General features: G+C 49.5%; 6 protein-coding genes across 6 annotated transcripts; 4 read left to right on the forward strand and 2 right to left on the reverse strand.

Moving 5' to 3' along the window:
- Window positions 1-489: 489 nt before the first annotated feature.
- On the reverse strand, window positions 490-2971 carry Prss33 (serine protease 33). Its single transcript, XM_005081639.3, has 6 exons — window positions 2867-2971; window positions 2475-2498; window positions 2198-2360; window positions 1802-2073; window positions 1397-1566; window positions 490-1215 (listed from the first exon to the last, which is right to left on the reverse strand). Exons 1-6 carry the CDS (start codon window positions 2910-2912, stop codon window positions 1057-1059), a joined length of 834 nt encoding a protein of 277 aa, XP_005081696.1. The 5' UTR covers window positions 2913-2971; the 3' UTR covers window positions 490-1056.
- Window positions 2972-4291: 1320 nt separating this feature from the next.
- LOC101839764 (serine protease 41) lies at window positions 4292-10453 on the reverse strand. Its single transcript, XM_005081741.2, has 7 exons — window positions 10387-10453; window positions 10275-10301; window positions 10158-10190; window positions 9780-9948; window positions 8714-8994; window positions 5024-5181; window positions 4292-4666 (listed from the first exon to the last, which is right to left on the reverse strand). Exons 1-7 carry the CDS (start codon window positions 10451-10453, stop codon window positions 4439-4441), a joined length of 963 nt encoding a protein of 320 aa, XP_005081798.1. The 3' UTR covers window positions 4292-4438.
- Window positions 10454-20404: 9951 nt separating this feature from the next.
- LOC101835870 (serine protease 33-like) lies at window positions 20405-26159 on the forward strand. The gene is made up of 5 exons (XM_005081638.2): window positions 20405-20590; window positions 21055-21217; window positions 22889-23169; window positions 24505-24668; window positions 25462-26159. Exons 1-5 carry the CDS (start codon window positions 20461-20463, stop codon window positions 25726-25728), a joined length of 1005 nt encoding a protein of 334 aa, XP_005081695.1. The 5' UTR covers window positions 20405-20460; the 3' UTR covers window positions 25729-26159.
- Window positions 26160-34053: 7894 nt separating this feature from the next.
- On the forward strand, window positions 34054-39528 carry LOC101839498 (testisin). Its single transcript, XM_013121617.2, has 6 exons — window positions 34054-34473; window positions 34570-34596; window positions 34873-35038; window positions 35594-35877; window positions 38770-38924; window positions 39218-39528. Exons 1-6 carry the CDS (start codon window positions 34377-34379, stop codon window positions 39443-39445), a joined length of 957 nt encoding a protein of 318 aa, XP_012977071.1. The 5' UTR covers window positions 34054-34376; the 3' UTR covers window positions 39446-39528.
- Window positions 39529-48101: 8573 nt separating this feature from the next.
- Window positions 48102-50115, forward strand: LOC121141258 (zymogen granule protein 16 homolog B-like). The gene is made up of 4 exons (XM_040748215.1): window positions 48102-48224; window positions 48313-48393; window positions 48590-48692; window positions 49703-50115. Exons 2-4 carry the CDS (start codon window positions 48321-48323, stop codon window positions 50019-50021), a joined length of 495 nt encoding a protein of 164 aa, XP_040604149.1. The 5' UTR covers window positions 48102-48224; window positions 48313-48320; the 3' UTR covers window positions 50022-50115.
- Window positions 50116-62640: 12525 nt separating this feature from the next.
- On the forward strand, window positions 62641-64607 carry LOC121141259 (zymogen granule protein 16 homolog B-like). The gene is made up of 4 exons (XM_040748216.1): window positions 62641-62717; window positions 62806-62886; window positions 63083-63185; window positions 64195-64607. The coding sequence occupies exons 2-4, from the start codon at window positions 62814-62816 to the stop codon at window positions 64511-64513; spliced, it is 495 nt and encodes a 164-aa protein (XP_040604150.1). The 5' UTR covers window positions 62641-62717; window positions 62806-62813; the 3' UTR covers window positions 64514-64607.
- The last annotated feature ends 3395 nt before the right edge of the window (window positions 64608-68002 follow it).

Genomic DNA, 68002 nt, shown 5'->3' on the forward strand with positions numbered 1-68002 from the left:
TGGAACTCACTCGGTAGACCAGGCTGGTCTCGAACTCACAGTGATCCGCCTGTCTCTGCCTCCCGAGTGCTGGGATTAAAGGCGTGCGCCACCAACGCCCGGCTAAGAGTCACATACTTTCTATGAGGGTTGAATCATGTCTTATGAGTACGTGAGGCAGCCGTACCTGGTTGATGGCCGGAGGTCCCTGACAAAGCTAGGTTTAATGATTGTTCATCCAACCATAACAGGGACCCCATCTAGCAAGCTGACGCAGCAACCTCCAGAAGGAATGTTCAGTTTTGGCCCTAGACTCCGGGAAGCCAGGGGAATCTGGAGTTTCCTTGTGTCAGAGGCCTACAGAGGTCTTTTCTGTCACCTGTCATGGCTGCTAAAGCAGGCAGCTGAGTGAGGGTCTGGTCCCTTCTTTTCTAAATTAGTATAAATGAAGCCCTTGTGTTTAGTTTACCCCTTTTGTTAGACTCTATGTAACAAGTTGCCACAAAGGTAGCAGCTTAAAACAACACAAATTTATTAAATCAAAAATATGTGGATCAACAACTTGGGTGGCTCAGTTGAGTTTTCTGTTGAAGGCTTCATCCTCATGAAGCTAAGGGATTAGAAGATGGAGGAAATTTGTATCCTGTCTCCTGAGCGTTGGCAGAATGTGTTTCCTGGTGATTGCAGACGTCCTGCTGGCTGTCAGTGCCTTATGGCTACTCACAATGCCTGGCCCCTCAACTTTCAAATCCAGAGATTCTCTCTGGTGTTGAGTCCCTCTTACGCTTTAAATCTGTCTGACTTCCTCCGGAGAAACAAAAGGCACGCAGGCCAAATGAGTCACCAGCGGGTCTACCCATCGCTAAAGCTGAAAGAAGTAAATACTAGCAAAAAGGAGAGGGCAGTAGTGTAACTGCAGGGACTCACAGAAAATCCCTGAGTGACAGAAGGTGTGCCTCAAGGAGGAGAAGAGGCAGGGCATGGGCAGCTGGGCTCTTAGCATCTCAGCCTCAGGTGAGAAAGAGAAGCACAGGGGGGGTTGGAGGCTCCCGATTCATGTTATGGAATCTACCAGCATCAGAGGCGCAGGTGACCCTGAATCCAGGGCCTATACTTGGCCACGTTAGTATAGACACCTGGACGGTTGGGCAGGGCACAGCCCTTCCCCCAGCTCACCACACCCACCAGGACCCAGCGGCCAGACTCCAGACAGGTCAGGGGTCCACCAGAGTCACCCTGCAGGAAAAAGGTGAGCTTAGGTCACAGCTCTCCTAAAGCTTTTCAAGGCCACTTTCCTAGGTCCTGTTCCCTGGGGTAGTGGCTCTAGGTTGAGGGTCTGCAACCTCTTGGATCCTAGGTTTTAGGGAGGTAAGAGGCTGGGGAACCAATTCCAGAGGATGTGGGTTAGCAGACACACCTGGCAGGCATCCTTATGGCCCCTGCGGTAGCCAGCACACAGGTTCCCTGGTAGCACTATGCGTTCACCCTGGGGCACATTGGCACCCATGTGGTAGAGGCGGTCACAGGCACGATAGTCCAGCAGTGGCACCCTCACTCCTTGCAAGGGTCGCCCCTCTGGGAGTGGCACTGAGGGAAAAGGAAGAGATCCGAGTCAGAAGAAGGCATGGCTTGGAGTGGGGCTCAGTTGGAATAAGATGAGGGTCTGACTTGCCAACCAGGACTCCTTGAGTCTGAGTGGAAGGGAAGTTTGGGTACTCACGTGTGGCTGGGGTCCTACACTGGGATGGTGACAAACCAGGATTCACAGTCAGAGCCAGAGGAGAATGCCCCCAAGTCCCCATAGCCTGACTATGTATTTTACCTCCTGGGCTGAGGCTGCCCCAGCCAGTGACCCAACATGGAGACCCTGGTGGTGGATGGGATCCTGGTGCAGGCAGGCAGACAGGCTGGATTCGGGCACTCAGGGACACCGGGTGACGAAGCCGCAGCAGTGCCAGGTCACCACGGGCCTCATCCTCAGAGTAATCAGGAGGCAGCAGCACCCGCAGCACAGGAACCAGGAGCTCATGGGATGATGTGACACCCAGACTCAGTGCTCCTAGGAGCACACTGTACTCTGACGGCACTACCCGTCTGCAGAACAGACATGGGGCTGATGGCAACATCCGGAGCCAGCACACAACCCAGGTATCACCCTCGCTTTCCCTCAGGCTTTTTTTTTTTCTTTCTGGAGCTGGAATAGGGAGTGAGAGCTGACCTGGGGAAGCAGTGGGCTGCTGTCAGCACCCACTGGGGTGCAATGAGGGACCCTCCGCACACATGGGCTCCCCGGTGCTGAATGCTTGTCTGCCATGGCCATTCTCCATCTCCAGCATCCCGGCCCCCCACGATTCGGCTGGACATGCGTGGCTGCCCACAAGCTGTGACAGGACAACTGGGCAGTGAGGGTTGGCTGGGACTTGGGACCTGGGAAGTAGGTATGGGAAGGGGGACAGGCCCAAGCTGGGGAGGAGGTAGTTCCCAGACTTCCTTACCTGCACACCTCTGCATTCTGGCTCCTGTAGGAGGAAGCAGGCAAGGGACTAGATTAGGGATTTGGTGCAAGGTAATAGAGCCTGGGTCAGAGATTAGGTAGGAGGTGGAACATATTTGTTACACTGACCTCATGCCAAGCTTCTGTGCCATTGGTAGCCTCCATCGCCCTCCCCAAAGCACTGGGAGGCTGGAGGTGGGCACTAGGCACTATATACATACAGCATACTCAGATTTGAAGAACCCAAGGTCAGTGCCAGAAAGACTCCATGCCTTGGAATGAAGATCAGAATGCCCCACGGTGCTCTAGAGGCACCAGGCTTGGGGAGAGGTGAGGTCGGCAACTTGCAGCTAAAGTCTCTGCTGCAACACCCCTAACCCTTGCCCCACTCACCTAGCAACAACAGGAACAGGATCTGGAGGTGGGAAGCACCCCTCATTCTAATCTTCAAGGCTGGCCTGGGTACAGGTAACGTTACTCAGGGCTTGGCCTTTGGTCTGGAGGGGGCAGGGAGCAGAAGGGAATATTCTAGGCTAGGGGACACATCCAACTCCACCCTGTACCTCTGTGGCAGTTCTGTCTGCCATTAGTTTCGGCTTGACCCTGGACCTAACCCTGCCACCCAGACTCTACACCTCTAGGTGCAGGCTCCATGTGACCAACTCTGACCAAGCATGCCCAACCTCTGAGATCAGGCACTTTAGGCCTCAGGAGGAACCCTGGAACCTCACCCTCCGGACCCCATCTTTCATTTCCTCGAAGCCCTTGGACCCAGCTCTCACCCTTGAAGCCTGGTGTCTTCTCTGGTGACTGGAACCAGGGGAGGGCATGGGGGCTTAAAAGTCAGAGGAGGTGGAAGCCCAGGTAATTAGCAAGGCCAAGGCGGGGCTGCGGCTGCACCTGAAGAGCCTCAAACAAAGATGCTTTGAGAAGAACTTAAGAGGTGCAGGAAAAGGACACCAGGTGCTGAGAAGTGGGGTGGCGTGGGGGGTGGGGGAGCTGCGGTCAGGCCAGGAAGCTCCAGAGGATCCTTGGCAGCTCATCTCTAAACCTGATCCCGAAGCCTTGTGGACCTGCTCGCTGGGGCTTCTGAGCTCTATTGTTCTGCTCAGTAATCCCAGCTCAACCAGGCCAGGGGCCCCACATGACAGCTCAGACCCCAGAACCACACCCTAGATCTCAGGCCTGCAGCTGACTACACACCAAACTCAACCTGGCCAGTCCCTTCTGGGTCCCAGGTCTGTATGAACCTGGAGTAGAGAATGACCAGTTCCAAATTTGGCAAAACACTCATACATATTAACAAATGAGCTCGGTGGTGGTGATGCACACCTTTACTCCTGGCACTCGGGAGGCAGAGGAAGGCAGAGCTGAGTTTGAGGCCAGCCTGGTCTACAGAGTAAGTTCCAGGATGGCCAGGGTCACACAGAGAAACCCTGCTTAAAAAAAAAAACCCACAAACAAGCAAATAAAATAATAATAATAATCAAAAGAGGCAAAAAAGAAAAAGTTCCTTAGGAAATTTTTTTGTAGTTTCAGGAGCCACTCAAAATCACATATATGGGGGGGGGGGCGGGAGGCAGAGGCAGAGGATCTTTGTGAGTTCCAGCTGGTCTATCTGTTGTGCACATAGTCAGGAAGCTCAGTTTCACATGAGCAGGGCTCCGGAGGGACTTGACAGACCACTGGCAGGTCTGCAGTCTGCAACCAGAACCTAGACCAGCTATCATGGTCCCCCGGCTGGGCTGCTCCAGGTGAGCAGTGACGTGTCCAGGAAGTCACACAGTCTCCATAATGTTCTGCAAGGTGCAACTCAGGTATGCTCAAGACTTTATTGGTAAAGGAGATGGGAGGCAACGAGAGCCTGGTCAAGCAGGACGTCCCTGCCCAATACTGAGTGTCCTGGGACTGGGAGGAGCTGATGCTTTGACCCCGAAGCCGCAGCTTCAGAGGCTCAGCTGGGTCTCAGAGCCGGGGGGCCTGGGGCAGAGTGAGGGACAGCAGTAGCAGCACCAGGTCAGGCCTGCATGTACTGCTGAGGCTCATCACGCTCTGGATCCAGCTGTAGTGCTGGCTCACATTGGTGTAGAGGCCAGGCAGCTTGGGCCGCCCGCAGCCTACTCCCCAGCTCACGATTCCAATCTGATACCAGAGACCGTCCACATTGCAGACCAAGGGTCCTCCTGAGTCACCCTGAGGAGCAGCATGAGTGAACCTGAGAGCCTGTGGGTGGGGCTGGGGAAGAGGCCACAGGGGCACCCCTGTGGGGTGGAAGACTGGGTGAGGATCCTACTTCTCCCCCTGGCAACACAGAGCCTCAGCTCCTTCATCAGGAAAGTAGGGCCATGGTTTCTACCTCTGAGGGTCTCAGGGATGGAGAAAAATATCAGAAGTGGAGGTAGAGAGTTATGTTTTTCGGTTGTGTAATTGAGGGCTGTAAGTGATTTCTCGTGTATGATCCCTGAGGACGGGTTGATAGCAGACACGGAGAGAGCCCTCGGGCCTTGGGTGAGGCAGAGTGGGCTTCCTCAGAAGGGCAGGTATACTCACACTACAGGTGTCTGCACTGCCGTCCTCGGCACCAGCACAAAACATGTCACTGCTGATGAAGGGGTGAAGAGAGGGTATCCTGAACAGTTCATGGCACCTGCTGTTGTTTAGGATGGTGACCTGTACTTCCCGGAGGTGGTAGGGTGGTGGCAGAGGTTCTGGGAGTAGGACAGAGACAGAGCATCGTATTAGGGTCTCGTCTACTCTCTAAGGCAGGACCAGTAGGGAGGACACACCTTCCATGGCAGTGGTGTCCCCTACTGATCACCCCACACCACAGACAATCCAGTATGACAGAAGGAACCAATAGGTAGATATGCAGATAACCAGAAGTTTGCCTGAGTCCTGGTCCCTCTGTTTCTGCACCAGAAGGACCAGCTCCTGAGTGGTCAAGTGGACAGATTCCTTTGTCTAAGCACAGACAAAGGAGCTAGGGATGCTGAGAGAGTTTGGGAATACAGGATCCAAGATAGAAATCCCCAAATCCACAGGCTTGGTAGCACATGCCTAGGATTTCAGCATTGAGGTGGCAGGACTGTGAGCTTTAGGCCAGCCTAAAATACAAAGCAAAACATTGTCTTAAAAATATTTCCAGGTTTGGGGCTGGAAAGCTGTTAAGAGCACTTACTGCTCTTGCAAAGGACTCTGATTCAGTTCCCAGAATCCACATGGAAAGTCATAGCTGTCTGTAACTCTATTTCCAGGGAATCTGGTGCCTCTTTTGAACCCCCCAAACTCAGGTACACATACATACACATAAATGCTTAAGAAATATTCCTAGGGCCAATAGGATGGCTCATAGGTAAAAGCACACACAGTGTAAGCCTGACAGCCTGAGTTCAATCCCCACAGAAGCCCGATCACTGTGCTCAGTCTACAGAATCTATGTGAATGTGTGGGGTGTGGAACTGTGTATCCGTCATCTCAGCACCCTACTTCAAGATGGGAGGCAGAGCCGGGCGGTGGTGGCGTACACCTTTAATTCCAGCACTCAGGAGGCAGAGGCAGGCGAATCTCTGTGAGTTCGAGGCCAGCCTGGTCTACAGAGCTAGTTCCAGGACAGCTTCCAAAGCCACAGAGAAACCGTGTCTTGAAAAACAAACAAACAAACAAACAAAAAAGATGGGAGGCAGAGACAGGAGAATTGCCCAGAAATGTAAGGGCCACCAGCCTCCGGTACACCATGCTACAGTAGAAACAGAAAAATAAGCCAGGTGGTGGTGGCACACAACTTTATCCCAGTACTTAGGAGGTAGAGGCAGGTGGATCTGAGTTTGAGGCCAGCCTGGTCTACAGAGTGAGTTCCTGGACAGCCAGGGCTACACAGAGAAAGCTTGTGTCAAATTAAAAAAAAAAAAAAAAGAGCCGGGCATTGGTGGTGCACACCTTTAATCCCAGCACTCGGGAGGCAGAGGCAAGTGGATCTCTGTGAGTTCGAGACCAGCCTGGTCTACAGAGCGGGTTCCAGGACAGTCTCCAAAACATCATAGAGAAACCCTGTCTCAAAAAAAAAAAAAAAAAAAAAAAAGAAAGAAAGGGAAGAAGAACAATACATACTGCTTCAGAACCCCGATCTCCATGTGTGTGTACCATAGGGTGTGTACACGTACACAAAACTCTCTCTCCCTCTCCCACACACACACTAAATAAAAATTAAAACATTCCCCAAGCTGGTGAAAGGTGAAGGAGGACAAGTGCAGAGAAATCCGCTCAGAGACAGACAAGTTATAAACAAACTATGAGAGACAAGGTACTGGAGGCGGGACCCTGGGCTGGCTTCCCTGTGACTCTCCTGTGTGATGAGCACCAGGCTAGTGAGAGCCTTTGTCTTTGTTTTTTTTCTTTTCTTTTTTTTTTTTTTTTGTGGTTTTTCGAGACAGGGTTTCTCTGCGGCTTTGGAGGCTGTCCTGGAACTAGCTCTATAGACCAGGCTGGCCTCGAACTCACAGAGATCCGCCTGCCTCTGCCTCCTGAGTGCTGGGATTAAAGGCGTGCGCCACCACCGCCCGGCAAGAGAGCCCTTGTCTGAGAGGAAGACTGCTAAGAGAGAAGGGAGTTATCAGTTCAAGGGGACTTCAACAAGACCAAAAGTTAGTTTGTTGTTCAGAAACCATGGAGCCTCCCCGCCCCAATTCTAATTCCACCCGCCCCCCTACAGGGTGTGTGATAGCATGTCTGTAATCCCAGAACTCAGTAGGGATCAGGTCGGACCATCAGAAGTTCAAAGCCGTTCTCTGCTAGTAAGTGGAAAGTTTAGGATCAACTTGGGCTACTCACTACCCTACACAAAAAACAAAACAAGAAAGAAAAAGATTCAATTCCCAGGACCCACTTAATAGAAGCATAGAACAGAAGAGAGCAAACTCCTTTTGTAAATTGCTCTCTCTCTCTCTGTCTCTCTCTCTCTCTCACACACACACAGACAAATACAACACACATATAATAACACAGAGTAAAAGGCATTCAAGCTGGAAAGAAAAAAGTGAATTTTAAAGACGGGATGGTATGTGAAAGAAGCCAGACTCACAGGACCGCAAACTGTGTTCCATCTATGTGCAGTATCTGAAAATGATGGCTGCACGCTCAGAAGGCTGGGTTGTGGATATCAGGGGCTGTAGGGAGGGGCTAAGGAGGAGTAAAAGCTGGGTGGAAATAAAGATCCCTGGCTGAACGGTATTGTGAACACACTAAATGGGGTATATTCTTTAGGAGGTTCCTTAAGGGTATGTGAATTAGAACTTAAAAAGAGAGACGCAATTCCCACAAATGCCACAGGGGGGCAACATGAAGACACTAATTTCATGATGGACCCCAACAGAAAAGGCCATCTTCTGTATCCAGAGCCAGCAAATGCAGAGACAGAAAACAAGTCTGGGCTGCCAGGGGCTACAGAATCTAGGGAAATGAGAAGATGGAAAGAAGTGACAGAGGTCCCCCCCTCCTTTTTTTTTTTGAGACAAGGTTACATGTAGTCCTGTAGTGTAGGTTGGTCTGAAACTTGCTATGTAGTCCAGGATATGGAGTCAAGGATAGACTTGAACTCCTGACCTTCCTGCCTTCAATTCCTAAGTGCTGAGATTATACCACCATGCCTCCTGAGGCTCTCCCCGAGACAGGGTTTCTTTGTGTAGCTTTGGATGTCATAGAACTAGCGCTATTGATCAGGCTGGCAGGCTTTCTCTTTGAAATGATGAACATTTTGTAATTAAGAGTGGTGACGGTCTATGACCTCACAACTCTGAACGTACCTGATCTTGGAAGCTAAAGTGTTGAAGGGTCACCCAGTTAGGACTCAGATGAGTGACAAGGGTAAGAGTTTCACAACTTTGTGACTATGCTGCTGACCACTGAACCGCCACACACTTCAGCTCTGTGGAGCTCTTCCATACTTGGGGGTTGTAAAGGAAATCTCAACGTAAAGGAGACTTTCCCTAGAAGGCCTTGAGTCCCCATCCAGGCTGGCTGGGGACTAAAAGCCTGGTAGGAGTCCCTGTCTTGCATGTCTAGAAGAGAAGGCTGCTCCTGGCAGGTGGGAACAAGGAGGGGAGCATGAGGGGAGGAGAATGGAGAGCCGGCAGGCAGGCAGGAGGAGGCTCGCAGGCTCCAGAGGCCCGAGAAGGGCTTTGGGGCCTGCGGTGGCTGAAACACTGAAGGAAGACACCCACCCACCCCTGTTGTCCCTAGTCTCACTCATAGTCTCCTGAAGGACTCCCCAGCCAGTCACCCAGCAGCTGGGCCAGTGCTGGAACTTGAAGGTGGAGGGCTGGACACAGATGGGCTGGATGTACTTGTTATAGGTGACCGAGGAGGCCAGCCTCAGCAGGGCTAGGTCATGGAAGTTCATTGGGTCTTTGGATTTTACAATGATGTCCTTTACCCTGTACCGGCCAGAATAGGCCTTCCTGTTCCAGAGGGATGGCTTGGAAGTAAGCTGTCCAAGCTGGACTGTCCACTTTTCTGGGTCAGTGTACCTTGCAAGGAGGAAGAAAGTCATCAGGCCCCTGGGAGGGTGTGCTGGCCACCAGAGCCCGCGGGACCCCTGTATGAGGTGACACCACAGGGCCAATAGTCCTTATTTCTCATCCTCAATCATTACCAAATCTTTCTCTTGGGTCAAAGACTCCTTGTAGGAACAGAGTCTAAACAGGCCACAACCAGACTCCCTGCTCCTGGGCACTCAGAGGATCTGGAAGACTATTGCCTGCAGTGGTCTCATCAGTTCCTAAGGACACTGCCTGTGCCATCCAAAGAGGACTCAGAAGATGGAGAGGTTGCTATGGGGCCCGAAAAGAACAGAGTCAACACTGGTATGGAGGCTGTAACTCAGCTGACAGAGCGCTTCCTTGTTATGCTCAGTCTCCAGCATTGTACAGCCCAGGCATGGTGGTGCATGCCTGTAATCCCAGCAGGCCAGGAGGTACAGGCAAGCTAATCATCCTCAGCTATGTATGAAGTTCAAGGCCAACCTGGGCCGTACCACCTCACAAAAAACCAACCTTGGCGTGGGCCTAACGTCTGCCTCCTCCTCCAAGGGGAGGTGAAATGAGGCCTGCACCTTGCTGATGTGTTTTGGTTGGGGTCGGTGAGCACAAACGAGCATACCCACACCCACATAGGAATGTTTCAGTAAAGGCTCTGGAAGAATCAGGGCAATGAGGAAGGTTGGTTGTAACCAGCTGCCGCTCAACTTGGAGCTCAGGATATCAGGAGGCGAGTTCAAGATCACCCTATCCAGGCCCCGCCACCCCAGACTCACTGTCTGAAGCAGTGTGCGGCAGTGAGCACCCATCGGCGGCTGAGAAGGCTCCCTGCACAGCGGTGGGACTTCTTCACGCGCAGGCTGGCCTGCCACGGCCAGCGCCCTGGCACGGACTCTGTGCCGCCCACTATCAGTGGCCGGATGTCATTCCGGCGGCCACACGGCACTAGGACAGAGAAACCTGGTTGAGTGGCTGAGGCAGGCCCGGAGCGTCCCCAGGGTACACGTGTGGGGCAGGGGCTGGGGAGAACGGCGCAACCTATCACCCCCTCCTCCGGTATCCTGGGGGTCCTGCAGGAGAGCCAGGAGATGCCGCTGGAAGCAACCCTTGTGGTTTGCAGACGCCCAGCCCTCCCGACGCAGCCCATCAGTCACTTGAGAGGAGCTTCCTCGTGGAGTTCTTGAGACCTGTGGCGGAGAAGAGGAAACGATGAGGCGGCCTCTGTGCGCTCGGCCTGTGTAGGTGTTCCGCGCAGGGTTACATTTCCTCACCTGACGCCTGGCTTTCTTCACGTGATCCTGGGTGGGGCGAGAAGGTAAGCCTCAGTGGACCTCCGCGCTCCCCATCCTCCCCAGTCCAGGTGGATGCATCTTCTTAGCTCACCAGGTTTCCCCAGCACCACGCACACCAGCAGCACCACCACTAGCGGCAACCCGCCCTGCACACCCATGGCCGCCTCTCCGCCGCCGGGAGCTGCTCCAGGCTCAGTGGCGCCCCCTACGGGAGGAGCAGCAGCGTGGGAGTCTTGCTTGCCTACCTTCTCCAAGCCTGACCCCTGATGGGTTCCGTGACACTTTCATGTAGTGCCCCAGCCAGTGACCCACAACCATCCTTTTCTCGTCTGAGCCCGGGGTGCTGGCTGAGGGCCAGGGCCTTGGTCCTACAGAGAGCACACCACAAGAGGAGGCATCCAGCACCCCTAGGAAAACTCATGAGCAGGCCTCAGGGTACACTGGCTTGAAGGCTAGCAATGTGTCACGTGTTGTTAGAGGTGATGGCTTAGCTGGGCGTTGGTGGCGCACGCTTTTAATCCCAGCACTAGGGAGGCAGAGGCATGCGGATCTCTGTGAGTTCGAGACCAGCCTGGTCTACAGAGCGAGTTCCAGGACATGGTCCAAAACAATACAGAGAAACCCTGTCTCAAAAAACCAAAAAAAAAAAAAAAAAAAAAAAAAGAAGTGATGGCTTTTTGCTGAATGTACTCAACAAAGGCTGGCCCGATTTTAGACAAGGCCAGCTGCCATGGAGTAAGTCCTACACACTACATGGGGACCGCCAGAAGCTCCTACTTCTTGTGTAGGGGCGCGGCAGGGCCAACATAAACATGCTGGCTCATCAGTTATCAGCTCTGAATGCCCAGCCAGCTGGACATCCATACCAAAGCCCTCTGGCCCCACAACACTCGGCAGAGTCAGTATATTCAGGCCAAGCTTTGTGTAATAAAGGTCACTTGCCACCATCAGGCTTCCAGATTTCCTTACCAGCCCAGACTAATGAACCACACTTCCTTCTCCCAGTAAGGACACACGAAGTTAACCCAGTACTGCACAACGCCCAAGCGCGAAGACCTGCCCAAGAACTGCACGTCCTTCAGAAGGATGGCGGAAGTGAGGGCAGGAGCTGTCGCTCCGTGGTAAAATGCTTGCTTTGCTGCTCCGGGGTCCTGGGTTTGGTCTCCGGCACCGTGGGGAGGAGCAAAAATAACTGCGATAGTTAATTTTAGTCGTTAGCTTGGCAGGATCTGAAATCGTGAAGAAGGGAGTCTCAGTGAGGGTTATTGAGATCGGGTTGGCCCGTGGGAAGGCTTCTGCCACAGTGTGCGTTCTGTTGCTGTGATAAACACCGTGACCAAAAGTGACCTGGGGAGGGAAGGGTTTGCTTGGCTTACGGGTTACAGCCCTCCATCAACGGGGGCCAAAGCAGAAGTCTGGAGGCAGGAGCCGAGGCCGAGGCCGTGAGGGGTGGTGGTGCTTCTTTCCTGGCTCGCTCGCCTGATTTCCTATACGCCCCAGGACCACCCGTCCAGGGGTGACGCCGCCCACAGTGGGCCTGGCCCTTCCATAGCAACATCAAGAAAATGCCACAGGCCCATCTGATGATGGCAGTTCCTCAGGCGAGCGTCTCTCCTTCCAGGTGACCTAATTCGTGTCAAATTGACAAAGGCTATCCAGAACACCTACCCTAGGGTGGGTAGCACTGATGCGGGGCCTGGACCCCGAGCTGAACGCACAGGAGGGGAGGGGCTAGCATAAGTTTCTCTCAGCTTCTTGACCAGGATGCAGCGTGAGCTGCTGTCCTGAGCTCTTGTCCCTGTGATTGCCTTGCAGTGATGGGGTATAGCCTGGAACTATGAGTCAAAATAAATCCTTTCTCCCCTTATTTATTTATTTACGTATTTACTTTACATGGCCCCAGAACTCACTATCTAGGCCAGGTTGGCCTTGAACTCAGAGAATGGCCTGCCTCTGCTCCCAAGTTCTGCGAATAAAGGTGTGTGCCACCCACTCCTGACCTAATTAATTTTTTTTCAAGATAGGGTTTCTCAGCCGGGCGGTGGTGGCACACGCCTTTAATCCCACTCGAGAGGCAGAGGCAGGCGGATCTCTGTGAGTTCGAGGCCAGGCTGGACCGACAGCCTCCAAAACAATACAGAGAAACCCTGTCTTGTAAAACCAAAAAAAAAAAAAAAAAAAAAAAAAAGGGTTTCTCTGTGGTTTTGGAGGCTGTCCTGGAACTTGCTCTGTAGACCAGGATGGTGCCTAGCTTCTAAATTTTTAAAAAAGATTTATTTAGATTTATGTGTGTGTGTGTTGTGTGATGTGTATGGTATATCAGTTGTGTGTTGTGTGTATGTAGATGGTGTGTGTGATATGTGTGGTGTGTGTGTGCTTGAGTGCAGAAGAGGACCTTGTATCCCCTGGAACTGAAGTCATAGTTGGTTTTGAGTTGTCTGATGTGGCTTCTGGAAATCAGTCTCTGATCTTTTGAAAGAGCAGCAAGCACTCCTAACTGCTGAGCCATCACTCCAGATCCTAAATTACATTTATTTATATTTATTTGTGTGTGCGTGTCTCTGTGTGTGTGTGTGAGTGTGTGTGTGTCTCTGTATGTGCATGTGTGTATGAGTGTGGTTGTGTGTGTGTGTGAGTGTGTGTGTCTCTGTGTGTGCATGTGTGTATGAGTGTGGTTGTGTGTGTGTGTGTGAGTGTGTGTGTCTCTGTGTGTGCATGTGTGTGTGAGTGTGGTTGTGTGTGTGTGAGTGTGTGTGTCTGTGTGTGCATGTGTGTGTGAGTGTGGTTGTGTGTGTGGTTGTGAATGTGGTTGTGTGAGTGTGTGTGTCTGTGTGAGTGTGTCTGTGTGTGTGTGTGTGCGCCCATGCTTAGTGCCACAGCACTAGTGTTGAGCTCGAAGAACAACTTCCAGGAGTTGGTTCTTTCCTTCCAGCATGTGGGTCCCGAGGACTGAATGTGCACTGCCAGCCTTGGTGGGAAGTGTCTTTGCTCTCTTGCCATCTTTCAGGCACTCCTAAGTTACTTTTGTCAGGACTTTTTTTTAATCACAGGTGTGAGGGCCTCTGCAAACATGAGGACCAAGAGAGCCACAATCTGAGAGAGGCGAGAAGGAAATCTAGTTCAACAAAACTCAGCAGCTGGTGTTGGTTCAAACTTCTAGAGTCTGACACTGGGCAGTCTATTGTAGGCTATTTAATTTTTTTCTTTTTTCTTTTGGTTTTTCGAGACAGGGTTTCTCTGTATTGTTTTGGAGGCTGTCTTGGAACTCTGTAGACCAGGCTGGCCTTGAACTCACAGAGATTCACCTGTCTCTGCCTCCCGTGTGCTGGGATTAAAGACTTGCGCCACCACCGCCCGGCCTGTAGTCATATTTAAATCAGTACAATTTGGGAAAAGGTTTCCTGCTGAAACACAACCCCCTGCGCACAAGGAAGCATAATTAGATAAAACTCTTCTCAAAGTACACGTCACTTTTTCCATGGAGATGTGTTCTAGAGACAGTCTACACGTGCCACCTTAAGGGTCTGGGGAAGATCTGGTGTGGTCTCAGGCATCACATAGCACAGACAGCACAGGCTATTAACTATTTCCAGTCCTGCTTGTGGGATCCCCTGCTGGGGGAGCCAGGTATGGCCTATCCCTTCAGGGGTCATCTAGGCTGTTAGTCATATCCATTTCCAGCCTTCTGGGCAGAAGAGGTTATACTTCTATCTCTTCTGTTGAAGAGTCAATCCTGCATGTGAGTACTGGAATTAAAGGCGTGTGCTACTACTGTCTGCTCCCCTTAGAAAGACTTGAGAGGTGTTTGTGTACATTGAACGAGAATTATGTGGGAACAGAGCAATGAGAGAATAAGGGTGCACATAGAAATGTAAACTATAACTTCTGGTCAAAGCATTTTAGCAGAAGGGATGAATGGTAAAACAGACCTAGCTAAAGAAAGAAGCTTTCGGAGAAGCAGAGGTGAGTGGTGTTGAGCTGAGATGCTGGAGCAAATAGTTGAAAAGGGTGAGGTCATGAGAGAAGACCATGGAACACAGCTCTGCATTTGCATCCATCTGTGTTCAAGTCAGGAGATAGGGCTGGGGTCTCTCTATCACTACGTCATTGTTTAATACATATTTCCCACAACAGGGCCTGGGGAGATGGCTCAGTCAGCACAGTGATGGCTAAAATTGGTTGTCAGCTTGATTACATTTGGGATTAACTTAAACCCAAGCGCCTTGATCATTTGAAATGGGACCCAAAATTAGGGTTCCACATTCTCTGTCCCACATAAAAGGATATGGAGGAAGAAAGCTTTTGCTTTTTGCTTGCTTGGGGTCTCCCTCTGAGGCATGTTCATCCTGATCTGATGAACTCCTTTGCTGATATTAGAACCTACTTCTTCAGGGTACCAACATAGACTGAAGAGCAGCTGTGTCATCCCTCCTCAATGACTGAACAACTGGGCTCTTGACCTTTCTTTTGAGAGACAGCAGTTGTTGGGCTAGACAGACCACAGTCTGTAAGCCTTTTTTTTTTTTTTTTTTTTTTTTTTGGTTTTTACGAGACAGGGTTTCTCTATATTGTTTTGGAGGCTGTCGGCCCAGCCCGGCCTCGAACTCACAGAGATCCACCTGCCTCTGCCTCCCGAGTGCTGGGATTAAAGGCGTGCGCCACCACTGCCCGGCTCCTGTAAGCCATTCTAGTAAATACCCTCTAACACGACATTCATTCCATCAGTTCTGTTCCTCTGGAGAACCCTGGCAAATATAGATCCCCAGCATCCACGAAAGAAGCTGGGTATAATGGCATATGTCTGGAATCAAGACAGGAAGATCCCTGGGGCTTGCTGGTCAGCCAGTTTAGCCAAATCAGGGAGTTCCAGGTACACTGAGGAAACTTATCTCAAAAACTAACAAGGAGAGTAATTGAGGAAAACACACAATGCCAACCTCTGGCCTCCATACATGTGTGCAATTCACATGCACCCTTACTCATACACATATATGCATGACACATGCATATTCAAATATATACACAGGCACACACATACACACACACAGACACACAGACACACTTTTTTTTTTCACAACAAAAAGTGTTTGCAGAGAAGCAGGGTTTGACTTTCAGTATTGGGCAGGGAGCTCACAACCCTCTGTACCTCTAGTTACAGAGCATCTGGCACCGTCTTCTGGCCTCCATAGGCACCAGGCACAGAGACAGTGCTTATACATACATAAAACACTCATGCATAAAAGTGAATGAACTTTAGGAAAAAGAGTGCTAAAGTAATATAAAGGGTTTGAGAAACCTGAATAGGTGACAGGGTCTAGAATCCCCATCTCCTAAAAGGGGCCTTTTGGAAGTGGGTTGATGAATTCCGTCTGTGTCAGGGGAAGTGACCGGGGTGGTGAGGTGTGAAGAGGAATAAGTCCATCTCTGTGTTGATTTTTCCCACAGTAACATGATGGACATGGCTGGAAAGGAGAGATCTGCAGCTCTTTGCCATCTGGTGAGACCCCAGGGAGGTTTACCAGTGCCGCAATCAGCAGGTAGCCAGGTACCTGGAGACAGAAAAGGCTGTGGATGGGTGTGAGACCTAAGGACCAGAGATTAACAGGGTAGGCATGGACTCCGGTCTTGGAGGAATTTTCCAACACAGTTGTTTTTTCCTAATCACAACTCTTCCCTTCCTTTCCCTGTTGCCCCCTTTATTTCCCTCCCCATCCTTGTTCTCCCCCACTGTTCCCCCTCCCCTCTCTTCCCCTTCTCTCCCCTCCCTCCCCTATTCTTCCTTCCCTTTCCCTGGCCTTCCCTTCCCATCCCCTTTCTTGGAGAATATTGTATGACTTTTCCTGGGAGAGAAAATAGCAGATGTCTATTCATCCAAGACAGGACACCAACGACAGACCAAAGAAAAGAATCAGCCCCAGTGTAGTTTCGTGAACTAGTGACTTTACTGGGACTATATGTTAGAACATGGATCACTCAAAGGCAGCAGAATCTCCAAAGTACACCCTAGATATGGATGACTCAACCTACAAGCAGCCCTGCCAGCTACATACTTTCCTCCCTCAGCAATCGTTAAAACTGCCTTTATAACCTGAGGGAGGGGCTTTATGGATCTTACCTTCAACTCTCTGAGCCCTCCCCACCCCCACCCCACCCCATGTGTGTGACTGTGTGTGACCAGGTGTGAGCCCTCCCCACCCCCACCCCACCCCATGTGTGTGTGTGACCAGGTGCGTGCTGAGTCCAGAAGTCAACCTCAGGGGTCATTTCTCAGGAGCAATCTACCTTGTTTATTCCCTTCTTTCTTTCCTCCCTTCCGCTCTTCTTTCTTTCTTTCAAGAGTCATTAATTTTTTTGGGGGGTGGGTTTCAAGACAGGGTTTTTCTGTGGCTTATTTACTTTTGAGGCAGAGTCTCTCTACATGGCCCCAGAACTCACTATCTAGGCCAGGTTGGCCTTGAACTCAGAGAATGGCCTGCCTCTGCTCCCAAGTTCTGGGATTAAAGGTATGTGCCACCCACTCCTGACCTAATTAATTTTTGTTTTTCAAGACAGGGTTTCTCTGTGGCTTTGGAGGCTGGCCTAGTAGCGTAGCTCTTGTAGACCAGGCTGGTCTTGAACTCACAGAGATCCACCTGCCTCTGCCTCCCACGTGCTGGGATTAAAGGTGTGCTCCACCACCGCCCGGCAAGATTCATTAATTTATTTTATATGCTTGAGTGTTTTGCCTGCATGAATCTAAGGGCACCACATGCAGGCAGTGCCCATGAAGGCCAGAAGAGGGCACTAGATCCTCTGGAACTAAAGTCACAGATGACTGTGAGCTGTTATCTGGGTACTAAGAATCCAAGCTTGGGCCCCTGCAATGGCACCAAGTGCTCTTAATTGCTGAGCTGTCTCTCCAGCTCTCTACCCTGGCTTGTTTGTTTTGAGACAGAATTTCTCAGTGGAGCCTGGGGCTTGCTCATGAGCCTGGCCTACAAGCTCTTGAAGTCTGTCTCCACCTCCCCAGCATTAAGATTATAAGTGAGCCGGGCGTTGGTGGCCCACGCCTTTAATCCCAGCACTCGGGAGGCAGAGGCAGGCGGATCTCTATGAGTTCGAGACCAGCCTGGACTACCAAGCGAGTTCCAGGACAGCCTCCAAAGCCACAGGGAAACCCTGTCTCGAAAAACCAAAAAAAAAAAAAAAAAAAAAAAAAAAAAGATTATAAGTGAACGACACCATACCTGACTTTTTATACACATGCTAGTACTCAGACTCAGGTCTTCAGGCTTGTGCAAGCACCTAACGGACTGAGCTGTTTTCCCAGCTCTCTGAGTTTTCTAGTTTTCTGGCTACTATATTCCTCCCTCCTTTCTCTAGGAGGGACTGTTTGAATTCAGAGGAAACGGCTATGTTACAGTGGCAGTGACGGTGGGTGAATCCAGGGCCTCTCGAAGCTGGGCAAATGCTCTACCACCAGGCTACGTCTTCAGTTCTCCCTTTCCCTTTTATTAAGAAGGGTCTTGCTGGGTGTTGGTGGCGCATGCCTTTAATCCCAGCACTCGGGAGGCAGAGGCAGGCGGATCTCTGTGCGTTCGAGACCAGCCTGGACTACCAAGCGAGTTCCAGAACAGCCTCCAAAGCCACAGAGAAACCCTGTCTCAAAAAACAAACAAACAAACAAACAAAAAAATGGGTCTCAGTCCACCGCCTGGTCGGGTCTTCAACGTGTGACGCGCCGCCTCGCCTCTCTTAGGTGCACCACCGTGCTCAGCTCCAGCACCGTTTCTAGAAAAACTCCTAAGATCTTACATGCCCTTTATTCTCAAGACTGGTTGTGAATCATGAGACTTCAGTCTCTTTTGCTTTTTTTTTTTTTCCGTGACAGGGTTTCTCTGTGGCTTTGGAGGCTGTCCTGGAACTCGCTTTGTAGACCAGGCTGGCCTCGAACTCACAGAGATCCACCTGCCTCTGCCTCCCGAGTGCTGGGATTAAAGGTGTGCGCCACCAACACCCGGCTCAGTCTCTTTTGCAAACACAAGAGTCTATCACATGGTTGATGAATGTATTTACTATCTTGCAGGATTCTAACAAGATTTCTGTATATCATCCAGTGAGTGCACATGGGTAAAGAGATTATCATTTTTTTAATTCTCTCATAAATCAATCCTTCCTTCATTCTTCCCTCCTTCCCCATTGTCCTCGCTGTCTTTCTCAGGGTCCCCTGTAGCCCAGGTTGGCCTCTGTCTTAGTTACTGTTCTATTGCTGTGAAGAGACCATGACCAAGGCAGCTCTAAAAATGAAAGTGTCTTAGTCAGGGCTATTATTGCTGTGATGAAATACCATGACCAAAAGTAATTCAGGAAAGGATTTATTCAGCTTGTACTTTTATATCACTGTTTATCAGTGAAGGAAGTCAGGACAGGAACTCAAACAGGGCAGGAACCTGGAGGCAGGAGCTGGCACAGAGGCCATGGAGTGGGCTGCTTACTGGCCTGCTCCCTAGGGCTTGCTTGGCCTGCTTTATTATAGAACCCAAGTCCACCAGCCCAGGGGTGGCCCCACCCACCGTGAGCTGGCTTCTCTCCCAGGAATCACTAATTGTGAAAATGCCCTACAGGCTTGCCTGTGGTCTGATCTTAGGAGACATTTTCTTGATTGAGAGTCTTTTCTCTGATGACTCTAGCCTGTGTTGAGTTGACATGGAACTATCCAATGTAGAAAATGTTTAGCCGGGGTCTTACAGTTTCAGAGGATTTGTACATTCTCATCATGGTGGCAGGTAGACAGGCATGGTACCGGAACAGCATCTGAGAGTGTTACTATGGACCCCCAGTGACACATCTCCTCTGACAAGGCCACACCTCCTAATTCTTATCCTCCAGCTGGAGACCAAGCATTCAGATGTGTGAGCCTATGGGGGCCACTCTCACTCAGACCACCGCAGCATCAAGCTCAGCCTGGAGGCCTAGGATGACTCTGAGTGATGACTCACTGGTCTCCACCCACCGAGTACTGGAATTGCAGGTGTGTGCTATGCTCCACACGTGGTTTATGTGATCAAAAGCAGCTTCATGCATGCTAGGCAGGCATTCTACCAACTGAATGATATCCTAAGTTCTTGTTTCCCTTTTCTTTTTAAATTCCAAATGCATTGGTGAACAGATTGCACACAGGATGAAAGTGGTTGCAGAAATGTAATATTGGATCCAATACTAGTGTTCTTAAGTCTGAAGCATAAGGTTACTTTACCCTGATTAAAGCCATACTGCAGCTGTGATGTAATCACCGTGCATGATTTTTTTTTTCAGTGCGACATTTGGGATGTTTGGAAGGCCACTGAGCCTTTCCATGGGTAACGCCTTCTTGGAAGGCATTTCTTAGAGACTGAGTGGAGGGTAGCCAACAGAATAGAAACTTCTGGAGAAGTGGAGAAGACAAATAACACAGGAGTCCAAAAGATGTCTCAGTGCCTCCTGCTCCAGGCTGGCAAGCCCTTCTGCCTACACAATTTCTAACCAAGTCCCCTGGAGCCAAAGGGCCAGCATGTCTGCCCTCTAGTGGGCAGTGATGGACATGAAGGCACCTGCTCTATGTGTTCTCATGGCAAGGACATTTTAGCCTTTCCTGGTGACTTCTGGACTCTGGGGGGAACATGAATGGCTGATGGGGCAGAATGAGGAGGACATTTTCTAGTAGACCCTGGGAATCAGCTCAGGTCCACCCGTTCCCTTCCATCTGCTGGGGCCTTGGACCCTGCAACAAGAGCTGAAGGTGGGATTCCCCGGCTTTGCCCCTGTGGGCCTTGACCGCACCCAGAGTCTCAGTTCCAGTGCTGAGGGTGTGATCAGAGCAGCTCCTGGGGAGCCTGGGGGTGCGCCCTGTGGTTGGTGCCGTGCCAGGCACACTGTGCTCTGGTCCTGCATCAACAGAAGATCTGTAGATGCTGTGGTTCCTGGATCAGGATGGGAAAGACCATAGGACCTCAGAGCATGCAGCATGTGTGGAGGCCAGGGTCTCTGTGCTCAGGAACAGTGGCAGTGTTACGCCTCTCTCAAGGCTTCAGGGCAGGTGTGGAGGGTGAGCCCCACCCAGGGCGAGCCCAGAAATCCGCACAAGAGCTACAGTCACCTTCCTTCTTCCTGGAGTGCCTGGAAACCTCTGGCCCCCAGCAGGTGTATCATGGAGCTGGCCCTGCCTGCCATCCTGTTTATTCTTTTTCCTGGAGCCCTTCTGGGAAGCGAGAACCTCATAACCGATTCCTATAGCGTGTCTCCTACGATAGACAGTAGTCACACTAACCTGGATTCAGGTAAGATGGGTGGGTGGGGACAGTAGCTTCAGGAAGACACGTGGAGTGTACGTTTTGTTGCCAGGTGGGTTTTTCGTTTGTTTGTTTTTGTTTTTATTTTATTTTTTAGTTTTATTCTGTTTCTTTTAGCTTTGAGACCAGATCTCATTGTAGGCCAGACTGGCCTCCACTTTATTATGTGGACAAAATTAGCCTTCTGATTTTGATCCTCCTGCCTCAGCATTCAAGTCCTGGGCATACAGGAAGGAGACAGCAGGAGCATAGTTTAGAGGCCGACCAGAGAGGTGTCTGACCCTGGCTTCTCGAGGTCTTATATGAGGCAGAGGCTGTTAGGGGCCAGGCACGGGGTACATCCTCTGGCCCCTACTGGTCAAGTCCCAGGGGCTGTGACAAATAAGGCAGGTTTGAGGTATACAGGAGGGCAGAGTAGCCCTGTGTCACTCAATTCTACTGATTCCTTGCAGTGTGTGGACGTCCCAGGGCCTCAGGCCGCATCGTGTCGGGAGAGGATGCCCAGCCAGGCCAGTGGCCTTGGCAGGTCAGCGTGAGGGAGAATGGGGAGCACGTGTGTGGGGGCTCCCTGATTGCTGAGAAGTGGGTGTTGACAGCTGCCCACTGCTTCAGCCAGTGAGTGTCTCCCTAAGGGTCATGTGGGCGGGGCCGGCTGAACTTCTCTACATTCCTCTCATTTCTCCATCTGAACCACAACTTCTGCCTACTATGACAGGAGATAAGGCAGGGCCATGTTTCTTTAGCATCAAAATTACCTGGCTTTAGGCTGGCCCTGGTGGGTCAGTCACCTGGTCTTGGGTATAGAGGATGGCTCAGAGGGTAGGAGGGCTTGTTATACAAGCATGAGGACCTGAGTTCAAATTACCTGCCCCAATTCGTGTAAAAAGCTAGGTGTGACCAGTACTGGGGGTGTATGTGGAAACAGGAGGAACTCAGGGGATTGCTGAGCTCTAGTGTAGCTCTAGGTTCTTCGAGAATTCCCATCTCAAGGTCAAGAGTAACAGAGATAGAGCAGGGCATCTGATATCATTCTCTGTTTTCTGTACATGCACAGGAGTGTGCACACCCACCAACACACACACAGACACACCAACACACAGACACACACACAGAGACATACCCATCAACACACAGACACACACAGAGACATACCCACCAACATACAGATATACCACCAACACACAGACACATACACACAGACACACCCACCAATATATAGATATACCCACCAATACACAGACACACCTACCAACACACAGACACACACACAAACACACAGACACACCGACTAACACTCAGACATACACATACACCAACACACAGACACACACTAACACACAGGCACAGCCACCAACGTACATACACACACAGACACACACACAGACACACCCACCAACATACACACAAACACAGAATCAACAGCTCCTGAAAACAGCCCTTAAGAAACCAAGGTCTTTGTGTAAGTGTATGTACATGAGTGAAGTATTTGTTCGTGTGTGTGTGTGTGTGTGTGTGTGTGTGTGTGTGTGTGTGTGTGGGCACAAACATGCCACAATGAGTGTGTGAAGGTCAAAGGACAACCTCAGGTGTCATTCCTTGCCTTTCACCTTGGTTTTTGAGGCAGGGTCTCTCTTTTTGTCCACTGCTGTGTACACCTGGTCAGGAAGTATTTATTAATTCTCCTGTCTTCACCTTCTACCTCTCTACAGGGACAGGCTGGGATTGAGGTGTGAACAGTGCTGGGCCTGACTTTTATGTGGGTTGTGGGGATCCAAATTCAAGTCTTTATGCTTGTACCACAAGTATTCTTACACATTGACCCATCTCCCCAGCACCTCAAGAATCCAAGGTTTTTGGGCTGGAGAGATGGTTCAGAGGATAAGAGCACTGCCTGCTCTTCCAGAGGTCCTGAGTTCAATTCCCAGCAACCACATGGTGGATCTCACCAATCTGTAATGAGATCTGGTGCCCTCTTCTGGCCTGTGGGCATACAGACATGTTGTATACATAATAAATAAATAAATGTTAAAAAAAAAGAATCCAAGGTTTTGAATGTACTGCTCAATAGTCTGATGGCCTTTTGATGGGTAACATGACTTTGCTAGTTGTGTTCCATACCTGAAAAATGGAAGAAATGACAGAAAACTTATGCGTTACAATGATCATTAATGATGGCCATTAAAAGGGGGTGCTTAGCTCTCAGAAAAGCTCAGTGGCAATATTGGATAGTAGAGCCTCCCCATAAAGATTGTCTTTTTCACCCATTGTCCTTCCCATTTTCCCCAGGGACCAGAGTTTGTCTGTCTACACAGTACTGCTGGGTACCATCTCCTCCTACCCTGAGTCCAGTGAACCCCATGAGCCGAGAACTGTGGCCCAGTTTATCAAGCACCCGAGCTACTCAGAAAATGAGCACAGTAGTGGAGACATTGCCCTGGTGCAGCTGGCTTCATCCGTCTCCTTTGGTGACTACATCCTTCCAGTCTGCCTCCCGAGACCTGGAGACCCCCTGGGCCCTGGCACCCAGTGCTGGGTCACTGGCTGGGGATACATTGCCACAAATCAACGTAAGGATGTTTGGAGCTGGTGCCAGGGCAGGGGGAGAGTGGAGATGTGTGTTCAGCAAGGGCCAGTCTTGATACCTTCCCTGTGGTCAGCCCCAACCCTCAGACAGGACCCATATGGAGTCTATGCAAAGAATGTCCACCACAGAGGGTGCATTGACACATTGCCACACTAGCTCATCACCAGCCGACTGCTGCTGGCCCTCAGGCATCCTCTTGGAGTCTAATAACCAGAAGGATAGTGTTACAGTCAGCAATGGGTTGAGGGATTCCGATTCAGTCTGCATTACAGCCTTCCTGCTGCCTTTGCTGCCACGGCCTTTGTGGACAGTGCTTGCCAGGGACTCAGTTTTGACAGGACAGCCTTCACAATCTGATGGGGACCTGGTTCTTCCTCTTGTCAGTGAGCTCTCAAGAAAGCTAACCTGGTGGGGTTAATGCCGGAGGCTCATGGCACGATGCTGCCTCAGGCATTTCCGTTTCCAGCTGCGTCAGCATGGCCCCCAGCCCTGCCGTTGTATTTGTGATCTCACCTTGTTTTAGTGCTCTGAGACTCATGACAAATCAGAGTTCAGGAGCCCAGAACCCTGAAATGAAGGTATTATCTGGGCCTCAACCCTTTCAGGGCTCTAGGGAGGCTTTTGACCTTCACCTCTGCCAGCACTGGGTGATCCTTTGTTCTTAGCTGTGTCACTCCAGTCTTGGCCTTAGGGTTCACACAGCCCTCCATTGTCGTGTGGTCCCCTCTCTGTGTCTGTTAAGAGCCTCTCATCTTGATCTACTGTGACACCATCTTAGCCAGTCACATCTGCAAGTCTCCTGCTTGATGATAAAGTTACATTCTGAAGTTTTGGGTAGACATGAATTTGGGACCACATTGTTTAACCCACTGGGCATCTAAGTCACCTTCGACTTGATATTTGGAACGTTAAGAAGAGTAGGGTCCCGTGATGGGTGTGACTTGACCACAGGCCAGTGTTCTGAAGTCAGCTACAGGCTCGTGCTTATTGTCCTGTGTCCTCTGCCCGCGCACATCCCATCCCATTGTCCTGACACTGGGAGAGAAGCTGAGACCCACAGAGCCATCATACATCTTGTGTGCCCAGCTGGGGGAGGAAGAGCAAAGATCTCCCCAGTTTGTGACCATGAGGACGAATCTACGTCCTCATTCTGGGATGCCACCTCTGCAAAGCTGTCAGGGTTTCATGGGGGGGTGAAACAAGGTCCTGTTCAGAGAAGCAGAAGAAATGACCCTGGCTGTGGGGCTCAGTTAAACATGCGGAACTGGGAGGAGATGAAGTGTCCCCTTCCCCTAACTCTACTCTCTCCCAACTCTAGCTCTCCCACCACCTTTTACCCTGAAGGAGTTGCAAGTGCCTCTTATTGATGCTCAGACCTGCAATGACTACTACCAGGATAACTCCATTTCCAGCACGGAGCCCGTCATTTTTGGAGACATGCTGTGCGCTGGCTTCAAGGAAGGCGAGAAGGATGCCTGTAATGTGAGTGAGTCACATCCAGACAGTGACACCTCACCAGTAACTCCAGTGGGCAGGGTGCTCTTCTCCCCATCACATCAGAACCTTCCAGGAGGGCTGGGCATCTTAAAAACAACAGTACCAACACACACACACACACACACACACACACACACACACACACACACACACACACACACACGTACGAGAGAGAGAGAGAGAGAGAGAGAGAGAGAGAGAGAGAGAGAGAGAGAGAGAGAGAGAGAGAGTGCAACACTAAGAGCCTTTGACTGTGTTTTCAAGAGGAGCAAGCCACATTTAAGTTTGCTTGGTTGGTTTTATCCTGTCTCGTTTGCTCTTCTACACACCCTGACTGCCAAATACCTCTTAATTGTTACTTCAAAGAGATGTTCTAGACAAAACCAAACAAACCGAAGTAAGCAGCACTGTCAGAAGCTCTGAAGTAAGCAGCACTGTCAGAAGCTCTGAAGTAAGCAGCACTGTCAGAAGCTCTGAAGTAAGCAGCACTGTCAGAAGCTCTGAAGTGGCCCCTGCTCTCAGCTCTGAACACACAGCCAGCTGTGGCACAGAGTTCATATTTTATTTAGAGACAGGGTGTGGCTGCTAGGGGCTCTACTCTCCTTCAGTTCTCAGATCACCCATTCCTGAAACCTTCTAGAAACTTCCAATTCATTGATCCTGTCTACTATGATGAATAGTCAGGCGGGACTGGATTGGATGGAGAGTTTTGATTTCCTACCTGTATAACAAAGGCTGCAGACTCAAGCAACACTTTGGATCCCTTTTTTCTTCTCAGGGTGATTCTGGAGGTCCCCTGGTCTGTGACATTAATGGTGTCTGGATCCAGGCAGGGGTGGTGAGTTGGGGATCCGACTGTGCTCTGCCCAAGAGACCAGGTGTGTACACCAATGTCAGCGTCTACACCTCATGGATTGAGAACACGATGTGGAACTCAGCCCTAGAAGTGAAGAGCTTCTCTCTGAGCCTTGCAGGGACCTCAGTCTCTGGCCTGTTCCTGTTCCTGGCATCCCTGGCTAGCTCCTTCCTCTTCCTGGGGCCCTAACCTGCAATTTCATTATCTCAGCCGCTATATTTGGAACTTTTGCCCTCTCTCTGCTCCTAGGCTAGAGTGACTTCTCTCAGGACCCCCTTCTAGTGCCCTCCATGTATAGTTACCTGCAGACAAGCACCCCATCTGTACTCTGCTCTCCAGGGACCCTCTCCTCACCCCACAGAAGCATCCTAACTCCCACATCATTAAGATCCCTGGGACCATCAGCTAAGCTCTAGTTTTCTGGCCCCCATTGGCCCTCGGCTGCCTCTCACTCCCTGGGGTGTCTGTGGATTTTCAGGGGTGGAGGGACAGGAATCTTTCTTGCCTCTCACTCGAGGGTGGAGCCACCTTTAAGGGTATCCTTTGGTGGCTTCTGTGACTGGGCTGGTCTCTCTATAGTGAGGCTATATCTGAAGCAATAAAGACTGGATACAGCAGGACACATTTCCCCAGTGTGTGGTTCCTCCTACGCCCACGAGCTTCAGTTTCCACAGGCATCCAGAGGATGCCCCTACATGTCTATATGTGCAAACATCATCCACATAGTGTCACCAGACTCTTGGCACTCCTGTGTGCACATTGCTCTCAGCCCCGTCACTCAGAAGCAGGACAAATAAGGGTTGGAAACTGAAGCTTGTCCAGTTCCTCTTGGTTCAGCATCCTTCCTCTAGGAATGGCAGAGCAGCATTTCCTGAAGAGACCATTGGCAGGACTGGGATAATATCAGGGTCATAAGTTAGTCATGAGGTGACTTCCAGGGTCATAGGTAGATGTCAGGTAAATCCTAGAGGTCATTGGTAGGAATTGCAGTGAATCTCTGCATTACTGGCAGGTATGGGCCCAATTCCCCCAGGCTATGGGCAGGGATGGTGGTGGGTCAGGCCTGTGCCTGCCTGGGCTGGGCAGGTGAGATGCCAGCTCACACCTCTGGGTGTGAATAATTCTGGTATGGTGACAAGCAGGGGATGCTTTCAACCTGTGTCCTTCCCTGTCCTGTCCCTCGAGGGAAACCTGGAAACTGCCTGGGTATATGATACCTCAGCTGGAGGGCAGGGCTGAGGCGGCATCCCAGGCAAAGGTGAAGATGGAAGAGGAGTTTCCCAAGGAAAGGAGGGGGCGGGAGATGGGGAGAGACTAATGTGTTTGGGGTGAGCCTCAGCCTGTCCCAGGATACCTCTCTAGCCCAATGGTCACACTGTCCCAGGATACCCACAGCCCGTGGAGCCCCTGGTTTCCTTTGCTTCAGGTCCACATACAGAGGAGCCACCACCGTCTCATTTTCCTCCACCAATTCTTGTCTCTGGTGCTTTACTAACACGAACACAGGCTCTTCCCTGTAGTCTCCTTTGGTGTACATGGGTCACCGTCACTCTTTTTGCCTGCTGTGACAGGATTGTCAGCATCCAGAGCTATCTCTGGCTGGCTGGTCAGCTTCAGAGGCATCCACAGGGCCCCTGGGCCTAGTGACAGCCTTCCTCTAGGCTGGAACAGGGACCATAGTGGTGATGGGGATGGGGCAGGGCTGGCTAGACTTCAGGTGGTACATCACGTCTCACATGCACTGCCAGCCCCACTGAGGTAAATGGCTCGTGTCTGTTTCCAGATCAATTATCCATTCAGTCAGCTATCACTATGGTTCCCATGTTCCCAAGTCTCCTCCACCTGTCACATCTGAGGTGCTCTCCCCAAACTCTGTGCTTACTGGCTAGGGTACACCAGGGAGGAGTGTGGCCCACTCTCTTCTCATGTGAGAGGCTTTCTCAAGCACTGCCCAGCTGGGACATGACTACCCACGGTTACTGTCTAGTTTCTCAGGAGCCCCGTAGGCTGGCAGCCTAATGAAAACAGAGAGGTCGAGCGAAGAAAGTGCTAATCCCCTCAGAGGGGAGAGGCTGTCAAGGAAGTGGGTAGGGTGGGTGAGATGTCTCAGTGGGCAAAGGCAATTGTCACTAAGTCTGCTGACTTCACTTTCACCCTGGGACCCACATGGTAAAAGGAACAGACTTTTGTAAGTTATCCGTAGACCTGCACACACACACACACACACACACACACACACACACACACGCACACACACGCGCGCGCACACACGCACGCACACACACGCGCACACACACGCACACACACGCACACACACACGCACACACGCGCACACACGCGCGCACACACGCACACACGCGCGCACACACACGTGCACACACACACGCACGCACGCACACACACACGCACACACACGCACACACACGCACACACACGCACGCACACACACACGCACACACACATGCTTGGGCAGCCTGAAAGGTCAGGTTGGGACCTGTGGCCTGAGCAACCCCTTGGGCTGAGGTCAGGATTGTCCCCACTCTCTCAAGGCGGCAGCTGTCACTGTGCCTGGGTGGTGAGCTCTGCTTCGTTGTGGCGCCAGGGAGCACACAGAGACTGGCTAGGGTGCTAAGGGACACAAAAAGGTTCTTGGGAAAATCTTGGTCTTTTCCTATCCGGTGGATCTGGTCCCCTAACCTGCTGCCTTGGGATCCATTCTGCCCTGGAGTGTCTTGGCCAGCTCCTGTGCCCACTGGCCCTTTCTTGGCAGGAGGGACTGAACACAAGCATGTGACGTTAAGGAGATCACGGCTGTTGTTGCCACACCAGATCTCTTGGGGTCACCATTTGGGAATGCTGCCTAAACGCCTCTTGGTAGGATCCCTGGCAGATTGCTTCTGCCTTGCCACCAGGTTTAAGGCTCAGGATTGCCAGGAGTAGACACCCATGTTAGTGGAAATGCATTGACTGGAGGGAGCCCCTGAAAGCAGTGCTGGAGAATTCACCACCCTCCCATTCCCACTATTTCCTGGAGGAAGTGGGGTTCAAGACACACAGAGGACACCAAACAGTACAGACCCAGTGGCCGTTAATGTTTTCTGTTTATTTCTTGAGACAAGGTTTCTCTATTATGCAGCTCTGGATGTCCTGGAACTTATACTATGTAGAACTAGGGTAGTCTTGAACTCACAGAGATCCACTTGCCTCTGTTGGGGTTAAAAGTGTGTGCCATCACACCCTGTCAATGATGGTTAATCTTAACATTTACCTTGGTAGCCTTGAGAATCATCTAGATTATAGACAGCAAATATTTTTTTGGGTGTGTCTCTGAGGGTTTTTCCAGAGACAATTTGATCTCTAGGTTCTGACTTAAGGAATGAAGCAATTCCTTGGTAGATTTATAGCGTGATGGCACTATTGGGAGAAGGTAAAAATAGGTGTGATGATTTGAGAATGGCCCTTACAGGCTCATATATTTGAAAACGTGGGACTTGCCGCCCCCTGCCCCCCCTGCGTTTGCAGCAATGTTTGGGAAGGGTTAGGAGGTGAGGCTGTCACTAGGGGTGGGCTTGGAGGTTTCAAAAAGACTCCACCATCCCAGCCTTGTGCTGTATCTCAAGATGAACACTCCCAGCTGCTGCTCAAGCACTATGACTGTCTGCCTGCTGCCATGTTTCTGCCTCAATGGTCAAGGCCGCTAAACCTCTGAACGTGTAAGCCCCAAATAAACTTTTTCCTGTAAATTGCACTGGTTATGATGTCTGACTTACAGCAGTATAGGAAACTAACCGAGATCGTGGGTGAGACCTAGCAGGAGGGATTATTTTACTGGGGCACCGTCCTTTTTGGAGGTGTATCCTGCCCTGTCCTGTTCTGTCTCTGTCTCTCTGTCTCTGTCCCTGTCTCTCTCTCTCTCCTGCTTTCTGCCTTCTCTGATATGACCTGCTGAGCTCTGCCATACCTCCCCTGCACCACGACAACCTGACACCTCTCAAACTGTGGAGCTGACACAAAGCCTTCCTGTCTCAAGTTATGTTGGGCATTTTGATCGCAACAAAAAGTTAAAAAACACAGACCTCCTCCAGTGGTCACAGGCCACTGAGATTCTGAGATGGACAGCCTAGCGGTGTCTCTGTTCCTTTCATACACGTTTCTTGACAAAGTCATTGATAAATTAGTTTATTATGTATATGTGTGTGCATGGTGATCCAGGGATGCACGCCTGCTCATGCGTGGAGGTCAGAGGACAGCATTTTGCAGGTTGGTTCTCCCCTTTTACCTTCAGGTGGCTTCCAGGATCAAACTCATATTGACAGGCTTTTCCCAAGTTTGTATAAGATTTAATCCACTAGAGGCTACTTGGACTCTCAGTGACTACGCTCTTGCTGAGGATCCAAGTTTGCTTCCCATCGTCCACCTCCATTTCCAGCTCCAGGGGTCTGATGGGTTTGGACTCTAAGGGCACCTACACTTACACTCACAAACCCTGACACCCCGCCCCTACATACATCATTTTACAAACTCCTTAGGGACTGGAGAGATGGCTCAGTGGTTAAGAGTACTCGCTCTTGCAGAAGAGCTGGGCTCATAACCCAGCACCCACATGGCAGTTCACAACCATCCGTAAAGCCAATTCTCGGGGATCTGATGCCCCCTACTGGTCTCCACTAGTTCCACACATGCATGTGTTGCACTTACATGCATGCAGGCAAAACATTTATACATATAAAATTCAATTTAAAATATTTTTAGTTTTACTCATATTTATATGTATGTGTGTGCTCATAGGGACTAGAAGGCCCAGAGCTGGTGTTACAGGGACTAGTGAGCTGCTCAACATAGTGTTGGGAACTGGACTTGGGTCTTCTGGAAGAGCAACACGTGCTATTAATCACTGAGCTATCTCTCAGTGGAGGAGAGGGAAGAAAAGCTGTAACCAGAACAAGATGAAAAGATGAGCATCACACATTTCCATTCACATGGGGTCTTCATTTGAACACTGCACTCTTTTTTAAACTAAAAATGTGGGTGTAGTGGCTCAGTGGTTAAGAGCACTGGCTGCTCTTCTAGAGGATCAGAGTTCAATTCCCAGCACCCACATGGCAGCTTACAACTGTCTATAACTCCAGTTCCAGGGGATCTGACACTTTCACACCAATATAAAATTAAATAAATTATTAAAAATAAATAAATATTTAACAAAAACTGTGTAAGAGTCTTTTGCCTCAGCAAGGCATGATAGTGCATCCCAGCACTCAGGAAGCAGAGGCAGGCAGATCTCTATGAGTTCAAGGCCAGCATGATCTATAGAGCCAGTTCCAGGACAACCAGAGCTACATGGAGAAACCCTGTCTCAAAAAACAAAACAAAAAGTCTTTGTATGTATGTATGCATGTATGCATGTATGTATGTATGTATGCATGTATGTATGTATGTATGTATGTATGTATGTATGTATGTATGTGTACCACATGGATCAGAGGTCAGATCTCCTGGAACTGGACTTAGCTATGTTTGTGAGCTGCCATGTGAATGCTGGGAGCCAAATTGGGGTCCTTGGCAAGAGCAGCAAATGCTCTCACCCACCAAGCTTTCTCTACCCCTCCGTTTATTTAGAAATGTTATTTGGAAAGAGAGCAGTGGGAAGGGGCTGAATATGAACCAAGGAGAGGGTGAATGAACCAAGAATAATGACACAGGATGGAAATGCCGACACAACACCTTGTTTTGTATATTAGTGAAGAAATTAATTGAAAATGAAGAAGAAGAAAAGTTAATTCAGAACTTGAGCCTGGGCGCAGCAGCCAGACACTGGATCATCAGAGGCCTCTGCCAATGGACGAATGGTAAAGAAAATGTGGTGCAGGTTATCCTGAATATTGTTCAGCCAGAAATAGAACACGACCCTGCTGTTTGCAACAACAGGGATGGGACTGCAGAAACAGGATAAATACCAAGAGCTCCACCAGGAAGTGATGGCGCACACCTTTAATTCCAGCACTCGGGAGGCAGGGACACGCAGATCTCTGTGAGTGTGAGGCCAGCCTGGTCTACAGAGCGAGTTCCAGGATAGTCAGGACTACACAGAGAACCCTGTCTCAAAAAATCAAGAACCAACCAAACAAACAAACAAAACCCCCCAGGAACTGGGTATGTAACTCACTGGTAAATGCCTTCCCTGGTGTGTGCAAGGCCCTGAGGTCCATCCCATTGCAATAAAACAAACCCACCTCGTAAAACCTAAATAAAAATGAAACGCCATAAAAAGTCGATCTCAAAGTACAGAACAAAATAGTGGTAGCAGAGTCTTGGAGGTATGGGAGAGGAAGCCGGTGGAGAGAAGGGTGAATGATAGGGGTTGGGGTAGAAAGAGTAATTTCTAAAGTGCCATAGCATGTGAGGGGACTATGGACAACAACAATTTATTACTTCAGAATAGTGGAGAACATTTTTAATATTTCCAACACAAAAATGATGAATTTTGATGGTGTGCATTTGTCATTTATCCTAATCTGATGTTGCGCATTTTGTATATGTATTGAAATACCATACTAGCCAAGCATGCTACTGCATGCCTTTAATTCCATAGTCAGGAGGCAAGGCAGGCAGATCTATGTGAGTTCCAGACCAGCTTGGCTTACATAGCAAGTTCCAGAATATAGAAAGAACCTTTCTAAAAACACACACACACACACACACACACACACACACACACACACACAACAAAAAAACAAAATAAAAAATTAGTGAGAGAGAAATACGACACTGCAATCCATAAATATATACAATTATGCAAGTTAAAGATAGAGGATTGAGGTCTGGAGAGATGGCTCAGCAGTTAAGAGCCCTTCTTGCTCTGGCAGAGGGCCTGGATTTGGTTCCCAGCACCCACATGCTAGTTCACAGCCATTTGTAACTCCAGTTCCAGGGGATCCAACGCCCTCTTCTGACTTCCACAGGGACCAGACATGCACATGGTACACATACATACATGAAGGCAAGACATTCATACACATAAAAAATTTTAAAAGAGGGTGGTGATGGTGTTGAAGAGATGATTAAATGATTAGGAGCACCTGCTTGTACTTCTCGAGGACCCAAATTCAGTTTCCAGCCCTCGCCTCTGGCTCACAACGCCTGTAACTCCAGCTCCAGGGGATCTGGGACCCTGCTGTTGCCTTTCCGATACTACACATGAATGGTACACACAGAGACACTCACGAATATTTTTTTAGGATTTATTTTTATGAGCCAGGCATTGGTGGCACACGCCTTTAATCCCAGCACTTGGGAGGCAGAGGCAGGTGGATCTCTGTGAGTTCAAGACCAGCCTGGTCTACCGAGCCAATTCCAGGACAACCTCCAAAGCAATACAGAGAAACTCTGTCTTGGACCTCCGCCCCCCAAAAAATATTTATTTTTATGTGCATTGGTGTTTTTACCTGTATGTATGTCTATGTAAAGATACCAGATCCCCTAGAACTGGAGTTACAGACAGCTGTGAGCTGCCATGTGGGTGCTAGGAACTGAGCCTGGTTCCTCTGGAAGAGCAGCCAGTGCTCTTAACCACTGAGCATTCTCTCCAGCCCCACATTTTTTTTTTGTTTTGTTTTTTCAGTGAGGGTTTCTTTGTGTAGCCCTGGCTGGCCGGAACTAGCTCTGTAGACCAGGACAACCAGAGCTACTTAGTGAGAAAACAAAACAAAAACCACAAAACAAAAAAGATTTAAAAAGTGTGAGAAATTAAATATTTGATTAAAACCTCTCTCTCCCTTTTTATTTTGTTGAGGGGGTGTTACACAGGGTTTCTCTGTGTAACAGTCTTAACTGTCCTGGAACTTGCTTTGTAGACCAGGCTGGCCTCAAACTCACTGAGAATCTGCCAACTTCTGCCTCCTGAGTGCTGGGATTAGCGTGTGCACCACTGCCCAGCTAAATTATCTCTTTCTATATTTTTAAATATATATATTTTGGTTTTTTGAGACAGGGTTTCCCTGTATTGTTTTGGAGGCTGTCCTGGAACTCTGTAGACCAGGCTGACCTCGAACTCACAGAGATCCGCCTGCCTCTGCCTCTCGAGTGCTGGGATTAAAGGCATGCGCCACCAACGTCCGGCTATATTTAAAAATCTTTTGACAGTTTTTGCATGCGTGCGTGCATGTGTGTGTGTGTGTGTGTGTGTGTGTGTGTGTGTGTGTGTGTTTAAAGAAATTCTAGGAGGCTCTGGGGAAGCTACGGCCAGAGGATCATAAATTTGAGTCCAGTGTGGCATATAAAATGAATCACTGTCTCAAAAAGAAAAACAAGCAATGACAAAACCAAAGAAAATAGAGAAGAAAGAAAAAGTAAATACATTTAAAAAAAGATTCCACAAGGAGGAAGACTAAGGCTATTAAAGACGAACCTGCCGCTAGGGGGCAGCCTAAGGCGGCGGAGCCCAGCTCACTGCCTAAGGGAGAAAGCCCAGGCCCTTCTTTCGCCAAGTTCTGTGATGGACCAATTCTTGGCTGATCCCACGAGGGACAGGCCTCAGAAGCGCTCATGGAGCTTCCTGGGGGGCCTCTGGCTAAGGGTCAGCAGCTTGGTCCTGGAGGAAGTCGTGGGCAGAGGACGGAGGGCAACAGGGAAGGCAGCAGGCTCCCCTGAGCTCGGATGACAGAAGGACTGCTCGGGTTCACTGGTTGCTGTGCCATATCAGCAGCTTTAATGGAGGCCCCGGATAGGGCACCAGGGTCCCCAGTCAACCTTTGGGCCTAAGGAGTTGCCTCTCCCGCAGTGGGCGCGGGCCTGGCACAGCAGGAAGTAAGAGGGGGTGCCCGGTGGCGGGAGAAGTGGCCATGGGCGCGCGGGGCAAGACGTTGGTGCCACTGCTGGTGGCGGCGGCGGCGGTGGTCTCACAGCCAGCCCATTCACAGGTGTTGCCAGAGAATCCCGGTGAGCTGCTCTGGGGGAACTGTTGCGGGACTGGGGCCGACGACAGGGAGATGGGGAGGTGAAGGTGAAGTCTCTCATTCTCTCATTTCCATCCAGTGCTGCAAGAAGGGGACCTACTGTCAGGTAAGACGCTCAGAACACGCTTCCTGTGTGGTGGGCCTCAATTATTCTTCTCCTTCGCCCTCGAGAACTCAACTGTGCTTGAGAGTAATGGCAACCCCCCAGGGGGTAGGGGGGGTGGGGGCAGGTGCACATGGATCACGTGGGGAACGTCCCAGCGAGTCCTTAGGAAGTCGCTCCCTCCCCATGCCCTAGGGCTACAAAGTGTGTGTGTGCGTGTGCGTGTGCGTGTGTGCGCACGTGTGTGCACACGTGTACTCAGTCTGATCCTGCTCACAGGGCCCTGCGGTCACAGAGTCAACCCTTCACGTGTAGTGGGCGGAGATGATGCGGAGCTTGGCCGCTGGCCATGGCAAGGGAGCCTGCGCGTATGGGGCACCCACTTATGTGGTGCGACCTTGCTCAACCGCCGCTGGGTGCTTACAGCTGCCCATTGCTTCCAAAAGTGAGTGTGGGGTCAAGCTGCGGCAGTTGAGGGGTAGGGAGGTCCGTCACCTTGGTTTGGAGCCTGCGTAAGTAAACATTTTAGTGTAGCCTCAGGAGAAGTTGTGATGGGGTACATTCATAAGATTTTTCCACATTAATGCTCCTGGAGGAAACCCTCTTTCAGTTCTTCTAGAATGTTCTTTCAGGACAGTCTCAAGTCCCTTTGAGTGTATTGACTGCTCTTCTGCCTTTCCTTCATTCCTCAAGTTTTTCCCAAATATCCCCACACTGGCTCCCACATTTGCTCAGCTCTTTTGCGGGCTGCACAAGGGTTTCCCATAGGTTCAGCTTCTGTCTTTAAGACAGCTCTAACAGATGACAAGAACACTTTCCTGCTCCTCCACTCACAGTGCCCAGTCCGTCTGGGTTCTGTGGTCCTATAAAAAGGCTTTTTGGCCCATAAGAAGGACTCGACAATTATGCTAAGGATGAACAAGTGTTAGTCCCACAGTGTCACCACAGAGAGACGCTCAGGTGAGCTCAGAGGCCTGACTGCTCTCTCCTTCTCCGGCAGGGATAGCGATCCCTATGATTGGTCAGTCCAGTTTGGTGAGCTGACTGCCAGGCCGTCTCTATGGAACCTGCAGGCCTATTCCAACCGTTACCAAATAGAAGATATCTTTCTGAGTCCCAAGTACGTGCAGTCATATCCTCATGACATCGCCCTGCTGAAGCTGTCATCTCCTGTCAACTACAATAACTATATCCAACCCATATGCCTCCTGAACTCCACATTCAAGTTTGAGAACCGAACTGACTGCTGGGTGACCGGCTGGGGGGATATTGGAGAGGATGAAAGTGAGGCTGGGTTCGGGTTGGCTTGGGAGGTGGCCCCACACGGTCCTTCTACACCAGTCCTTCCCAGGACTCTGCAGCTCCAGTGGGTCCCTGTCCTCCATCACTCAACATTTTCCAACTATTTTTCTTACTTCTGCTTGCAAGAAGGAGAGAGGCAGTCCCTTTCTTCCAGACAGCATGCAGGCTGGAGCTCAGAGGTGCCAGGAGGCCAGCAGGGGTGGGGAATTCCATAGGATGGCTCCCACATCATTGTATTTGTGGTATTTCCACTTCTGCAGCCACCCCCATCAGGGAGCGTCAGTAAACTCCTCCGTGCCTGGTCCACCCACCCCAATTTTGACTGCACTCTCCTCACAATTCCCAAGGCATTTTCCTCCATTTGAGACTCACCACTGAAATCCCTTCGGAGGTCCTTAGGGGCCATAATCAAACACCTGCCTGCAGCTCAACAGGAACCCCGCCCCCCCAAGCACTAATCAGTTTCCTCCTAACTACCCTGGTGCCTACAGCCCCACAGCCTGGGCACGCCCTTTGTGCTGGAGCGACCCTGCTCAATGCTCCCTGACTGGCCCATTTCTGCAATATCCCCTAATAAGAGCAGTAGTAACAGATTCAGCTCCTTTCCTGTATGTCATGTGCTTGGCACTGTTGCAGGCTTGGGGACCCAGGTGCATGAAGGTGACAGTGTAATTTTAAAAAATTCACTGTATTATTTTTTTTATGTGTACGGGTGTTTTGCCTGCATGTGTATGTCTCAGATCCCCTGAAGCTGGAGTTATAGACAATTATGAGCTGCCATATAGGCGCTGAGAATTGAACCTGGGTCTTTGGGAACCAGCCCCCTACTCCAGCAGTGTAATTTTAAAAAAGGGATTTTAAATATTTTATTTAATTCATATAAGTGTGAGTGCATGTGCAGATGCCCACAGAGGATAGACGAGGGTGTAGGATCCCCAGGACTGGAGGTACAGGTGTTTCTGAGCCGCTCAGTGATGATGAGGTTCCCACTTCAGTCCTCATGATTGAGAACGTGCTCTCAATCACTGAGCTATCTTTAGACCACTTCAGCCCCCTTCAAAAGGATTACGTCAATTTATTTTGTTTTTAAAAACATTTATTAAAAAAAAAGCATATGCCTTTAACCCCAGCCTTCAGGAGGCAGAGGCAGGTGGATCTCTGTAAGTTTGAAGCCGGCCTGGTCTACAAAGTGAGTTCCAGGACAGCTAGGGTTACATAGAAAAACCTTATCTTGAAAAACAAAATGAAACCAAACATTTATTTTGTGTGTTGTTCGTGTGCTTGAGTGTATGCACGCAGAGGCCAGAAGAAGGCTTCAGTTCCCTAGGAACCGGAGTTACAGGTGGTTGGGAGCTGCCTGTGGGTGCTGGGAACTGAACCCAAGTCCTCTGCAGGAGCTGTAAGCGCTCTCAGTAGCCGAGCCTTCCCTCCAGCCCTAGTTGTTTTGTACGTGTTGCGGGGTACAAGTTCATGCAGTGGCTCATGTGTGAAAGTTAGAGGGTAGCTTTTGAGAGGCTCTTCTCCTTTTACCATGTGTGAAAGTTAGAGGGTAGCTTTTGAGAGGCTCTTCTCCTTTTACCATGTGTGAAAGTTAGAGGGTAGCTTTTGAGAGACTCTTCTCCTTTTACCATGTGTGAAAGTTAGAGGGTAGCTTTTGAGAGACTCTTCTCCTTTTACCATGTGGACTTTGGTGATCAAAATCAGACTTGATGGCAGGGCCTTTACCCACCGAGCATCTCACCTGTGCAACAGTGTATTTTTATGTCCACTTTGTCATTGAGGTAATTGAGAATACTATGGAAAGTGTCCAAAGCCCCAGAACTAGTAAAAGGAAGTGAGGCCAGGGTTCCATGGCTCAGACAGCGTAAGGAACGTCCCCAAGGCCATATAGCCAGAATTGGCAGGGAGAATAGAGAACTCAATTCTCAATCCGTGTGTTAGATAGGAGTCAATTTCTTCTCCTAGAGGGGCTGTGAGCCCACTTTGCCGCCCTCTTCCTGTGCCCAGCAGATGGGCGTGGTGGTGGGCGGCAGGGGTGTGTTTGTCTCCTGAGCCTTGGCTTCACTCTTATTCTTAGTGAACATGTGGTAGACACTTCTGCTGTGAATACAGCTCTGTTCACCTTGGAACCGGGGGAACTGTTTCCTTGCTATGTGCTAGCTGGGGCAATGTGAACAAGACACTTGGCTGAAACTCAGTTGCCCCTTCTGTTGAACAGAATAAAGAAAGCTCTGACTTCCTAGAGGTGCCTGAGATCTGAGCTCTTAGAGAAGTCCCAGCAGACAGGAGACACCCACTGTGGCTCTTTGTCATCCTTGTAGTCAGACAGTGCTGGGGGCCTAGACTCCAGGATCCAACAGATGCGAGTCCTCATCAGGCTCTGACAGTTCCCTAGTGCATTTTGGTAACGGGGCTCTTCCCCAGAACCCCTTTAAATTAATGTATCCCGATTCTGTTATTTTCAAGAGGTGTTTGGGGGTTCTAGTTCAGGCCTAAGGAAAGTCAGAAGGAAAGGGCATCACAGAGCTGCTGCCCCTGGTCCAGTACCTGGGTTTCTCACAGGGCTTGGTCTGCGGCACCCACTCCAACCTTCACCATCAAGCTCCTCCCCTATACATATTTTGGTTAGTTGCTCAGGCAGGGCCTTCATGTGCAGTCTGCATCCTGTCTCAGGGGATGGCATTAACAGTGATCCATCTATTGAGTCCTGTGATACTGTTATCACCCATGATGTTAGTGTGAGGCTGCAGCTAGGGACCATTGATAGCGCTATCTCAGGTACAATAAGTGCCCCAGGACACCCCGGTCCCCACACCCTGTGCCATTCCTTCCAGGAGAAGAGATCTATCTCTCTGTCTTCCGTCCCCCGCACAGGTCTGCCGTCTCCCTACACTCTTCAGGAAGTGCAAGTAGCTATCATCAACAACAGCATGTGTAACCACATGTTTAAACAGTCAGACTTCCGCACAACCATCTGGGGAGACATGGTTTGTGCTGGCAATCCTGCTGGCGGCAAGGACGCCTGCTTTGTAAGTGTCACCTCGCCCCACCACTGTCTTCTGGGCCCCTAGCCTACCATCCCTAGCTCCAACTTCCATTCAACTGAGGTTTCACATGGTTCCTCATTCAATCTTAGGCCAACCCTGGGATATAGACTGTGGCCCCACTTTGCAGATGAAGAAGCTGAGGCTCCACTGCTGTCAGGGCAAGGAGTTGGAAGCTTACCCAGGCTGCCAGCTCCACGGCAACCCCTTCTCTCCTGACCTCCCTCCTAGTCCCACTTGCCACCCTCCAGGCCAGGCTTACCTATTTTGCCCCTCAGGGTGACTCAGGAGGACCCTTGGTCTGCGACCAGGATATGGTGTGGTATCAGGTTGGAGTCGTGAGCTGGGGAATAGGCTGTGGTCGGCCCAATCGGCCTGGAGTCTATACCAACATCAGTCATCACTACAACTGGATCCGGTCAACCATGATCCGAAATGGGGTCCTCAGGCCTGACCCGGTCCCACTGCTGCTGTTTCTCACTCTGGCCTGGGCTCCCTTGATGTGAGGCTTGCCTGAGCCCACCTGCGAAAGTAAGGTCATCTGTGGGGCTTTGTATCTTGTTTGCTAATAAACATGCTAATACTTTCATGGCTTTCCTGGAACTTGGATTACTTCCTGTACAGACACCTTCTTTCTCTCATTCCAAGACCTGTATTTAACCCTGAAATCTTGGCCCATCCTCATCAATCGAGTTTTGGCTGTAAACAGTAGCATCCATTTAGTGCAATTACAAAAAAATCATAACTTGTGGCTGGGTTTGGTGTAACTCCAGAACGTGGGAGGTGGAGGCAGGAGGATCATGAATCTTCCCCAGAGACCGGTACCCAGGAGTGAGTCTAGTATGGCTGAGGTCTCTAACAACACAGCCAGTACACCCATTGGGAGGTCTGCTTCTTCCCGAGCCTTCCCGTTTTCTTTTTGAGACATGCTCTGAGGTCCTCTGGTCCCCGCTCCTTCCTGATCCAGGAACCACAGCATCTACAGATCTTCTGTTGATGCAGGACCAGAGCACAGTGTGCCTGGCACGGCACCAACCACAGGGCGCACCCCCAGGCTCCCCAGGAGCTGCTCTGATCACACCCTCAGCACTGGAACTGAGACTCTGGGTGCGGTCAAGGCCCACAGGGGCAAAGCCGGGGAATCCCACCTTCAGCTCTTGTTGCAGGGTCCAAGGCCCCAGCAGATGGAAGGGAGGGGACAAGATGGACATAAACTGAAGTCTTCAAGATATTTTAGGAGGCGTCCTGGCTAGGCAAACCTCACTCTGCCCCATCAACTAGTCATGTTCCCACAAGGGCCTGGTGAAGAAAAGCCCAAGTCCCTGCTGTGTGACTGGATAGAGTAGGGACCTGCATGCCCCTCCCTGTCCACAAGGGGGTTAGTCATGGGCCTGGTTCTTTGGCTCAGAGGCAGAAGGAGGGGGACTCGCCAACACTGACCTGGTCCAGGAGGGTACAGGGCTCTCTCTGACCCCCGTGGTGTTCGCCAACACTGACCTGGTCCAGGAGGGTACAGGGCTCTCTCTGACTCCCGTGGTGTTTCTGATACCTCATAGACTTCTTTCTGTTGTCTAACTGCCACTTAGTCTCTGGGCTCAGAGCTCCCAAGGGAGCCGTGTTCCTGAGGGCTTTTTGCCTTTACTTATTTACATCCTCTAGTTAATTTCTGGGAAAGCAGGTGAGGGGACAGGGGCCATCTAAGTGGAAAAGGGGCAGATGGTGGTCAAGGGAGTGTGCTGGAGACAAAATCACTGCTACCAAGTGACCCCTGTGGGTGTGGGCAGAGGCCAACGGCAAATGCTGAAACACTGGAATGGCAGCCACCAAGAAGTAGCTTTTCTAACTAGAGGAGTCTGTGGGAAGCAGAGAGCCAGAGCCCAGGGCTGGGGTTGAGAGCACGGGCCCCACAATGGAGAAAATGGTGGCCTGGACAAGGGGAGATGCCTGAGGGAGCCTTAGCAGTGTCGGTGATGAGTTGGGAGTGGGCTAATTAGATATATCGACTAGAACAGGACTGTGTAACTTTCTCCACTTTGACTCTTTTTCACCGGAGAGGTTTTGTTTTTTAGAAGAGATCTATTTGTTCTTTTAATTTTAATTATGTTTATGCGTGTGTTTCTGTGTGGGGCTAAGTACATAGGAGGGCTCTTCTTGCAGAGGCCAGAAGAGGGTGTTGGATCTCCAGGGTCTGTAGTTACAGGCATTTGAAGGTACCACAGTTTGTAGCACTGGGAACTGAACTTTGTTGGCTGGAAGAGCAATGGCGCTGTTAGTCACTGAGTCATCCTTCCAGTCCCTCATTGGGGACATTTTTATGGGACCCAGTATTTGAGTATATAAGACAGGTGTACAAATTTGTTGATAATTGATCTCAAAGAACTTTCTTTTAAAACAATTCTTTGATGGCATTAATCTCATTATACGAGAAAGACATTTAAGGTACCCTCTCTATACTATTGCTTAGATTCTTAGTTGGATCCCTTGTGGATCTCTGGGAATTTCCCTAGTGCCACAATGGCTCCCTCCACCTAGGTGTCTCTTCCCTTGCTCTCCTTCTCTGTCCTTCCCCCAACTCGACCTTCCTGATCCCTCGAGTTCTCCTCTTATCAGGTCACTGGTAGTGGAACCAGCATTTATTCCTAGTGCATGAACTGGCTTTTTATAGACCATTGCCTATGGAGAAATATCTTGCTCAGCCTAGTTACAGGGAGGAGGGTCTCAGTCCTGCCCCAAATGATGTAACACACTTTGATGATTTCTCCATGGTAGTCCTCACCTCTCTGAGGAGTGGATGGGGGGGGGGCTGGTGAGGAGAGTGGGAGGACAGGAGGGAGAGGGAATGGGCATTAGTATGTAAAATAGGATTGTTTTTAATTTAAATAAATAAAAACAGTTTTTTTGGCATATGCAATATTTAAAAAAATGTATTTATGTGTATTTGTATGTGTCTGTGTGCAAGTTCCTGGGGAGGTCAGGAGGAGGTGTGAAATCCTCCACAGCTGGAGTCACAGGTTGTTGGGAGCCACTGATGTGGGTGCTGGGGACCAAACTCGACCCTCTGGAGGAGCAGCAGGAATTCTTAACCACTGAGCCATCGTCTCTCCATCCCCTTTAGCCATTTTTCCTGAATGCAAATCTATGTGGTAATGAGATGCTTATTTGTCTACTCTCAAAAAAAATAACAATTTGATGCTTAGCGTGCCGAAGAGTGACATGGGAAAAAATTAAGTCTTTGTTTCCTGTAATTAAGCTATTGAGTTTCCATAAGAGCAGAAAACTTTGTAGGAACAGCAAAAAACAAAGCAAAACATTGCAATTAACAGCCTACAACACTCTTGAATCGGAGCCCAGGCACTTGAGGCAGCATTCATTGTCCTTGTGTGGTACAGTGTCACCTGCGTTCATTGTGTGTTTGGAACCAAGGCTGCCATGAAGTCCCAGGACACAAGATGGGTAAGTCCCACCAGAAGCACCTCAGATTCTTTACGAATCTGATGTTTTTAGTCATCACACCTTCAGAAATTGTTTACTGTTTCTACCCCGATTCTTACATCCAGTTATGTAACAGCTCAACAAGCTTTGAACTAGATGTTTGAACACATCCCTCTGCTTCCCAGCGGCCTGATCCTGGGCAGTTCAGGACACCAGGAAAAGGGTGAGTCTAGGGACTTTTCTTGAGGATTAGAGACGCAGTGGGCTGTCCAGCTGGGTTGGGTAAAAACTGGCTAGAAGGGAAATGTCAGAAACCAAAAGCTAGCTCACAGCCCAGCACCTCCTAGCTCCTGGGGCAGTGTCCTTGTAACTCCTCTTGTCTTATCCTTGGTTGGGCTTCAACACCAAGTACCCAGACAGCAGGGGCACACCCTCCCACACTCAAGGGTGGACATGAGCCTATCCCGCCTCTCATAACCCAGCTCTGATCCAAATGTGCTCTTCCCTTTGGTGTCTTGAAGTGGACAGAGGACAGCTTGCAGCAGTCAGTTCTCTCCTTCCATCATGTGGGCCCCCGGGATCAAACTCAGATGGGCAGGTTGGTGGCGAGAAACGCTACCCACTGAGCCATCTCACTAACCCACAGATGGAGTTTTAATTATGCTAATGATGAGGCAATACTTGCAGTTGGTACCTTGGTTTTCTAATGAAGTGCCGAGTTTTCTGGGTTAGAGCGTAGCAAAAATGTGCTGCACAGAAAGGCACCCGGCAGGGATTTTTGGTGAAGGTTGCTGGGTATTTCAGTCAGTAGAGATGAGCCATCCCCCAGGCCTGGTTGCTTCTCAGGGTCTTTCCCTGGCAGCGTAGACTGGAGTCCACGTACACGGATAACCTCTGCGTCTCCCTGTACAGATATGCCACTTGGCTTCTGATCCTTCTAACACTCCCATCAGTCTCCTCTGGTTCTTGTGGTCCCAGGGATCAGCTGGGGATAGTGCGGAAGAGCCAGCTTCCTCTTTGGCCCCAGAAATCACATTTCTGGCCCGAATGTCCCAAGGATAGAGCCGGGGCCAGGATCTAGCCTCCAAGTGACGACAGAAGCTTCCGGTAGGTGACCAGCATGGAGCTGTGGTTGCGGCTTCGAGTGGGCTGCGGATGGAGACCCGTTCATCCAGACTTCCAGAGGGGTCTTTCCCAGCCCTGTATCAGGAGAGCTGGGAGAGCCAGGTGTTATAACCACCTCTTGACACAAGGACTCCGCAGCCCAGGACCCACCTCTGTCGGAGGAGAAGGCCTCATTGTTCCAGTCCCTGGCACCATGCAGACTGGGCTGTGCCCAGGGCAGTTGATAAATACCCAGTAAATCCCCTTTTGGGGGGGTCCTGATCCTGAGGGACAAAAGGCCTTTGTTGAAAATTCCTTAGTGTAGGCTCGGGGCCAGCTCTGCAGCTGAGGGGTACAAAGAAAGACTCTTTTGGGATTGGACCCCCCTACCAGTATATGTGAGGACTGTACCTGTTCAATATGGTTGTAGCTGTGTGTTTTCATGTGTGGGTGTGTGAAAGCTGTTACCACACACCAACAATATGAAAATGTTCCTTACTTGTGCAACTGGACAAGTCCCACAATTCCCTCTGGCCAGGTTAGCCCCTGTCTGTTCCTCTCACCCCACCCTCTATTCAAGGGGTACTTCCTTGAATCTCAGCCAGACAGACCCTCCTTTTGGCACTCAAAGTGACAGCAAACTCACAAAAGTGCCCTTGGGCCGGTTTGGGGCAGAACACAAGCCCCCTTTGTGTCCCCTTCCAGGCCCCAGGTTCCAAGAGCTTGTCTGCTAAGAGCTTAGACCCTTCCGCCTCCACCTCCCCAAATATCCTCCTGGGCCATCAGGAGGGGATCTGATGCCGTGTCCCCAGCCAAGACTCTACTGTGTCTGCAGAGCAGAGGTGTAAGGAGGGCTGGGGGGGTGAGTGAGGTGGGTGCTCACCTCCACCACATCCATCAGGGGAGCTGCAGTCTCTGACCGTCCTAGGGAGGTAGTGCAGAGCTCAGAACCAAGCACAGGTCTGTGCAGAAGAGCTCTTCCTAGCCCCATCAAAGACAGCGTTGAGCAGAGCCGCCTACCCTCTACTCTGTCCAGTCTGCCAGGGACAGGGCTGTAATTGCTCCAGGGTATGGAGTGGTACAGGGCCAGAAGCCTGTGTGAGGGACCAGACAACACAACTGTGTGCTTTGGGAAGCAGTAAGCAGACTCAGACAACAGACTCTTGACCTGGGCAAGGAAAGCATCAGGATTACAGAAATCTTTCTTTTTATGGCAAGTGTGGTAGTGCACATGCCAGAAAAATCCCAGCACTGGGGAGGCAGAGGCAGACATCTCTGTGACTAAGGCCAGTCTGGTCTATAGAGTGAGTTCTAGGTCAGCCAGGGCTACATAGTAAGACCCTGTCTTCAAAAAGGGAAAGATTTATTTTCAGTTAAGTGTATCTGTGTGTGTGCACTCGGGGGGGTACATTCATGTGAGTATAGGTGTCCTGGAGGCCAGATGAAGGCATCCAATCTCCTGGAGCTAGAGTTATAAATGGTCTGAGCCACCTGATGTGGGTGCTAGCAATAGAATTCAGGTACTCTGAATGAGAAGTCCATGTTCTTTTTTTCCCTTGAGACAGGGTTTCTCTGTGGCTTTGGAGGCTGTCCTGGAACTCGTTCTGTGGACAAGTCTGGCCTTGAACTCATAGAGATCCACCTGCCTCTGCCTCCTGAGTCCTGGGATTAAAGGCATGCGCCCACCACTGCCCAACTGTAGTCCAAGTTCTTAACCACTGAACCATCACTCCAACCCTGAAAATTTTCATGAGTCACAAAATATTTTTCTCTTTTAAATTTTCCCAAGGATTATAACACATGAAAAGCATTCTTATCTCAGAAACACATGATAGGTTTCTTTGGCCTTTCACTCTCTAGTTTTCCTACCCTTGTGCAGGTGTTATCAGCTCCTAGCTCAGGCAATGGAGGTCTCTCCTGGTGCTGCAAACCATCCCTCATTGTCATCTCTACGAGACCAGTGTCCCTAGTTCCCGGAAAGAGCCAGCCTGGGTACAAACAAGGTCATTATCTACATCCCTTTCTAAGCACAGGAGGGTCTCACCAGGAATCAGGTGCAGAATCACAGAAAAGGACAGGAACAAGGCAGGTGGCCAGTGGGCAGACTCATTTGAAACTGGCCACCCAGAGGTAGGAAAGAGGGTGGTGGATTTGCGAACGGATGCAACAGCAACAATCAAAGGTGTAGACAGATGGGAAAAGCCTTGCTGCACTCGGACCCCCACAGAGACTCAAGAAAACAAGTCTCATGTTTAAGTAAGCCACAGAAAATACCAGTGTCATGACTGTTGACTGTGGGAGGGAAAAGAAGGAATGAGGACAGAGAATTGTTACCTCAGGATGCAGATCTCTGTTTTGGTGAGTCTTATTCATGATTTTCCAGTGAATAAAGTTTTTTTTTCCTCAAAAATCAGCAAAAAAGTCATTAAGAGAATGATGTAAGCCACAAAAAGGAATCATTAATCAGAATGAGGGAAACTCAGAAATGGGTGGACAGAGACAGAGGTCAAGAGAAGATTGACTTGTTCTCACTCCATCACCAGGGTAAGGGAAGCAGTGTAGGGAGGATAGTGCTCCTTTTCACCACTCCTCAGTGCTCCAGAGCCGGGGACCACCATGGCATTGTCCCTCTGTCACCCTAGACACATGTACCTGTTCTTCCTAGAACTTGATCTGCACGGCATAGCATCTGGTACTCAGATGGAAAATCTCTGTGGATCACCACAGCAACACCAATCAGCAGAGCGGAGACCAAGGCTCACCCATCACATCCCTGCTGAATAAGACGCTGGGCTTTGCATCAGTTTAGCTTCTACACCCTGTCAACAATCATGGCATTGCCACATTTTCAGAGACCCTACCTACAGATACCCCTCCTAAAGATGCTCTCTGCTCCCCCAGGGTTGAAATAGACTTTATTTCCCCCATCATTATCCTACTCCCTCCCATCTCTCCAGGCCATCCAAATGCAGGTTTTTCAGTAGGTGAGGTGAAGTCTAGGAATGATGGTATGGAATCACGGGTCTTCCTTCAAGAAGGGTGAATAGGGGCAGATGGAGAACAGACAAAGGGAAATATAGCAAACTACCCAGGACCTAAGGCCTGGAGGGAAAATCACAACCAGTATAAAGAAGGGGCTCTTGGAACTTGAGGCAATGACAGGGAGATGGATCAGTTGGTGAAGTGTTTACCATCAAGCAGAAGGTTCTGAGTTTGATTCCCCAGCACCTACAAAAAAGTTGGGTGCAGCACTACATGGTTGCAATACAAATGCAGGGAAAGTGAGGGGAGACAGGAGGATCCTAGGAGCCTGTTGACAAGCAGGTCTAACTGAGTCAGAGAGCTCTAGGTTTAGAGAGAGATGGCCTCAAACACAGGAATAAAGGCCTGAAGAGGTGGCCATGAACATTGGCTGTTCTTCCAGAGGACCTGGGCTGGACTTCCAGAACTAATACAACTCCAGTAACAAGGGATCTGATGCCTATCTAAGGTCTCCAAGGGCACCAAACATAAAATTAGTGCATAGACATATATGTAGGCAAAACCACCCACATATATGACATTCTAATATTAAAAATATAAAAAATTCAGGCCTTTAATGTTACCATTAAAGATAGATCTCCATGAATTTGAGGTAAACCTAGTATATTGAGTGAGTTTCAGGATAGCCAGTATTAAAGCAAGACCCTGTTTTAAAACAAGTAAAAGAAGAAAAGGAGGAGAAAAAGGAAGAGGAGGATGAGGATGAGGGGAAAGATAAGAAGATACCTGATGTCCACTGACATTTACACATTCATGCATCCCGATTTCCACATGCAAAAACATGTAACACACAGAGAGGAAAAGGCCCTTGTGAGCTCAATGGTGGGGCACTTGACAAATGTATTGGTGGTCCAGATTCAATCCCCAGTAACACACATCTCTCTCTCTCTCTCTCTCTCTCTCTCTCTCTCTCTCTCTCTCTCTCTCTCTCTCTCTCTCTCTCTCATACACACACACACACACACAAAATCTGCCAGGTCCCAGGAGCTACCACATGGGTTGGATAAGAGAGTTCACCCTCCCTGTACTCTCTGCCTTTAATCAAGGCTCCTGTTATGTCTTGTATATCTTTGTATCCCCATTGCCCCCCAGTCTCTCACTACCTGTCAATCCTTACTAGACCTAAATCGAGCACATGAGGGAGACCTCCATGGATCCCTGAGTGAGAGGTCAAGCAGCCATTGAACAAGTGCAGGGCAGAGGCTGCAAGATTGTCCTCCCTGGCTCTGTGCGGTCTGCACGGAGCTTGTAGAGGCTCTGGGAAGTCAGCCAGACCAGGGGGCTGCCTAGACCTGGGCCTGGTCTGTGGACTCTCTGAGGCCAGTTGTCTGTCACCATCACTGCTTGAAACTTGGCTGGCAGAGCTGGGGAAAGGCTCTCAGGAAACCTCCTCATTTGTAATGTCAAGTTCTCAGCAGGTGCTCATGAGGAGAACACAGAGGTGACAATAGAAACAAATGGTTGTCACTGTCACCAGCCCTGTTGATGTAAGTTGCAGTGCCAAGTCAGCAAACACAGTGTGTCCTGGAGCCTCCCCAAGTTGTTTTGAAAACTGCTCCAGGAAGAGCCCCCCACCAACTCCTTCCTGTCCCTCTGGTGGCCAGTGACTCCTTCCTTCTGGACAGGGGCCCAAGAGACTCCAGGAGCATATAAGGGGAGGGAAGGAGCTCCAGGCACAAGATACCCAGGGCGAATTCCCTCGGCCAGGTAAGGTGCATGGCTCCCAGGGGTGGGCATGGTGAAGACGGGCTGCTTCCCTGTCTAGGAGTTAGGTGGTCTTTGCTCTTTCCCCCAGACCTCCATATGTTCCAGCCGCACGCCATGCTGCTCTTGCTGATCCTTGCTGTCCTGGGGACACCTGCCTTTTCCACAGAAAGTAAGTCAGCTCTGGAGTGGGCCCCCTCCCTGGTGGTCACCTCATCTCTCGCAACCTAGGATTCACGGGGACACTTCCCAGGCTTTTCCATGACTACATATGGTCCCAGGACAATCCTCCTTGGCTTAAACGGTGGGTGTCAGACCCTGCACATGTCTGAGTGGGTTTTCTCCTGCCTGGGTTTTCATCCACACAGCTTACTATGGCACAAAAACTGGCACCCACTTCTGCACTTCTGTACCCGAAGGACAGAACTTAACAGGGATTCGGATGTATGTTCGGAATAGCAACATTATGGGGTAAGAATGGCCAGGTCATGGCCCCACAACTGCGTCCTGGCCCTGTCCTTCCCACTCTCAGAGCCCCGCCCGAAAGAACATGGTCCACTTGTCGGGTCCTCTCCCCTCAGACCCCAACTGTTTCCAGTGGCTCCTTAAAACATTTGATTCTCAGGGTCACCCAGACACAAGGAACTCTTTTTCCTTGTGGCTTTCCCTGCCTTGTCTCCTGAGCACAGGCATGCTTTTACTGAATCCATTGGTACAGTCCTGCTGTGGACCCTTGGGTTGATCAAAGAAGCTGGAGATGCTTCTGCCTACTCAAGTCAGCCACAAAATGCCCCTGATCCCCACACTGGAGAGCAAAGTCTAACCTGTCAGGGTAGTCTAGGAGGTGAGGGTCAGAGGGGACCTCTGTGTGAGTATTAGTGGTAAGAACCTTTGGAAGCAGAAAACCAATGTCACGCCTATTGGGGAAACCCTCCTTGAGGCCCAAGTGGATTTCTGCACCATACTTAGAGGATGTCAGACACACAGTAAATGCCAAGGGGAAGAGTCAGGATAATTGAAGGCAGCGTGTGAACAGGGCTGAGAAAGCTCTGGAATGCCACCAAAGACCAGGATGCTGAGGAACTCAGTGTGTGGGGCTGGAGAAGTCCCTTAGGGGCTGGGAAGGCACCTGCTCTTTTGTGATCTGCTGCTTTCTTACAAGTGACCTAGGGTGAGAAAGTCCCAGGTTGGCCAGGGTCAACCCGTCTCTGACTTTAGGTAACCCTTTGAAGGTCTCATGAGCAGGTTCCCAAGTTCTGCTCTGCTTGGGATGTCTACTGGGAATATTGAATAGCTGAGTCCCCAACAGGCTGAGTCAGGTGCTTCAGATCACAGTACCTGAGAATGGCTTCCCCAGAGTGAGAGAGGGGCTCGTGTGTCTCAAGAAGCAAAAGAGAAGGAGAGGGGAGGGGCACCATGATCCCCGGAAGGCCGGTGATACTGTGTCTGGATGAGTATTTAAAGTTTGTTCTCTTCCCTAGTATGCAGATGCAACATGGAGGCAACTGGGGTCTATTATATGGCTATTCTGATGGAAATCCTTTGGAATTGATCCTGGGTGATGATGAAAGTGTCATGTCGGTCTACGGCACTTACGGCTATTACATACAGCAATTGATCCTTTCTACTACCAGGCCACGTGATATGTATTTTGGGAATACCAGGGCCAAAAATGAGTTCGCCGACTCCCCTCAAAATCCCTCCCATGAGCTCTTGGGTTTCTGTGGCTATTATGTGAGGGGTGGATTAAGGGCTGTCCTTCCTAAGTGGGGGAGTCCAGGTGGTTCATGTAAAGAGTAAGGCTCATGGGCACACAAGCTGAAGTAGTCTGTGTCTGATAACACCATTGGGATTTTGGGACTGAACCCACTAATAAATAGTACATCTGCATGAACTCTGTGTCCAAGTGGGATTCTTGGGTCTGAGAAGTCTCTCTCTGGGAGCTGAAATGAGTGTTGGTGGGATTAAGTGAGGCAAGGATTTGGGGCTGCACACAGTGCCCCTAGGCTGCAATCTCCCAGTGTCAGCTCAGAGAGCACCACTGTGGATTGTGGTCTGTACCTGGTACACACTCGGCTGTCCTCTGCTGGCCCTGCAGTCTTCCAGACATCTATGCTTCTGCAAGGGACCTCAGCGATGCCACTATGCATTTACCAAAGCTTGTTCCCACCAGGCTTTTCTTGGCACTGAAGGATCAACAAAATGAGTAGGGGAGTGGAAGATCTGGGGAGATGGCTCAGTGGCTATAGTGTTGCTGTGCAAAAATGAGACCCCAAGCTGTATCTCCAGCACCTTCCCAGTAGCTGTTGCAAGTCTCTAACCCCAGCAATGGGAGATGTCGGAGAGGGCTGGAGACCGGCTGATCCTCAGAGCTCACTGTCCATCCTACCAGTCAAATCTGTAGGCTCTAGCTTTAGTAAAGAGATGTAGGCTCACCTAATAAAGCAGAGAGTAATGGAGGAAGACACTCAAGGTCAATCTCTGGTCTCCATCTGCATACACACATATGTAAGAGTGGGTGTTCCCTCACACTGGTGCATATACACATATGTGTGTGTTCCTTCACACTAGTGCATATGCACAAACGTTTACCACATAGACACAGACACACAGGAAGTGGCCTGGAGTCCAGCTGAGGGCCTGTTTGCCCGTAGGGTCCAAGGAGAAGTTCATGGTGACTGTGGAGTTTCCTGCATTACTAGTCATACATACAGGTGATGTGTGGGAGACCCTGCCTGAGGGGAGGCAGGCTGAGAGAGCCTCAGAGGCTCCTTCTGGAGGTAATGGGATCTGAGCTGGGTTCTCAGAGAGAGGGAGCATCAGCCAAGTAGATACAGGGAGGAGGGAGCTCCAGGCCAGGGAGCACTGAAGACGGGCCTCTACCTGCTCTTCCCACAGTCACACAGACACACCTGCACACGGGACACTCGGCTGGGTGCAGAGCACACGCCTTTAATCCTGGACTTGGGAGGCAGAGGCAGCAGGATCTCTGTGAGTTGGAGGCTAGCCTTGTTTACAGACTGAGTTCCAGGGCCACAGAGAGAGGCAGTACACCCACCTGAGGAAACTGAGGCACAGAGGGCAAGGGAATTTGTCCCGAGTCACTCAGCAGAGTCAGCAACATCCAGGTCCAGCTGCAAAGTCTGAACCCTGACCTCAATCTAAGGCAAACATTTCCCAAGTCGGTTGGAGGTTCAGCTCATTTGTATGGAGCCATCCTGGCTTACATGAAGCCTGGGTTCTGTTCCAAAAGTCGGATGATTGTCTGTGCATATAATTCCACTTAGAAGTGGAGGCAAGAAGATCAGATCAGGAAACTCAAGTCCATCCTCTGCTGCACACTGAGTATGAGAATATCCTGGCTACATGATATCTAGCCTTAAAAAAACCAAAAAACACAAAAGAAAAAAAAAGGGGGGGGGTGTCTGGAGACATGGCTCAGCTGTTAAGAGTACTATCTGCTCTTCTAGAGGACCTGAGTTCAATTTCCAGCAACCACACAGTGGCTCTCACCATCTGGAATGAGATATGTCACCTTCTTTTGACCTGCAGACATATATGCAGACAGACAATGTGTATAAAATAAATAAAATAAGTTTAAAAGGTTGGACATGGTGGCTCATGCCTTTAATCTCAGCACTTGGGAGGCAGAGGTAGGCAGATCTCTGTGAGTGCAAGGCCAGCCTGGTCTACATAGGGAGTGCCGGGATTGGCTCCAAAGCTACACAGTGTAATCCTGTCTCGGAACACAAACAAACAAAAAGGTAAATAAATAAAAATGAAATAAAAGAGAAAAGATTTAATTAAAAATCATCATATCTGCAGAAGACACAAAGTAGCATTTCTGTTTTTTTTATTTACTTCATATATGTTTGTACAATTGGGCATTGAACCTTGGACTTCAACCATGTTGTACCTGACACTGACCTAAGGCTCCATCCTTAAAAAAGTACAAATTTAAATGATAATTTGCAATATGTGGTGCATGTCTTTATGCCTGCACTCCAGGGAGTGGCAGGGAATCCCCGAGAATTTGACAGCAGCAGCAGTGAGGTTCCGGCCTGCAGGCTATCCATGGGAATGTGTGCATTAGTGGCCGTCAGTAGCTGTGCAGAGGGAAGTGGGAGCCACTGGGGCTGGCTGTGGCTCTCCCACAGGGTCTTAGTCTTCCACCCTGCAGGAGTTCTACACACTGTTTGTCTCCTGACTTGCTAAAGAGAAGCTGAGTTTCTGTGCTAGGAAGGCTCCTCTAGTCACCCCTCCTTGGGCTGGCAGTGTCTAACAGTGCCCACAGAGAGACAAGAAGGCCGGATCAGGCATGGGAGCATGCTGACTGAGAAGTCACTGGTTTCTCTTTAACTTTTGTAAATAAACTGACTTTATGTAATTTTTAAAAGATTTCTTTATTCATGTATATTTTGTACAGGACTGCTCTATCCTCATGCACACCAGAAGAGGGAGTCAGGTTCAATACAGATGGTGGTGAGCCACCGTCTGACTGCTGGGAGTGGGAAGAACACTCTAGAACCCTTCACTGCAAGCCCCTCAGCAGCACCTGTTGCCCTCCAGCAAGTGATTCTCTGTAGCCCGGACAAGTCGTACATGCTCGTCTGTGATCCTAGCCACTCTGAGGAGGCTGAGGCATGAGGTAGCAAGCTGTGGGGAGGTCCAGGGTTGGTAAAGCAACTAGGATGCAGAAACCCTGCGTAAAAGCTTCAGTCCTGCACAGGGAATTCATACACTAATGGAGGAACATCAAATAAATAGACCCTGTTCCCAGCCGCCCTGTGCTTTGTGAGGGCAGATGGGGACGAGGACAGGAAGATGGAGAGCAGGAGGTGGCGGGAGAAGGACTAGGAAAGGTGACGGGGCAGTGACCCCACCCAGGTTAAGTGAAGCTGCGCCCCTCTTTGCAAAACTGCCCCCCACCAAGCAGAAGCCTTGGTTGTCCCCACACTAAGCTCACCCTGCAGGCTGAGTGGTGCTGTAGGGAATTCGCTGCTTGGATGCTGCCCTTGCTCTCAGGACTTGGGGTGCTTCTGTCAGCAAAGCATCCTTCCTGCACAGCCCCCTCCTCAGTGAGCCTGTAGGGCCCAAAGACAGGACAGTTGGGAGAACAGTCAGGGAGTCCTGAGGTTCCCTTGCTGACAAGGACCACACAGGTTTCATGAGTGCAGAAACTTTATTGAAAACAGGGATTCACAGCCTTTTCAGGCTTGCCTAGGACAGTACAGGGTCATCTTGTCTGGGCCCTGCCAGGTGAGTGCCCCTGGCCACAGGACTGGTTTTGAGCTGGAACACTCTGGTGAGCCTAGCTGTCTTCACCTTGTAGGAAGTCGGTCCTGGGCCTGTACATGCCTTGACCATCAGCAGCTTGTGGCAGGACCTGCAGGTGCTGAGGAGAGTTGGGCTCTTGGTCAGAGCTGGGCCTTCCAGGCAAGGTAGCTGGGACATTCCATGGCACTAATCATGACACAGAGTGAACTGCTGCCTGCTGTTCTCAGGTGCTCAGGAGAGGGCACTGCACTGACGCTAGATGCTGGCAAGGGGTGTAGCCTGCAAGCTCCCCCCCCCCCCAAGCAGTGCCAATTCCTTCCTGAAGCTGTGCCTTGTGCTGGTGCACAGAACAGAAGCCATCAGAGATTCCTTTCTGTGCCTTGTCAGCCTGGCCAGGGACCTGTGGCTCCTTCTCTCCAGTGGCTTTGAGGATAGCCTTCTTCTGTCTGCTTCCTGAAGTATGTGTGTTTATTTAGTCATTATCCATCTATCTACCTGTCTATCTGTCTGTCTGTCTGTCTATTAAGGCTGCGTCATGTTACCAAGGCTTGCCATGAACAATCTGTGTAGCAGAGGTGAACATCAACCCTCCTCTCCCTCTTAAACGGTGATGTTACTGATCCAGACCATCTAGCCTTTTTAATTCTCTCTCTCTCACTTTCTCTCTCTCACTCTCTCTCTCTCACTTTCTCTCTCTCTCTCTCTCTCTCTCTCTCTCTCTCTCTCTCTCTCTCTCTCTCTCTCTCTCTCTCTCCCTCTCCCTCTCCCTCTCCCTCTCCCTCTCCCTCTCTCAATGTATCTGTGTGAACGTGCAGCTGTGTATGTGTATGTGTGTTTTAGGGTAGCAAGAGGAGTCCCATAAAAGACCACCAATGTCATATGCAATTAATAGTAGCCTTTATTGATGAAAAATCTTCCCTAATGTTAGGTGTGGCAAATGTCTAGATCCCAAGAGTCTTATGGCCCCCTTTTAAGCACGGTTAGGGGAATATCAGGGAAGAGAGATAGGTCTGGGGGCTAATTGGTGGCGGGAGAAGAGCTTGGGGCTGATGGTGGGGGGTATTACTCTGGGGGCTGATTGATGCATGTCTCTCCTGGGTTGTCAGCATCCAGTGGCAGGGTAGAGAAAGCTGTCTTTAGCTAGCCTGAGGAGGTGGTCCTCTGCTCACCTAGCAGAAGGTTGTGGACTGCCTGCTGATAGGTTGTCCCCTAGTTGTGGTTTTTCTGAGAACTGCTGCTCAGCTCCTGCCATCTCCAGTAACCCAAACTACAGCCTGGTGCCTGGCAGGGCCTGTTAGAACCCCGCCATGGCCCTTGTCTGTCTCCCTGGTCTCTCGTGTGTGTGTGTGTGTGTGTGTGTGTGTGTGTGTGTGTGTGTGTGTGTGTGTGTGTTTAGGTACAAGTACAATGGTGTGAGTGTGGATGTCAAAGAGCAGTTTGCAGGAGTTTTTTCTCTTTTTCTCATGCAGATGCCAGGGATCAAAGCCTTTATGTTTGGCTGCAGGGTCTCTATGTCTTTACAGACTGATCTGTCTCTGCAGTTCTTGATGACGATGATGATGATGATGATGATGGTGATGATCTGCAGTTCTCAAGACTGGACCAAGAAAACTCTACTGTTCTATATGCCAAATCCTCTTTTAAGAACGGACTCTTTTTAAATTTTATGAATTAATAAATTATCCATTTAGGTTTTGGAGATGGGTTTCTCTGTGTAGTCCTGGCTGTCCTGGAACTAGCTGTGTACACCAGGCGGGCCTGTGGCTCACAGGGATCCACTTGCTTCTGCCTTTCATGTGCTGGAATTAAAGGTGAACTCCATCAGGTTGAGACTAGGTCTTTATATTTAATTATATGAATTGTTATCCTCTACAAGAGGAGAACGTGCTCTTGAATGCTGAGCCATCTTGTCTCCCCCCCCACACCATACTGTCTTTTTATTTGCTTACCTAGCAACAGGACCCCTAGGGCACTTTAGGAGAGCATCAGAGCCCTGGAGGCAGACACTGGTGAAGACAGCCAAGATCCAGCCTGTTCCAGGCATTGATTGACATTTCAAGAGTAGAGCGAAGGTACAGAGATGGGGACTGTACCACACAAGTGATGTCCTGTGAGGGCAGAGAGTGAAGGATTGGTCTCTCCTGAATAATGTCACATGCCCAGGGACTGGGACTCTGCCCTGGTGGCAACACTCCTGTGTCACAATGACCTTCTCTAAATAGTAAAACAGCAACACAAAGATCTTAATCTTCCTTTGTTGTTGTTGCTATTTTGAGAAGGATCTCAGCTATGTACCTCAGGCTGGCCTCAACCTACAGAGATCCATGAGTCTCAGGCTCCTAGAGTGCTGCGATCAGAGTCATGTTCCACAGTGACTGGCCAGTTTAGGTGGTTTGGACACAGGATCTCATGGAGCCCAGGATGGTCTTTGACTGGGGTATAGCAAAAGGAGACAGCTTAGAACAAGGCTTTCTTTTACCATGCCCAGTGCTGGGATTCCAGGAGTCAGATGTCATACCCAATGTGAGAACTGTAATCTTTATTCCTAACAAACACAGCACCCTACAGGTGTTCAGTCCTTAGATAGCAGATAATGTATGTCACCTGGTGTGGAAAACTAGCCCAAGATGAATGCATTTGTTTTTCATACCTCAAATCTAGAGTCAACTGTTCCACAGATCCTAAAGATGAAAGCCAAACCAGGCTAAAGAGAAGAGACACAAACTGGCAAACAATACAGAAGCTTCCTTGGCATGTAACTAAAAGTAATCATTCAGCATATGGCCTAATTCAATCCTTAAGTGATACGCATTTCAAATGAAACTTCCGTACAAATTGTCACTAATAGCACACAAGAGGACAAAGTCTGGAATGGAGAGTTTATCAGCAAGTGAACCTGAAATTTCCTAGGAATCTCACCAGAAACCCACTTTCAGTGAGAGGACATGCCTTAAAGGCTTTGTGGCTCCTACTTTTGTTTGATCAGATTGTAATTCCATCTAAGTCATCTGTAGAACCACCTATGATCTCATTTATCAAGGAGAAGAAAAGGAAAATTGTTTTCACAATAGTTTGAGATGTAATTTGAGAACCCCAAATGGTATTTATTACAAATATGAGAGACAACAGTCAGAGACATCGGGATTATTCACACACACACAGACACACAGTCACACAGACACATACACACACACACACACATAAACAGAGAGAGGCAGAGACAGAGACAGAGACAGAGAGAGACAGACAGAGAGAGAGAGAGAGAGAGAGAGAGAGAGAGAGAGAGAGAGAGAGAGAGAGAGAGAGAGGAACACAGAGAGAGGAAGAGTGAAATATCCAGAAACAGCAGGGTCATAAGGAGAATGAGAGCTGCAGGAGGGAAGCCCATGAGCTGGGGAGTTCATGCAGGAGAGGAAGTGAGAAGGGTTAGGATGCTAGCCAGGACCCTGAAATGTGTGAAAGGTACTGGAGATACTGAGGGAGCCTGGAGGTCAGCATGCACTTTGGTATGCTACTAGGTGCCACAGTTGGCCATTTGTCCTGTCTGCCATTGATAGGAGAGATGACTTCTTTGGTAGAGGCGAACCAACCAGCTTCACTAGCCCCTGAGAAACGCTTGCTTTAATCCATCCTCCAGGAGACCTCCCATCCCACAGGCTGAGCCTTCTGCATCTCTGGACTGCCCTTTGCAGTTTCCTTTGGAATAAACAGCTGATGTCAGGACATTTAAATGTGAGTCTTCTTTGAGAATTCCATATCCATGTTGTCAAGGTGCCTTATCTTTCCCTGGGCAGCCCTCTATTCTGAATAAATTACACCTCAACTTAGTACAGGTGGGTCTTGAAATTATTTTCTGCATTGAAGAGAAGGATCTGATTTTATGTGAGTTCAGGTCCCACACTGATTAAGGGAACTCTTCAAGGGGAGTTGTTTCTCCCTTTGCAACTTCTGTCATAGTCTAAATGTGTGCATATATTACCTGATGCTGAAGGAGACTTCTGCAGAGAGAGGCTTCCTATCTGACCTCAGATCATGCAGAAACCATACCTCAAACATAGTTTCTCAGGGAGATTCTTTATTAAGTGGGAAAGAAAAGTTAAATTGGCTGCTATCTGATGCAGGCAGAAAACAGCAGCAAATAATCTTGCAGGTGTGATTCTTAAAAGATGGAGGAGGAGGAGGAGGAGGAGGAGGAGAGGTCTGTGTCAGAATAGGAACGAAACAAGGAAAGGGAGAGGAATATTTGTCCCAGACAGTGAAAGGAATGTTTCTAGATAGACAGACAGATAGATATATAGATATATAGATATATAGATAGATGGATAGATATACAGATAGATAGATGACAGATGTGGCCCATAGGCAAATGGTGGTTTATAAAATGAAGGGGGAACACTCTTGTTAGGATGAAGACTTTAATTTATGCATATTAATTAGGTGGATAAAAAGGGGGTTTGATTAATGGACTTCAATAGTCAATCTCAGGAGGAGGAAGTGGTCACATGGGAATAAGCTTGTTGGATAACTTTAGGACTGCAATCTATCAGTTTTCAGCAAGGCAGAGGAAACTGGGGGGAAGGATGAATCTTGCCAGAGCCCCGTGCTGGAGTAGGCTAGTGTACCTTCAGATGCAACACAGTACTGTCAGAGATCTGGTGTCGTGAGGAACGAGGTTTCTCCTTCAGAAGACAGCATAGAAAGCCCAGGCATACTCACTGGTGAGGGCTGCTATTTCCTCTCCTCTGGTTACAGTAAGCCATGACAAACTCTCGCTGATGCAGACATGCCTCTCTGTTTCTCTGTAAGTCATGCACATAGCTAAGGACCACTCCTCAGGAAGGCTGGTCCCCCTGAAGCTATATAAAAGATGTAGGGGGAATAATTGTTCCCTAGTGAGATGCACTTTTCCTCCCAGAATTCCCTCCTCTGGGCAGATGCTCTGGGCCATGCATGAGGCTCTGCTGGAGCAGCCTGCCTCTCTGAGCCCTGACTCAGAAAGGTGTAACTTTTTCCTTTTCTTCTCTTTCAGTTTGCTTCTGAATGCTGACCAGGCCTGAGTAGAACAGGATTTCCTGCTACTCGGTGCTTCCTCATTCTCCCGTAAAGTTCCCCTCCTGGCTATGTGGCTGCTTGTCCACCCTGTGACTGACCTCTCTGGTGGCTTAACTTTCATGCCATTGGTTCCCAATCTGGGATGAATAAATGTTTGTTCATGTCTTCCAAGGACGAGTCCCACACAATACTTGATTCTCTGCCTCCCGAGTTCTTGGATTACAGGAAAGTGACACCCTGCCCAATGTGGACAGCACTGGGTATTGAATCCAGGTGCATGCTAGGCAAGCATTCCCCCAGTGGAGCTACACTGCTCGTCCAACAATGAACTCTCGAATGTCATGCTTTATGTGGGACTGGCTTTATAGGAACAGTGGATAACTGTCACAGAGACACACAACAAATAAGGAACCCGTTTATAATAGGGCCGAGATGAGTGTCAGTGTAGAGTCCTTCCCTGGAACAGGGAGATTCTGAATTAATCCCTAGTGCCCAAAAATAAATAAAGGAAAATAAAGACTCCTATGCTTCAGTTTTAGAGATGCTGGATTGTGTGTCACACCTTTAATTGTTTCAATTTACACCATGACAGGCAGAATTATATAAAAAAGAAGTTGTTACTATCTGTTTTAAAATGTCTCCACTCTTGTAACATGTAGCCCAATGCTAGCTGACAGGCATAGGTGACTGATTACTGATGACTTAGCATTGTCCCTCTATTTAATTGTAAATCTACAGGAAAACGAATAAATTCATGTATGATATGAGATAGATCTTTATTCTGTTCACCTTTAACATCTGGAGTAAATTTCCTTTTACAAAGGGTCTGTTTATGTATCTCCAACCATTTTGAAACTCCCTCTGAAGACCAGGCTGGCCTGAAGCTCACAGAGCTCTGCTTGCCTCTGCCTCCTGAATGCTGGAATTAAAGCCATGCAAGATAACACCTTACCTGAGGGACTGCTTCCTTTGAGTTTTCCATTCTGGAACTAGATACCACTGGTCATCGTATACTGGCATTTTTGGCCTTATCATTCTGACTGCTGCTTGGGTGATTTCCCTCTAGGAGTGTTGGAGCATTCTGAGGATCCCATATTATGTGTTCCTGTCAAAGTTATATGATAGGGTTAGAAGCACAGAGCATCTGGGAACAAAAGAAACCATGGGGATTCTGTTACTCAGTTTCAGCTTTGCAATGTTTTGGAAGCCCCATTCCCAAGTATTATTTTTTGGAATCTATAAACATGGCGAGAGACAGAGAGTCCTCATCAGGAAAGGTTGGAGGCTGACACAGAAGGTTGCAAGGCAGTGCCTGGAGAGAGGCTGCCCAGGCTCCTTGTACATGGCACTTTGATCTTTCTAGGGACAGTTGTGGGGTGGAGAGATGGTGGACCTGTTAACATTGCTTACTGCTCCTGCAGGGCACTGGGGTTTGGTTCCCAGCACCCCCATGGCAGCTCACGAACACCTGCAACTAGTTCCAGGGGATGTGACACCCTTTCCAGGACTCCAGGGGCTCCTGCTTGTGTGTGTCACCCTTAGATTCACCTGGGAGCTTATGGGGGAAGAGATGGCAGACAGGAGAATCTTAGCACCTATGGAAAAAGACGAGAATCCTCTTAAGCTGCCAGATGGCCACCTAAATGCCTGGATCTGAAAGTGGATCTCCTAACCAGATTAACTTTTCTAGGTTCATCCCACAGGCAGTTGGTCTGAAGAGGGTGTAGTTGATTTTTCTGCTCTTGTCAAGGCAAAGGACAGCTCAGAACATCTCCAGGTTCTGTTCCGTAGTGACGTCCACCTAGGCAAGGTGCGTACTCCTGTATCTGATCAAAGTCTAGGGTAGGCAAGTTCTTTATGATTTCCTAGCTGATTGCTGGAGACATACAGTGAATACTTGTTGGTTGTCTAGCCAGGAAACAAAGAAGAAGAGAATGAAAGAAGCAGAAACCAGCAGAGTATGGCTGAGTTGATGACGAGAAATAAAGGCAAACTCACCAGCAGTTTCAGAAGTATCCAGAGAAGCCATAGGAAGGCTCTCTTCTGGGAGACAAAGCTGAACACACCCAGAGAATCCTGAGGAATTTCCTCCCCTTTAGGGATTTGTACTTACATAAAGCTGGATCCTCATCTTTCCACCAGAGGAGAACTTCAGTGTGAACCAGAGCAAAGCAATGTCAGTGGATTCTTTACTAAGTTCTTCAACAGAGACTTGCAGAGGAAGAACAATGTACACAGCTCATGGCATGGTGCAGGTCCGTGAGAGAGCCACTGTCAAGGGATGTATGTATCCATCCCCTGGTGCTTCTGAGTTTGCTTTTCTCTAAGGTCTTAATTGACAGCATGCTTAAAGATTAAGCAGAGCCCTGGGGCAGCAGGGCTCCTTGCCTTTAATCCTAGCACTTGGATGTCAGAGGCATGTGGATTTCTGTTAGTTGTAGGCCAGCCTGGTCTATGGTGTTAGTTCCAGGACAATCAGGGTTACATAGCGAATCCTGTCTTAAAAACGGAGGCCGTGGGCAGCGCTGCATGACCGTTATGCTAGTGCGGATAAAGTGGGGAGACTCGAGGATCCCAGGAGCCTGTTGTCAAGCCAGTCTACCTGAGTCAGTGAGCTCTAGGTTTACTGAGACCTGTTCTCAAAAACAGGAATAACGGGCTGCAGAGAGGGCTGAGCAGCTGTTCCCCAGAGGAGTTGGGTTGGATTCGAGCACTAATGCTACTGCTGTCTGCAACTCCAGTTCTAGGGACTCTGATACCTTCTTCTGGCTTTGAAGGGACCACACATAAAAGTGGTATTTTTTAGGCAAAACTATCCACATATATTTTTTTAAGATAAAAAAGTAGTAAAATTTCAGGAGAGCAAAATACGTAATTTCACGGTTGAAATGAAAAAGGAAAATTTTCGGCCTTTAATGTGAGTATTTGGAAGGCATAGGTAGATGTCTATTAATCTGAAATCAATGTAGTCCATGTAGAGAGTTCAAGTCCAGCTAGGATTATACAGGACTCCATCTTAAAAGAAAGGGCAAAAGAAGAAGATGGCGAGGGGGAAGAGGACATGTAGGATCAGGATAAGGGGAAAAATAAGAAGACACTTGATGCCCACTGACATGTACACATTCATGCATCCCAAACTCCACATGCACAAACATGTAACACACAGAGAGGAAAAGGCCCTTGTGAGCTCAGTGCTGGGGCATTTGACAAATGGATTGGTGGTAGGGATTCAATCCTCAGTAACACACACACACACACACACACACACACACACACACACACACACCCCTTCACACACATTCACTCTCTCTGTCTGTCTGTCTGTCTGTCTGTCTGTCTGTCTGTCTGTCTGTCTGTCTGTCTCTCTCTCTCTCTCTCTCTCTCTCTCTCTCTCTCTCTCACACACACACACACACACACACACACAAAATCTGCCAGGCCCCAGGAGCTACCACATGGGTTGGATAAGAGAGTTCACCCTCCCTGTACTCTCTGCCTTTAATCAAGGCTCCTGTTATGTCTTGTATATCTTTGTATCCCCATTGCCCCCCAGTCTCTCACTACCTGTCAATCCTTACTAGACCTAAATCGAGCACATGAGGGAGACCTCCATGGATCCCTGAGTGAGAGGTCAAGCAGCCATTGAACAAGTGCAGGGCAGAGGCTGCAAGATTGTCGTCCCTGGCTCTGTACAGTCTGCAGGGAGCTGTAGGGGCTCTGGGAAGTCAGCCAGACCAGGGGACTGCCTAGACCTGGGCCTGGTCTGTGGACTCTCTGAGGCCAGTTGTCTGTCACCATCACTGCTTGAAACCTGGCTGGCAGAGCTGGGGAAGGGCTCTCAGGAAACCTCCTCATTTGTAATGTCAAGTTCTCAGCAGGTGCTCATGAGGAGAACACAGAGGTGACAATAGAAACAAATGGTTGTCACTGTCACCAGCCCTGTTGATGTAAGTTGCAGTGCCAAGTCAGCAAACACAGTGTGTCCTGGAGCCTCCCCAGGTTGTTTTGAAAACTTCTTCAGGAAGAGCCCCCCACCAACTCCTTCCTGTCCCTCTGGTGGCCCGTGACTCCTTCCTTCTGGACGGGGGCCCAAGAGACTCCAGGAGCATATAAGGGGAGGGAAGGAGCTCCAGGCACAAGATACCCAGGGCGAATTCCTGCAGCCAGGTAAGGTGCATGGCTCCCAGGGGTGGGCATGGTGAAGACGGGCTGCTTCCCTGTCTAGGAGTTAGGTGGTCTTTGCTCTTTCCCCCAGACCTCCATATGTTCCAGCCGCACGCCATGCTGCTCTTGCTGATCCTTGCTGTCCTGGGGACACCTGCCTTTTCCACAGAAAGTAAGTCAGCTCTGGAGTGGGCCCCCTCCCTGGTGGTCACCTCATCTCTCGCAACCTAGGATTCACGGGGACACTTCCCAGGCTTTTCCATGACTACATATGGTCCCAGGACAGTCCTCCTTGGCTTAAACGGTGGGTGTCAGACCCTGCACATGTCTGAGTGGGTTTTCTCCTGCCTGGGTTTTCATCCACACAGCTTACTATGGCACAACAACTGGCACCCACTTCTGCACTTCTGTACCCGAAGGACAGAACTTAACAGGGATTCGGATGTATGTTCGGAATAGCAACATTATGGGGTAAGAATGGTCAGCTCATGGCCCCACAACTGCGTCCTGGCCCATTCTTCCCACTCTCAGAGCCCCGCCCGAAAGAACATGGTCCACTTGTCGGGTCCTCTCCCCTCAGACCCCAAATGTTTCCAGTGGCTCCTTAAAACATTTGATTCTCAGGGTCACCCAGACACAAGGAACTCTTTTTCCTTGTGGCTTTCCCTGCCTTGTCTCCTGAGCACAGACATGCTTTTACTGAATCCATTGGTACAGTCCTGCTGTGGACCCTTGGGTTGATCAAAGAAGCTGGAGATGCTTCTGCCTACTCAAGTCAGCCACAAAATGCCCCTGATCCCCACACTGGAGAGCAAAGTCTAACCTGTCAGGGTAGTCTAGGAGGTGAGGGTCAGAGGGGACCTCTGTGTGAGTATTAGTGGTAAGAACCTTTGGTAGCAGAAAACCAATGTCACGCCTATTGGGGAAACCCTCCTTGAGGCCCAAGTGGATTTCTGCTCCGTACTTAGAGGATGTCAGACACACAGTAAATGCCAAGGGGAAGAGTCAGGATAATTGAAGGCAGCGTGTGAACAGGGCTGAGAAAGCTCTGGAATGCCACCAAAGACCAGGATGCTGAGGAACTCAGTGTGTGGGGCTGGAGAAGTCCCTTAGGGGCTGGGAAGGCACCTGCTCTTTTGTGATCTGCTGCTTTCTTACAAGTGACCTAGGGTGAGAAAGTCCCAGGTTGGCCAGGGTCAACCCGTCTCTGACTTTAGGTAACCCTTTGAAGGTCTCATGAGCAGGTTCCCAAGTTCTGCTCTGCTTGGGATGTCTACTGGGAATATTGAATAGCTGAGTCCCCAACAGGCTGAGTCAGGTGCTTCAGATCACAGTACCTGAGAATGGCTTCCCCAGAGTGAGAGAGGGGCTCGTGTGTCTCAAGAAGCAAAAGAGAAGGAGAGGGGAGGGGCACCATGATCCCCGGAAGGCCGGTGATACTGTGTCTGGATGAGTATTTAAAGTTTGTTCTCTTCCCTAGTATGCAGATGCAACATGGAGGCAACTGGGGTCTATTATATGGCTATTCTGATGGAAATCCTTTGGAATTGATCCTGGGTGATGATGAAAGTGTCATGTCGGTCTACGGCACTTACGGCTATTACATACAGCAATTGATCCTTTCTACTACCAGGCCACGTGATATGTATTTTGGGAATACCAGAGCCAAAAATGAGTTCGCCGACTCCCCACAAAATCCCTCCCATGAGCTCTTGGGCTTCTGTGGCTATTTTGTGAGGGGTGGATTAAGGGCTGTCCTTCCTAAGTGGGGGAGTCCAGGTGGTTCATGTAAAGAGTAAGGCTCATGGGCACACAAGCTGAAGTAGTCTGTGTCTGATAACACCATTGGGATTTTGGAACTGAACCCATTAATAAATAGTACATCTGCATGAACTCTGTGTCCAAGTGCGATCCTTGGGTCTGAGAAGCCTCTCTGGGAGCTGCAATGGGTGTTGGTGGAATTAGATGAGGCAAGGATTTGGGGCTGCACACAGTGCCCCTAGGCTGCAATCTCCCAGTGTCAGCTCAGAGAGCACCACTGTGGATTGTGGTCTGTACCTGGTACACACTCGGCTGTCCTCTGCTGGCCCTGCAGTCTTCCAGACATCTATGCTTCTGCAAGGGACCTCAGTGATGCCACTATGCATTTACCAAAGCTTGTTCCCACCAGGCTTTTCTTGGCACTGAAGGATCAACATATAGCAGGAGGGGCTTGGAGGATTTGCGGGATGGGTCAGTGGCTATTGTGCTTGTTTAGGAAAAAATAGGAACCTATATGCGTCCCCAGCACCTTTCCAGAAGCTGTTGCAAGTGTGTAACCATAGCAATGCAAGAAATGTGGGTGGGGTGCAAAGAGTCTGATGCTGACAGCTCACTGTCCAGCCTGTCCAGTCAAATCTGTAGGCTCTAGCTTTAGTAAAGGTATCTTGGCTCACCAAATAAGGCAGAGAGTAATGGAGGAAGACACTCAAGGTCAATCTCTGGTCTCCATGTGCATACACACATATGTAAATATGTGTGTTCTCTCACACTAGTGCACACACACATATTTAGGTGTGTGTGTTCCCCCACACTAGTGCATACACACAAACATACATAAGAGGCATCACACAGACACAGACTCACAGGAAGTGGCCTGGAGTCCAGCTGAGGGGCTGTTTTCCCATAGGTATCAATGTGAAGTTCATGGTGACTGTGGAGTTTCCTGCATTACTAGTCATACATACAGGTGATGTGTGGGAGACCCTGCCTGAGTGGAGGCAGGCTGAGAGAGCCTCAGAGGCTCCTTCTGGAGGCAATGGGATCTGAGCTGGGTTCTCAGAGAGAGGGAGCATCAGCCAAGTAGATACAGGGAGGAGGGAGCTCCAGGCCAGGGAGCACTGAAGACGGGCTTCTACCTGCTCTTCCCACAGTCACACAGACACACCTGCACACGGGACACTCGGCTGGGTGCAGAGCACACGCTTTTAATCTCTGGACTAGACACCACTGGTCATCCTATACTGGCATTTTTGGCCTTATCATTCTCACTGCTGGTTGGTTTATTTCCCTCTAGGAGTGTTGGAGCATTCTGAGGATCCCATATTATGTGTTCCTGTCAAAGTTATAAGATAGGGTTAGAAGCACAGAGCATCTGGGAACAAAAGAAACCATGGGGATTCTGTTACTCAGTTTCAGCTTTGCAATGTTTTGGAAGCCCCATTCCCAAGTATTATTTTTTGGAATCTATAAACATGGCGAGAGACAGAGAGTCCTCATCAGGAAAGGTTGGAGGCTGACACAGAAGGTTGCAAGGCAGTGCCTGGAGAGAGGCTGCCCAGGCTCCTTGTACATGGCACTTATGATCTTTCTAGGGACAGTTGTGGGGTGGAGAGATGGTGGATCTGTTTACATTGCTTACTGCTCCTGCAGGGCACTGGGGTTTGGTTCCCAGCACCCCCATGGCAGCTCACGAACACCTGCAACTAGTTCCAGGGGATGTGACACCCTTTCCAGGATTCCAGGGGCTCCTGCTTGTGTGTGTCACCCTTAGATTCACCTGGGAGTTTATGGGGGAGAGATGCTAGACAGGAGAATCTTAGCACCTATGGAAAAAGACGAGAATCCTCTTAAGCTGCCAGATGGCCACCTAAATGCCTGGATCTGAAAGTGGATCTCCTAACCAGATTAACTTTTCTAGGTTCATCCCACAGGCAGTTGGTCTGAAGAGGGTGTAGTTGATTTTTCTGCTCTTGTCAAGGCAAAGGTCAGCTCAGAACATCTCTGGGTTCAATCTCTTTGTGATGTCTTCCTGGGCAAGCTGTGTAGTCCTCTATCTGATCCAAGTCAAGTGTAGGGAAGTTCTTTATGGTTTCCTATCTGATTGCTGAAGACATATAGTGAATGCTTGGTGGGTCTCTAGCCAGAAAACAAAGAAGAAGAGAATGAAAGAAGCAGAGGCAGCAGAGTAAGGCTAAGCTGATAAAGAGAAGTAAAGACAAGCTCACCAGTAGTTTCAGAAGTATCCAGAGTCGCCAAAGGAAGGCTGTCTTCTGGGAGACATTGCTGAGCACTCCCAGAGAATCATGAGGAATTTCCTCCCCTTTAGGGATTTGTACTTACATTAAAATAACTTCAGTGTGAACCAGAGCAAAGAGATGTTAGTGAATTTGTTACTTAGTTCTTCAACAGAGAATTTCACAAGAAGAATAGTACACATCTCATGACATGGGTGTAGGCCCCGTGAGAGAGAGCCACAATTATGTGATATATATATATATATATGTATATAAATATATATATATATTCCTCCCCATTTTAGCTTTTTGCAAGTTTTACAGATTTATTTATTTATTATGTGAATGGTATTCTGTCTGCATGATGCCTGCAGGTCAGAAGAGGGTACCAGGTCTCCAGATGGTTGTGAGCCATCATGTAGTTGCTGGGATTTGGACTCTGTACCTCTGGGGAGCAACCAATGCTCTTAACCTCTGAACCACCCAAACAGTTCCCTGTTCTGGTTTTTCAAGTTACATTTCTCTCAAATGTCCTTACATCGTGTTTTAGCCTTTAAGCAAAGCTTAAAATTTAAGTAGACTTTAAATATTAATTAAAATTGATGAGCTCATTTAGTGGTCTTTGTTAAAATCTTAAATTGTTTTCTTTTGTTTGTAAGGTATATTTGCTGTCTAATTATGTGCCAACTTGAGTTATTTTAATTTCATTTTATGTATTAATTTTACATCCCGACTACTTTCTGCTCCCCCCACCCATTCCCTCCCCCCACTCAATCCGTCCCTCCACTGCTTCTGTTCAGAAATAGACAGGCCTCTGTATCAAATTTGTTAAAGTAAGCACCTTTTCTTGTGTTAAGGGTGGGCAAGGTCGCCCAGTATGAGGAATAGCTTCCCAGCCCACCAAGCCTTAGGGATCCTCCAGCAGGTGAAGTGGGGGGGGTGGGGTAGGGGGGATTGGGTGGGTTGGTGGGGGTCACATCTAGCTGGACTCTTCCCAGGGCTGAGTGGGATGGTGAGTGCCAATGACTCAGACCATCCCCCCTTACTAGTTACAGGGCAGAAAATACACACTGAGTTCAGAGACTTGTCAAAGCAGCATCTCGGTTAATTCCAATAGGCAGGAACTTATATATGACTGAGGTAGGGGCTGGGAATCTTAGGATGGTATAAGATGGTATGAGGGGTAAGGGCCAATAATATTCCACCAAGCTGGCTGGTAGCTAGGCAGGGGGCAGTCTTACATCAGGCCTTGCTGAGTCACCCCCACATGGAGGTTACAGGCCAGAGACAGGT

Source organism: Mesocricetus auratus, unplaced genomic scaffold (genome assembly GCF_017639785.1).
Source record: "Mesocricetus auratus isolate SY011 unplaced genomic scaffold, BCM_Maur_2.0 Super-Scaffold_100007, whole genome shotgun sequence".
Classification (NCBI taxonomy): Eukaryota; Metazoa; Chordata; class Mammalia; order Rodentia; family Cricetidae; genus Mesocricetus; species Mesocricetus auratus.

What these genes read in the sequence shown, in the direction of transcription:
- Prss33 (XM_005081639.3), bottom strand. Translation starts at nt 2,912, where the DNA reads ATGAGGGGTGCTTCCCACCTCCAGATCCTGTTCCTGTTGTTGCTAG. An exon ending in CCTGTTCCTGTTGTTGCTAG is followed by an intron (nt 2,499 to 2,866) that starts GTGAGTGGGGCA and finishes TTCCTCCTACAG; the next exon opens with GAGCCAGAATGCAGAGGTGT. An exon ending in GCAGCCCACTGCTTCCCCAG is followed by an intron (nt 2,074 to 2,197) that starts GTCAGCTCTCAC and finishes TCTGTTCTGCAG; the next exon opens with ACGGGTAGTGCCGTCAGAGT.
- LOC101839764 (XM_005081741.2), bottom strand. Translation starts at nt 10,453, where the DNA reads ATGGGTGTGCAGGGCGGGTTGCCGCTAGTGGTGGTGCTGCTGGTGTGC. An exon ending in CACGAGGAAGCTCCTCTCAA is followed by an intron (nt 9,949 to 10,157) that starts GTGACTGATGGG and finishes TCTCTGTCCTAG; the next exon opens with TGCCGTGTGGCCGCCGGAAT. An exon ending in AGTCCTTCAGGAGACTATGA is followed by an intron (nt 5,182 to 8,713) that starts GTGAGACTAGGG and finishes TCCTACTCCCAG; the next exon opens with AACCTCTGCCACCACCCTAC.
- LOC101835870 (XM_005081638.2), top strand. Translation starts at nt 20,461, where the DNA reads ATGGAGCTGGCCCTGCCTGCCATCCTGTTTATTCTTTTTCCTGGAGCC. An exon ending in GCTGCCCACTGCTTCAGCCA is followed by an intron (nt 21,218 to 22,888) that starts GTGAGTGTCTCC and finishes CATTTTCCCCAG; the next exon opens with GGACCAGAGTTTGTCTGTCT. An exon ending in GCGAGAAGGATGCCTGTAAT is followed by an intron (nt 24,669 to 25,461) that starts GTGAGTGAGTCA and finishes TTTTCTTCTCAG; the next exon opens with GGTGATTCTGGAGGTCCCCT.
- LOC101839498 (XM_013121617.2), top strand. Translation starts at nt 34,377, where the DNA reads ATGGGCGCGCGGGGCAAGACGTTGGTGCCACTGCTGGTGGCGGCGGCG. An exon ending in GGATATTGGAGAGGATGAAA is followed by an intron (nt 35,878 to 38,769) that starts GTGAGGCTGGGT and finishes TCCCCCGCACAG; the next exon opens with GTCTGCCGTCTCCCTACACT. An exon ending in GCGGCAAGGACGCCTGCTTT is followed by an intron (nt 38,925 to 39,217) that starts GTAAGTGTCACC and finishes TTTGCCCCTCAG; the next exon opens with GGTGACTCAGGAGGACCCTT.
- LOC121141258 (XM_040748215.1), top strand. Translation starts at nt 48,321, where the DNA reads ATGTTCCAGCCGCACGCCATGCTGCTCTTGCTGATCCTTGCTGTCCTG. An exon ending in ACCTGCCTTTTCCACAGAAA is followed by an intron (nt 48,394 to 48,589) that starts GTAAGTCAGCTC and finishes TCATCCACACAG; the next exon opens with CTTACTATGGCACAAAAACT. An exon ending in CGGAATAGCAACATTATGGG is followed by an intron (nt 48,693 to 49,702) that starts GTAAGAATGGCC and finishes TCTCTTCCCTAG; the next exon opens with TATGCAGATGCAACATGGAG.
- LOC121141259 (XM_040748216.1), top strand. Translation starts at nt 62,814, where the DNA reads ATGTTCCAGCCGCACGCCATGCTGCTCTTGCTGATCCTTGCTGTCCTG. An exon ending in ACCTGCCTTTTCCACAGAAA is followed by an intron (nt 62,887 to 63,082) that starts GTAAGTCAGCTC and finishes TCATCCACACAG; the next exon opens with CTTACTATGGCACAACAACT. An exon ending in CGGAATAGCAACATTATGGG is followed by an intron (nt 63,186 to 64,194) that starts GTAAGAATGGTC and finishes TCTCTTCCCTAG; the next exon opens with TATGCAGATGCAACATGGAG.